Consider the following 72,089-nt stretch of genomic DNA (forward strand, 5'->3'; position numbering starts at 1 on the left):
TATAGCATGCATTTGGTGATCCATTTCATCTAGCATTTACTTTGAAACTTCCACTGTGATCAGTGGGATCGGACCAATTTAGTGCCTTAAATGAACTCATCCCTTTGCTTCTATAATGAGATACCATATTCTACCAAATGAAGATATTTTATACATCTCATGGGTTCTCATCCACATATTACTTGAAGAATATATTCACTCACTTGGTCTACCCTCCCTATCTAGCCATCAATTTTCGGATGATAAGAAATACTAAGGTCCATAGAGGTACCCACATCTTTGAAGAAAGTATTCCAAAAGCGAGATGTGAATTTAGCATCTTGATCACTGACTATCCGTCTAGGAAATCCATGGAGTTTGAATATTTCCTTCAAAAATACTTTAGCAACATCAAGTTTAGTGTAGGTCTTTTTCACGGGAATTAGATGAGTGAATTTCATGAAGCGATCTACGATTACCAAGATAGAACCATATCCTGCACTAACCAAAGGTAATGCAATGATGAAATCTATGCTTATGTACTCCCATTTCATTTGTTATGAGATGTTCAGAGGATGTGACTTTCATGTGTAACAAAGTAAAAAGGGACTCAAGTCAATTTGGGCCCAGGATGAAGGGAATGTGAAAGGGGCCAAGGGCTAGAACTAGGGTTGGGCATGCCCATGGACATTAATAAATGTAGTGTGAAAGGATGGCCTAGTATATAAGTGAATACGGGCCAATGTTAAGGGAACCTTTTGATAATCATCATAATACAAGTCAATTACTCTCTATTCTCTATAAACTTAGGTTAATCATCCTAATCTAAGATAATCCAAGTCTAATTAGGCTAATCTAGATGCTCTTTTCTTTGATTGGTATTAGAGCTTAGTCTTTGATCCACTTTCATCTTGGTTTCAAGAAAATTTGAGAAATTTTTTGATTTCTTGATTTTCTTGATCAAGAAGAGGGACATGGTGACCTTGATTGAGTGAATTTGATCTTATTGATTCATTTTTCCTAATTTTTGAGGCTATGTGTTGGTTGAGGACCAAATTTTAAGGGAGCCACTCCTAATTTCAAATCATAGGACCAAAATTGGGAAAAAAATCTGCTAATCTTAATTAGTGCTAATCCAAAAACGTTTTTCCCCGTTCTCTTCTTCCTTGCTTGATTTCTCAGAGCCATGGTGAGATTTTCATGAGATTAGATCTTTCAAAAATTTGGGGATGTGATTAGGCAAATTATGAGCATCAATTTAGTGCTTCATGGGCTGATTTTTGTGGACCATAGCGTCATGAGGAGCCAACAGGCTGCACAATTTCTGTAGGGTTTTGGAGAGCTATAGGGCGTGATTAATGCTTGTCATTGCCTCTAATCAAGGGCTAGCAAGTTGCTAAGTATTCTTAGCAAGATTATGGCTTAGCAATGGAGGGGATTAAGCTCGATTTTGGCCGTGAGGCTGCCAGCAAATCTGCATGCATTTTTCTCTTGGTGAGTGGAGCTTAGCCATCAATTATCAAGTGCTAATAATGCTTGACAATGGTCATCAAAGATGTGAGCAACAATCTTCCCAATTTTGTCCATTGAAATGCTTCAATAGCTTGATTCTATTGATACTAGGGTTTCACGAAGGGCAACAATCTTCCCAATTCTATTGATACTAGGGTTTCATGAAGGGCAAGAATCTTCCCAATTTTTTCCATTGAAATGCTTCAAGTAGCTTGATTCTATTGATACTAGGGTTTCATGAAGGAGATTAAGTTCTTGGTTATTTGCTCTATTGCTTGATGGATTCTCACAATGGTTTGCATCATAATGAAGTGATTTTGCAAGAATAAGGGTTCTCTTGGTTGCTATGCTTCAAGATTTGGGGATTTCATAACAATAACCCTAATTTCTTACAATCGATCAATTCCTCAATACTATTCATTTGTGTTGGGAGTTATCTTATGCTCAATGAAGACCATATGCAATATTATGCTTTCAATTGAAGAATTAGGAGAATCCTAAGCAACATTTAGGGGATTTGGTTCCATTTTCAGCATTGCTTGGTAATTGAGAATTTCCATGGCTCAATCTATGGCATTGAGATCCTTTCATGCATTGTCACATGCCATTGGAAAGTTGTAGATGCCATTCATAGTAGCCATTTTCATGCTATGTGTTAAGGAAACCCTACCCTAACGTGTCGTGGGAATTTGCCTATCCGTCGATCTCGAGCATGGCTCAAGAGCTCCACCGTAGCCGCACCGTAGCCGCTCGTCACCGCCATCCTCCTGCACTTCTTGTCACACACCGAGGCAGTTGCTCTAATCCTATGGGGGTGATGCAAGCTCTCTCACGAAGACCATATGGGATCTCCGCGGAGGAGGATCGTGTTGGTTAGACTAATCACTCAAGAAAGAGAGAGAGAGTGGAAGCAAGAGGGAACAAGTGATTAGCACTAATCACTCCCAAATCCTAACCGTAAGCACACCACACATGGTAGATTAGAGTTGCGAGAGAGAGAGAGAGAGAGAGAGAGAGAGAGAGAGAGAGAGAGAGAGAGAGAGAGAGAACACTCCACTTCTATTGCACAAATGGGAGAATCAGTTACAAACAAGAGAAATTAGCTTTTTTTATAGTTCCAAGCCTTTTCCCACTAGGTCGTCTGGAGTAAGTGACCCGGGGTGCCTAAAACATAGTTACGAGGCTTTTCTCTATGGTTTAGCCAACTAACCAAGGTCCTGTTTTCTATCCTTGGAAGCTCAATACTTGGGAGTATCTTTAGGTAATTTTCCTCATCAAATGATGGGATTTACAATATATAGTGTCGGTACCCATTATATAAGTGTGTAGACATAGTTGTCGTACGAATGTGTTAACCAAGATGTGGTTAACATACTCCCCTTCCTAAAGTCGATTGCGTTCTCGTGATCAGTGAAGGTTGTTGAGGCACCTGGAGAAGTGTTGCACTTGATTGGTTGTCCTATGTCTTCGAAAATGAGAGGGGGTGGGGGAGTTAGTAAGATGGAAAGAAGTTAGTTGAGTACTGGCGCTTAAGTATCCAGCTAGTCTGGGTGCTTATGAGTTTTCTTTTTGTATGTGCCCATTAGTACTCTTTATTTTTTTTTTGTTGGTGTTTTTCTTTTTTGTCGCCTTTGCGGGGCAGGACATCCTCATTAGAGGAGTCAGAGTACTTGAATGAGTAGACTAGCACAGATTACTTGATGACTAGTATCCTGGTGGTAGGTGGTATGATGAAAGAGGAGTTAGTAAAACAATGTGTTAGTAAGCAAGTGGCAAGAGGGGAATTCCGGAGGGACAAGGAGGAAACACGCATAGAGACTGATTGCACTCCGAGATGTATGTCAATGGCGATGTACATGAGGGACAAGGAGACAACATGCATGGAGACTACTTGCGCTCCGAGATGTTGCATGTCGATGGTGATGTACATGAAGCTCTAGCATCTTTGTCAAGACATCGTGATTGGTATCGTGGCTCGTGTGGTTGTTAAATTATCGAATTGCGGTGTTCTCTCTTTTTCTTTTTATGCTTTGTCTTCTTCGGTCAGGGTAGCTCATTGAACTGGGATCCTGTGTGGATAGGAGTGGTAGTTGATGTGGCGAGGATCCATAGATGTGGAGCCGAAGAAGAAGTTAAGGGTAAGATTGATTAGATATGAAGCATAATTATTTGGGTGAAGCAGTTTTGTGTGGTGTGTGCACATAGGATAGAGCCCAATGAGATTTGTAGGCGTTGTGCATTGGTAAGGGCAAAAGGTGCCCACGGTCCTAATCACCTAGAGACTCTCTGTTTTTTTTTTTGATATGTGATTATTGGTCAGCACCCCTAAAGAGGGTTTTGTACTAAGTGGCCCATGTGGTGAGTGTTGTGAGCTTAGCTTTGAGTTTATCTTTGAGTGGTTGGATAAACTCATACATGTGTAGCACTGCCCCTTTGTTTGGTGATGAAGTCAAGGGGCGAGGTGGAGCTTCGTGAAGGAGGCTCTGTTGAGGAAAAGGGGTGGGCGAATTGAGCTTTTGATGCCCAGGGGTTGGGTGTGGGCAAGTCCAGAGGATTTGAGGAGGGGACTTGCTCACTCGTTGGTCGTCAAACCATCATTGTTGATTGGATAGGTACTAGCATGGTGGGTATGGTTTGGGAAAATTGTTGAGGGGTATGCCTTGGGAGACAAATGATGGAATTGCCATCATGGAAGCCTTGGGCTTCTAAGAGACATTTGAGCACCCAATGCTGCTGAGTGATGAAGGTCCGTGGTTGTCAAGGCTTTCGGCTTTTTTGTTGATGAGGCTATGATGTGGTTGTCGATGCCTAGGAGAGTCTTTTGATTGTGGCTTTGGGAGCCATAGGAGTGTGTTGTCTTCATTGAAGCCTTGAGCTTTGAGCATAGTGGTAGGCACCCCAACGTTGTTGGCTTCGCTGTGATTGGGGTTGCCTAACTGGTGGCCATGGAGCCTATTTTCACGGCTTCGTGGGGAGTTGTTGTGGGGAATGAGCACATTCGACATGCTTGGGTAGCCAAATATGGAGAGTGTTGCCTTTAAAGTAGCCTTGTGCTCGTAACAGGCGGTCAGGGAAAGCCAACGTTGAAGCTTGGGCTTAGGACTGGTTTTTGTTGACTTAGTTGGCTTTTTGCACTTGGGGTTTAGAGATGGTCATTTGGGCGGATCCATAGTTCTGTGTATCCATCATAGAATTTGTGAGCAGTTAGAAGATTCTTGGGAACCTACCATTGATTGTCATGATAAAGGTACGTGTTCGGGGTGCTTGTTGTGTGGGTGGTCGAGGATGTAGAGTTTAGGGGGATTGTCAACAATGAAGGCTGATTATCCTTGTTGGAGGGTGTCGACAATGCCCGATTAACCGGCTTTCTTATTGTGGTATGGGGTGTGGGAACAGGGGAGACTATCGATGATGTGGATGGGGCATGAGGGGGAAGGGTAGTCGGGGGTGAGGGGTTGTGTATAATTTCCTCTTGGGGACACAAGAGGACTGTGGACTTTTGGCCATTGATTTCCATGGTGGCCATTTTTTCGCGCCAATTGATTTGGCAGTGAGAGTGGCATCACTGCACTTTTTTCCAATGATAATATGACCTTGGAGTGCCCCTGCATCAATGACATGAAATCTGCACTCCAACTGGTTATTTCCAATAGAAATTTTAGGAATGAATGTAAGTGTCTTCTTTTGTTAGTGTGGGTTTTCCAAGTGTTTTCCACGCCTCCAGGAATATGAGATTGTTGTGGACCATAGGATAGATGTGGGCTTGCCACCTTTGTAGACCATTCGGGGTCGGGAGTCCAATCCATATTCTTGGTGAGTTGACTTTTGGTGGTAGTTTAAGGGTAGTGGAAGACTTACCAGTTATTGTGGAGGTGTGAGAATACCCTTTGTGGAAGCAGTTGGTGGTGGCAGAGGATGAGATTCGAGGCACTCCTTGTCCCCCAGAGGATCATTGTTACCTTGCCCTGGGGAAGCTTGAGGGTAGTTGTGTTGTTAGTTGGGTTGATTGTACTTGTAGGCGTTTTGGACCCAGTTTCCACTGAGGATGACTGCTTCTTTTATCTCACCTGTGGGAACCACATAGAACTTACAAGCCAATGGGTTAGATACATTATGTATAGTTTGTGTGAAGAACCCAAGGCTTTGTAATCGTTGTCCACCCGACAATGGAACTTTGGCATGGGTAGTTTTAAGAGATGTTTTACCCAGAGAGACCCATGTTTCCCATGGCAAAGATTGTGGCTAGCTGTGGGAGACAACAATGCACACTTTCATTGCATGTTTTTGCCAAAGGGGAAATCTATCCACACCCTAAGGATGGTTGTTTTAGGTTGCGGAGCTACTCTTACACTCAAGGTGTTAAGCGAGGCAATGGCTTTGTAGGGTTCATAAATGGTCTGGCCATTGGGGAGCATGAATTGTGTGCCGAGTTTGCGATGGGGGATGGTATCAATTGTAGTAAGAAGTTTCAGCCAGTCATGGTCAGCTTTGTCACTATTGATAGAAGCAACCATGCATGGCAACCTCGTGTCATCAAGGGCATGATGACAAGCATCACAAAAAAAGAGCTCGTTGCTCCTACACAGAGTCTTTAGAAAAGGGAGCTTTGGCCATGGGATGTGAGTGTTGGGTATATAAATTGACCTTAAGCATTTGAGACCCTTTGCAGAGAAAGACATGATGCATGTCCCAGTCGTGGATCAGTCAAGTATGTCTCATGAAGGTTCAACCCAAGATGGCATCATAGGTGGCTATACGAAAGTCCATGACCACAAATGTGAGGTGGAATGTCATGTCATAGACTTTTACCTTGAGGTCATGCACTATGCCCAAGGGTTTTGCAGATTTCTCGTCCATAAGCTTGATCACCAATGTGGTGGGATCAAGGCGTGGTTGGCCCCAATTTTCCCAGCATGTTTGTGTGAGGATTCTTATGCCACCACCTCCATCTAGGATTCCTTTGACTACATGTACATTATAGGAAACAGGTAAGGCTGCATTTGTGTCATCACCCTAAAAGTATTATCCTAGCACATTTATGCGAATTGTTGGTGCGCCTTTGGGTTCTAGGTTGTGGTGATGGAGTAAGTTTGGATGATGGGGCTCAGATTCATCCGAGGAATCTGAGGGAGATTCCTCCTCCTTCATAGAAGCCTGTAGTTTGCGTTTCATCCAATCTCGAAGGTCATTCCATAAATTTGGACTACCTTTTAATAAGGTTCCAATGGGCATTTAGATTTGGGAGGAAAGGAACGTAGAGAGTCTTGCCATGTCGCGTTGATGAGTAGGAGCTTTTGGAGGGGTAGGGCTTTAATCATAGGGTGGACCAGCAACAATAGTATATAGAAGTTCAATTTGGTCCTTATTGGATAGGTGTGGAGGTTAAGAGTTGGTTGTCATAGGAGGATAAAATACCTTAGCAAATTTGGTGTGCGGACCTTGTGAGTCATTGTTCGACTCTATGTCACTATTCGCATGCATCGAGTTGTTCCATGTGAACGTGGGATTTGGGCTTGGCCATTTGTGGAACAGGCAGTGGAGGATGAGGAGATGCATGAGGGGGAAAATCGTCATTTGTTAACATCATGTTGGAGAATGGATCTTCCTCGGCCTGGAGCGGTTGTGCGGGGGCTCCTACCTTACCTGGTTGTGGAAGTTTAAGTTTAATGGGGGACAACACACACTCATGCATTGGGTCAAAGTTTACAAAAATGAGTGGTGGTTCAAGTTGAGCCTGGTGTATTGCTCTACCAATGCTTGGGCCTCTTGAAGATGTTGCTTCTCAAGGATGGCATTGGGATATGTGGCTAATCGTTTTTCTCATTTGGTGAGTTTTTGTTGGGCTACATGGGGGAGTGACAGTTCGTCACAATTATTGCTCTCGGAGGAGGATGATGTGGTCTTTGTTGAGCCAGTGCGGATGCTAACCAGATCTTCTCCGTGACCAACATGCTTACCGTACGCTTACAAGCATACGCCCATGGATTAAGGATGAAATGGCCGTGGCAAATGTGGAATGGCCGTGGCAAGTTGGAATTGGAATTTGAAATTTGGAATTTGAATTTGAATTTCAAATTGGAGGGAAGTGAGTGAAAGACAACTAAGACCCCCTCATCAATGCTAGGTAGATGGGAAAGGGCTAGCGTTAGAGGCTATCTCTAAATTAGTGGATTTTTACTAATTTAGAGGCACTCTAACTTAACTTGATTAATCTTCTTAATCCCACTATTAATCACTCTTTAACTCTCTTCTTTGCCCTCTAATTACTTCTAATTGGTGAGGAGTTTAAGCATGCAGATTTGATAATAGGTGGATTAGCAATGTTTAGGCTAATCCAATGATATGATTATCTCAAATTAATCCCCCTAATTAGGTCTCTAATTAACCAACTCAAAACATGAAAAATTAAACAAAAGAGACCAAATTAGTGCTAATTCTTACTAATTAAGGCCTAATTGGAGTGGACTAAGCATAGATTTGGGTCAAGGCAAGTGTTTAGAACACTAATGCCACTCCAATTAGTCTAATTACAAGCAATTAAGCTCATTTTTTGGGTTTTTCACTCTCTTTAAGTCCACTAATCACACTAACCAGTAGATCAATGATAATTAGTAAAAATTAAGATATAGTTTATGGTATTTAAAGCTTTTTAATGGATTAGTGTTCTCTAATAATGCTTACCTACCTATGCAAAGGAATTAAGCAAAAGAAACTTTGGGGGTGCATCAAAGGCATGGCTTCGGGTCTCCACCCCCACTTGGATTTGATGTTTGAGGATGTGTTTGTAGAGACCTAGGGAAGACATTTCTTTTTTCTTGGAACCCAAATGTAGGGGTTTCCTTTGTAAAATTTATTGAGGTTTTTGGGACCCAAACCAAAGGGCTTTTCTTGTAGAAGCCTCAAGCTTCTAGTAGTTTGCCAACACGGCTTAGGGTGAGAGTATAACACCTTTACTTAAGGGTCTCACTTGGTAGATTTATGCTCATATATAGGCCTTGAGCTAGCATAAATTTTGTCTTGTCTAGCTAGGGTTGTCTAGCTAGGGTACACTTGGGTACTTGCTTTGTCTAAAGAGAGGACAGTTTCATGTCCTTTTCATGAAATTAATGGTGCTATTTATTGAGCCTATTAGCAAATTTGGGGCCTAGAGGACCGTGACACCCCCCATTTCCAGGGGTTCCCAGGATTCCTCCACCCATGCCTATTTTTATTTGGCTCATTTCTTCCCTAAGATCCTCACTTGTTGAGGTAGACTACCTTCTTAATAGGGAAGTACTTTGTTAAGTTTGATGGGACCAAAGGCTATATGAGTTTGAGGAAGAATGGTTTCGATTAGATTATTATTCCTTCTTAGTGACCTCCCCAAGTGTTCATTGGGGTTGATTTTTTGGGGGAGCCTTTCATCTCTATCCACCATGAGGTTTCAGATCTCGACTATGGTTGGAGGGGGTTATCTCGATGCATCAAGTCGAGAGGAGTTTTGTGTGTTAGGGGTTACGTAAAAGGATGGTATGTAATTGGATGATGAGGCTTAGCATGTTAAAGGGTTTGGGATATCCTCATTCTTGGTGGAGTCACTCAAGAATACATGATTATGTCACATGAGTGCATAAAAGGGTATAGTTTATTTACTTTTTTTACAAAAAGAAGGGGTCTATAAAAAAATACAAAAGAATTTACAGATTGTATAGAAAAAGGGTTAATTTTAATTGATACAAATTCACAAATACGGGATATTAAAAAAAGGTCTTCAATGCACATGATATATATAGGGTTTACATATAGTGAACCCCCCCCACCCGAGTCCTCGTTTACCAAGGGTATGGTTACAATTCCATGGTGGGGGAGCTCGAGTGTTGCAGTTCTTCTTCGTCACATAAACTAATTACACAGTTCGCAGCGGCCGTGATCCATCCCCTTCTAGGGATAATGCATTCTTCCATTGTACTTGTGGGGTCATATAAAACTTGCATGATGCATTTCACATCTGATGAAAAACTTAAAAAATTGGCAGTAGATCTTGTATCAAGATCTTGTGTGGCTTTTGCCTCAGCCCACTTCATGAAGTAATTAATGGTGGTGACTATTTTGAGGCTCACATGGGTTCCCCCCTAGGTGGCAAGGGGATCTCAAGATGGCTGCACTCGATAATGCCTTCTTTAGGTTTTGTATCCTATTGGGATTTATCTATTCATTCAAAGGCAACCAACAGCTTATATATGATGGCCTTGGTCAACCTTATTGACCAAGGTCTAACAATAGAGGAATCCGTAGTAAGCACATGCGATTACTACTTCTCCATTTTTTGTAGCCACATTATTGTTTATGTTAGCCTCTTTAAAATCCTTCACTTGAGTTTACCATCTACTCATCTCATAACCAAGAACATCCTTGCTCACTCACATCTCACAAGTACTAAGGTTATAACATCTATAACCTTTCTGCTCATAAAGAAGAACATCCCTGCTCACTCACATATCTCACACGTACTAGGGTTATAGCATCTATAACATTTCTTCTCAAGGAGTTATCTAATAAGATATATTTTTCTTTTGTGGGATTTTCTTCTCACCTCATATGGCACACGTACATAGGTAATGCAACCAAACACTTTCAAGTGTGCCAAAACTAGTTTTTTGCCAGTAAACTTCTATTCATGCATCATTCTAGTAAACTAATGTTCAGGCATCATGCCATGAATTGTTGTGGTGGGGATTTTATTCATAATATAAACTATAGTTGCTATTTCTTCAACCCAAAAATAATGAGGCATCCCTTCCTCATTCATCAATGCAACTTTTGCAATACACATGTTCTTCCTTTTTGCAAACCCATTTTGTTGCAAGGTGTTTATATATGTGCTTTGCCTCTTTATCCCATGCTCTCTTAGATAGTCACTGAATTCATTGGAGAAATATTATCCCCCACCATTTGATCTTAGGCATTGCATGTACATGCCTTTATCTTTCTCATCTTTCTTGATTGCAACAATGTGTGCACGTTAGCTTATAGTCTAATTTACTCTCTTATTCCAATAGATTATCTATTATTCGAGTATATCCTTTTACGGCTCTTCCTCATAGTCTTATTATGCTATGAAAGCTTACCTTGAGTTCTCAAGCGTATTATCTCAAATTAGGTCCTCGCAAAGAAAATAAGCTCCACCCTAACCATAGAAAGCTTGAATGCAGTTGAATGAGCACATAAAATTGTCATTTTTAATTAAGCTAGATTATCACGTGGATGCAAAAGGAAATGACCAATACACATTGGACTCCTCTCTTTATTTGCATTATCTTGTGGTGGTAGGAACACATTTTCATATCAATGCTCCCCAAGGTTCTAATGTTACAGGTCCTTCATGTATTGACTTTGATTCCTCTTCAGATGATGATAGAAATCCCTCCTCAATGGATGAGGTAGTGGAAAGTCCATCTTTAAGGAACAAAGATGGTGTAGCTTTCATGAAGGCTGTGCAAGGGGAGTGTCAGGGGAGTGTCTTATTAGTCCTAATATTTTAGTCAACCATTATCTTGAAGCTTTAAATGTGCGTAAACACTTCACTTTCCTTAACCATTGTCTTTTTCAACCATTGCCTTGAAGCTCTAAAAGTGTGCAAACACTTTTAGAGCTTCAAGGCATTGTCTAAAGTGTATAAACACATTTAGAGCTTTCCATGTTGTCTTTTTTAACAATTGCCATGAAGCTCTAAAAGTGTGTACACTTTTCTCTTTCATGCAGTAAACCCATATCTTCCTATTGTGGTCTCAATAAACAATACATAATAGTGGAATCCTTTGATTGATGCCATTTGTCGGTCCCCAAACATTAGAATGTACCACATATCCAATGGTCTTTACTCACATTCCTATCATGTGGAAATGTATGCTTAGATTATTTTCCTAATTGGGATGCTTCATATACTTTGTGCATTCCATCTACTTTGACCAAATGTCAATGTCTACAATCACACGTGTACCATGTGCAAACATTGTAGCCTTCACTTCAGGCATATTTACATCTAAACATTCTACCAATTCTATTGCCCTTTACAAACATGTAGCATTGGTTATTGAAATCTTCTACATAACAACCATGAGGGTTAAACCTCACTTACATACCTTGCTCAACCATTTGTCCAATAGACACCAAGTTCTTTGTAATGTTTGGAAAACATGAAGTACATCAACAAGGTACTTCACTTTTTCATCCTGTATAAATAATGGAACCTTACCAACATGTACAAGCGCAGTATCGTCACTTGTTTCGACATACCCTGGTTTTTCTATTTTCTACATATATCTAAACCACTCTCCATGATTGGTCATGTGGTTATAAGCACCCGAATCATGTGGTCATGTGGTTATAAGCACCCGCATCAACATACTTTACATCTCCAGGATTCCTTGCTCACCTGCACAGTCATGAAACTAATCAGCAAAGCTTAAGATAATCTCTTAAACACTATTTTACCAAAAAAAAATTAAAACTATTGTAATCTTTTTTGTTTCTAGCTACTCTTGAAATATGCATGTTATTGGTGGACGTAAAAATGTTTGCAAAGAAGATAATTTATTCATAAGTATTTTTTTTATTTTCTCGACTCAATTATGTGTATAATACATGAAAACTAATAATAAGAGAAAATATTTGGCTTAGTATCATTTTATGTCAAAATAAGTAATTTCTCAAAGGAAATAATTTTGATTGTTTTAAATTCAAAACAAAATCTTATAGAAAAATTAATAAATAATATGAATAAAATGTTATTTATAAAATAAGTTAAAAATTATCATAATTACATAAATAATATAATAATATCTTAAAGAAATACATAATTGTTAATAAGTGAAAATAATATTATATACATAAACATATAGGAGAATTAATATAAACTAAAGGAAAGATAAAATATATTGATATAGATAATAGAATAAAATCTAAGGCATTAAATATGTGTATATGCATGTGTGCATGTGTGCATTAAATTACAAAACTATGAAACTTTATTTTTATTTACTAATTTTCTTAATCCTTACTAGTGTGGTAATATTCTAACAAGATCATAATACATATTAGGTAGCTAAGTAGTGTAAAAATGGTTTTAAAAAGCTATAATATTTTCAAATTCCTTTTGATAGTGTGCCAAGTTTCACTAAGCCGTAATGCCTCGTCCTACATATGTCAAACCATAAAGACCTATAAATTATCATATGAACACTTGTAAGAAACTTCTTTAATAGTTTAAACTCTTGCATAATAGTTAATAAGTAGCTAAGGAAATCGAAAGATATTTCATTGATAGTGTAGTATTAAATGCACATCTCCTTATGAAGAGTTATGCATGCCTAAGCGAGGAGTTGTGGATTCCTAAGCATGTACATGTCGTGCACGCGGTAGTACTTCTCACAATTTGATTTGTAATTTTAGTGCTTCTAAGGCTCTTTTAGATTATTTTATTTGTAGTAATAAGTATTATGGGAAACCTAAATAAAGACCCCTATAATGAACAAAGAAAGGAAATAGTATTCAAACTCTAGAATATGTGCAAAAAGTGAGCAAAAAGGCACCAACATGTGATACTCAAATTTTTCTTAATTATTCTTTATTCAAGAATGGGTTTAAAAGATCAAGTAAATGTTATGTTCATTGAAAGCACTCTAATAACATCACCTACTTGAGATATCTAGGAAGAGGTTTCTTACATTAAAAAGATAAAATCAAGGTAGTCGATGTGTTGTACTATATAGCACCTCTTATCCCATGTGTTGTACTATATAGCACCTCTTATCCCATAAGCATTTGGTGTGCAAAAAAATCCATAATTAGATCATGATGATACCACTAAATCATCCAAATCATTGCTCTTTGTTCTGATTCAAGAACAACTTGACTAGGAAATGTAAAGTTGAGTAGTTGAGTAGGAAATGCAAAGGTTGAAAAAGACAAGTGGTTTCCCTTCTATCAAAAAGTAAAGATATATGTTGCTAGTTAAAGCTTGGATATAGTACAAACTGATAAGAGCTTGATTAATCATGTGGCCTTGATTTCACAATGGCTTCTTCTATAGCTAGGTTTAATAAGCTGATGAGTCCAACATTCTCTTTGTAATTATAGGTAGTAATGGATAATCTTTTACAATAAGAGCACTCTCCATGTTTTGACCTCAAAAAGATGGCTAGTAACTTTGTGCATTAGCAGGTTTTATTTGTAGTGAAAGCCAATTATTAAGGAATCAAATGTCAATGTTGAGGTTCATGTGGTGATACATAAAAAATTTGCAACAACTCTCTCAGCATATGCACATATGGAAGGATTATCCAACATTCATGTTCTTGACTACTACTTCCAGTTGCTTGCATTAGGGGAAAAAATTTGCAACAACTCTCTCAGCATATGCACATATGGAAGGATTATCCAACATTCATGTTCTTGACTACTACTTCCAGTTGCTTGCATTAGGGGAAAAATTGCTAGGAGAGTGCATCAATTTCGAATTGTAGAAAAGTACCTAGTGTGGGAAGAGAGAAATAAACAAAGATATATTAATGTAGAAAAGTATTGAGTGTGGGAAAGAGAGAAAGAAAAATGTTAGGAGAGTGCATCAATTTCCAATTGTAGAAAAGTATCATGTGTGTGTGTGTGTGTGTGTGTGTGTGTGTGTGAGAGAGAGAGAGAGAGAGAGAGAGAGAGAGAGAGAGAGAGAGAGATTAATGTCATCAAAAGATTCTAGGGTCTATGAGACCAAAAAAGGTAGTACAATGTATCCATAAAGAATATAACCTTGGTAAAGGAAAAAAAAAGTACGAAACTTACATAAGCTTCTTTAGAAGTGATCACACATGCTCACCAGTGACACCCCGTGTGCATAGGGCCAAAGGATTCATGCTCACCAGTGACACCCCGTGTGCATAGGGCCAAAGGATTATGTGTCTATGTAGTCCATTATAGACCTAGCTAGTCTTACTACTGCTCTTATAGTTAGAGGTAGTTGTGGCTCAAAGAAATCTAAGGCTTTCATTGGCTCTCTATTTTGGAGTGTTGCCTTAGCATGCCTAAACATCTCTAGTCTTCGTTTTGCATGACCCATGAGAGGGGAGCAAGAAAGAGACAATGAAATCTTAAAGTTGGTATAAGTCCTATTCGTGTTTGGCTAGGAATGCACGCTTCTTCCTATAGATCAGAGAAGATGGTATAAGGGAAGCTAGCATGAGCATAGTCATGGATGATGGATGAGAGTTGTGAGATATGTGTTGATGTGGGCAATGTAAGATCAAGTCATGGATGATGGACAAGAGTTGTGCGATATGTGTTGATATGGGCAATGTAAGATTAAGTGTTGAATGATGATAATAGTATTAATGTCCATAGAGGCCAAATATAACCTATGGGACCAATATAAGCAAATATAACCATTACAAGCCCAAAACATCAAATACAACCATTCAAGCCCAAAACCTATTAGACTTTCAATTAAATATTGAAAATCTTATATGTTGATAGATAATATAAAAAGAAAAGGAGAACTTACTAATCAACTAGTGTGGCCTTTGTGCTCAAAGGATACATTGGGTGAAGGTAGAGAACCCAAACAATTGGTGCAATATTCTTGAGCTCTTTCTTCGCAAAGGATGGCCCACTTGCCTGCTTTGCATTCCAACTCGCCTTTTTCAATTCTTCTCCACTCACCTTTTTTTATAGTTCTCCCTTTTTCTTGAGTTGCATTAATGTGAGAAAAGTGCCTTTTAGGATGTGGATTGCTTAAGGATTGTTGATATCTTGCTTTGAGTTTGGGGGTCACAATGGCATGACCCTAGGTTCTCACTTGAATGGTAGAAGTCATGTTTACATCTGAGGTGATATGTGTGGTGTGGCTTGGGTTATTGTTGGGAAAGACGCAACACGTGCACCATCCATTTGGTTGCCCCCCTTCTTTGTGTTTTTACTCTTTAAATTAGGCGACAACCTGCCCTTCCACTTTAGGTGAGATATCCTCCTTGATTCCACACTTGACTTAATGCCTAGAGGGCTTCCATTGTTTTATTGATGTTGACATTGCCTTACGTCATGAGGGTTTCCATGATCGTTTTCATTGATCCCTTGACTCCTTGATTTGAGACATAACTTATGTGTTGAGGGTTTCCATGATCGTTTCATTGATGCTGTCGTTGGCCAAGAGTGGATAAAATGGCCACAAAGGATAACCTTGGTGGTCAGTTCTTATATAAACCATTGCATAAAAACCCCCTCTTACGGAGATATCTAGAGGAGGGTAGGGTTTAAGGTCAATCGGTTGAGCTAGAGATGCAAGGTGGAGTCTAGAGACAGCTGGACTTATTGGGCTATGTGGAGCCGTGGCGAGTTGAACGCTAGTGCTAGGAGAGGTGGAGACGAGGTCACTTTTTGTTTCTAAAAAATAGAGCTCTCCCAATTTAAGAGGAGAAATTCAGCAAAATAAGCATGTACACGATGCTAAAATTCCATTAAAAATGCCTATGCAAGCTTGGCTAAAGTACATATTCAGGCTGCGTAAGCATTAATTAGAGCTCGATTAATTAATTAATGTTTTAAGATTTACAATCATAGTTTTCATTTTTTATTTTTAAAAAAAAGACCTAGTCGAAATAGCGCCTTCTCTCTCTCTCAGGGTTGTTTGCGTAGCTTCGAATTTTTTATTTTGGCGGGGCTTTGCCTCAGCTTGAATACCAGGCGCACCTCCCTTTTATAGCCTTCAAAGTCGATGCTCCGAACGCTCTAGAGATACTCCATTCATATAAAAATAATAATAATAACCCTTAAGTATAATATCTAAGGTTCCCTCTTTCATTTCTATCTAAGGTTTCATTACTACAACTAATTAATTAATGTGCAAACAAAATTTTGGCCCCATATTAGGACAAAAGAGAGAAGGATGAAGGACCCACTTCTAGCATGTAAAGATGGTGGAAACTTGCATAGATGGCACCCATGTCAGTGGAGGAAGGAGAGTCCTAGGGGGCACAAAAGAAGGTGCAAACATGGAGATGAGTAAAAGGTGGTTTTACTAGACTAGTGGAGGAGCACAATAGGTGGTTGTGTGAGACCACGTTGGTGACTCTTCATGTGAAAGTAACAATGGTATTTTTACAATAATAGATGTGGTATTTTTTGAAGCAACCATGCATCTTATTCGGATATGTTTTTTCTAAAACCAAGCGTGTCAAAATGTGTCGAGAATACTCCATCCTTAATAACGGATTAGACAAGTAAATTCATCATACCACCCATAAATTTATGACTCCTTTTGCTTTTAAAAAGAATCATAACTCTAGAAACATTAGGGACATCTAATCATTTTGACTAATCAAATCATTCTTCTTGGAGCTCCAAGCTTCTATGGCTATGGTGGTACTCCCAGGGGCTTGGGTTTGAACATAAGGGGAGCCCATGGGCATGGATATGGCCAGGCAAGTATGGGGGCCTAACATTAATAAGTGTGAAAAGGTGGGCAAGTATATAAGTGAACAAATTATAATTAGGGACATCTAATCATTTGACTAATCAAATCATACTTCTTGGAGCTCCAAACTTCTATGGCTATGGTGGTACTCCCTTGAGTGCATGTGGTACTCCATCATGAGTGCATGTGGTGCTCCATTATGAATGCATTCTCTTTCTTATCTCCCCATCATTACAGTGGTATCAGAGCCTTGTCTTTGATCCAATTTTATGAATTTTTTTAAAAATTTTGCATTTTCTTAATTTTCTTTATCTTCCTTGAGTTTCTTGGAAATTTTCTTAATTTTTTTTTGATTAAATGGGGCATGGGACTGTGGGATGCTAGAAATTCCCTTGATTTTTGAATTGATCTAAGTTTTGGAGGGCTATGGGTCACTATGGAACAAAATTTGGGGCAACCACTCTAAAATTTGAAGGGCTATGGGTCACTATGGAACAAAATTTGGGGTAACCACTCTAAAATTTGAAGAGCATGACCAAAATTGGGAGAAATTTACTGCTAATCATGATTAGTTACCTTAATCAAAATGTTTATGCTTTTCTCTCTCTTCTCTCCTCATGTAGGTCCTCTGAGAAATAGGGTTTCTTCCATCTAAATCTGAGCCATTGCCTAGGGTTTCACTCATTTTCGTCTTAATCAAGACTAAGAAAAAAAAATCAATGTTAATTAATGGCCTGTTAATTAATGGCCGGATTTGAGCGATGCCGGGGGGGTCGTTGAATCACACGGTGTTTTGGAAAGCTCGGGGTGGTGTTTCGCTTCAAAAGGAGTCGTAGAAGCAAGCATAGGCTTGCTTAATCTTAGCCTAAGCTAGGGCAAGCTTAAGCTAGGGGATTAAAGCTTTGAATGCTGTAAATTTCAGTGCCCGTGACGTCTTCCCATCCACGGATTTCTGCTGTGCACAACGATGCCCTTAAATTGTGTTATGGTAGTAGTGATCATCATTTTCAAATTTGAATAATCAATTCTATTGTATGCCTTATGATAAAGTCCTTTACTTGGTGAATTGAAAGGGTGAATTGAAAAGGTTTATAATTAAGGCTACATTTTGGAATTAACAACGGAAGGATTAACCAATGCATCCTAGCTTCTTGAATGCCATCACTTTACCATCTTGAATGCCACATACAATGATGCTATGCATTATCTTGCGTTGGAGGCTTTTGCATGGTTAATTTGTCCACCATTGAAGTGATTTGGGGATGCATGTACATGGTACAGCTGAGGCTACAATTTCTTGGCCCTCTCATGAGCGTTTGCTCTTAGCATTAAGCATGCATCACACCTTATGTGGTCATTGAGCCATTAAAGCTTCTAATTGCCATTGGGATGATAGTTCTGCTCATTAATGATGATGGCTATGAAGTAAAGGCAAAAGGCTGAAGTGATATACATGAAAACAGTGAGTTGTGGCTTCATATTATTGCTAAATCTTAGCCTAAAGCAAGCACATGCATGAGCCTACATGAGCCAATGATTGCATTGATCTTGGGAGTCCTTACCTAAAGCTAATCCTTTGCAAGTCATATGCCCTGTGATTCACATGGTGTTGGATGCTATATTTGGATGTTGTTTTGTTGTGATTTGGTGTATCAGAGCTACTTTGGATGATTGAGGGAAAGCATGAGTACAATGGTGGCTCAACAATTTTTGGAGCATGTTTTTAGGTTGCATGGAATGCCTAAGCAAGTGGTGAGTGATAGGGATGTCAAGTTCATGAGCCATTTTTGGAAGAGTGTCTTTGATTCCATGGGGACCACACTCACTCCAAGTACAGCCTATCATCCCTACAAACAGATGGCCAAACCGAGAGGGTGAACAAGTGGCTCGAATTCTATTCAAGACACTATTGTTATGACACCCAAGCTTCATGGGATAAATGGCTACACTTAGCTGAATTTTGCCATAACAACACCTATCACATGAGTATTGGTATGTCTCCATTTGAAGCCATGTATGGTTATAAGGTGCACATATCTTCCATTGCATTCAATGAGGAAAAGGTGAATCCTCAAGCCAAAGAGGAGATTGAGAAGATGTGTGCAATATTGCAAAGGTGCAAGGATAACATGGCTAATGCATAAAACCAAATGAAGCAATATGCCGATGAATCAAGGAAGCATGTGGAGTTCAAGGAAGGGGATTATGTATTCCTAAGAATCCCTTAGTCAAGTATGCTTCTTTGAAGGGAGACACCAATACAAAGCTTGCTTGTCGCTTTTATGGACCATAAAAGGTGTTGAGAAGAATTAGTGAGGTTGCATATCAATTGTTGTTACCTTCTACCACAAGGATCCACAATGTGTTTCATGTGTCACATTTAAAGAAGTATGTGGGACCTCAATTGGAAGTGATTGATGAATTTCCTCCTATGGATGAAGAGGGAATGATTTAATATGTGGTGGAGAAGGTGATTGGAGTAAGGGAAAGACACCTTCGTAATAGGTCTATTGTTGAGTACCTTGTGAAGTGGAGAGGCTTGCCTAATGAAGAAGCTTCTTGGCAGTCTGAAGGCTTCATGAAAGACCATCCGGAGCTTCTACAAGAAATGAATCATAGTGGATAAAGTGGTACACCTGTATGGTGTCTTTGGTCAACTATTTGCATGGATTGGGATGATGATATGAAGGGTGCCATTGCTGTAAATTTATTGTATGGATAGCCATGGCCATTGATGTACTTCACCCCTCATCGATCAAAGTTCAACAGGACTTCGCAAGCTTATGGAAATCATAGAGAGCAGTCCATATGTACATCAAATAATTAGACAGCTCTATGTGGAGTTCTCTTGTGTGAGACACTTTTGGAATTACAAAAAATGTACTTCCCGATTCATGAGGGAAGTCAAGAAGATTCTCAATAGCCCATACATTACTCCATACATGGTTTTGAGGTGGGGATGGTTTGTAATGAAAGGGGCTTGGGTTTGAACATAAGGGGAGCCCATGGGCATGGATATGGCTGGGCAAGTATGGGGGCCCAACATTAATAAGTGTGAAAGTATAAAAGTGAACAAATTGTAATTAGGGACATCTAATCATTTTGACTAATCAAATCATACTTCTTGGAGCTCCAAGCTTCTATGGTTATGGTGGTACTCCCTTGAGTGCATGTGGTACTCCATCTCATGAGTGCATGTGGTACTCCATTATGAGTGCATTCTCTTTCTTCTCTCCCCATCATTACACAAATATTCAATCTATTGCACTTGGCACACTTCGGATAAGTAAAACTAACATAAAACTTTAGACTTTATGGTAAAACCCGAGAGATCTTGAGAACTCACTTCACAAAAAAAAAAGTTTGATACAAATTTAAGTCAATATTTTAGGAAAAGGATAAGAAGGCTTGCCCACGTGTAGAGTTCAAGATTCCACAACACATGGCCTTCCTATTGTGGCAAAAGTGACACTCTTGGCAAAATACTTTGTTAAGTATGCCAAACATGACTTGAAAGTGTAGTAGCTTTGGCCTAATTTACTTCTTTGTAGGATATGTGGCATACTTAAGTAGGTTGTGGGAACTGTAGACAATAGGTAAATGGACATGCATTTGTCAATGAGCTAGTATATAATTAGACTTTATGTATACTTTAAGTATATAAAACCAAATAAACATACATTTAAAAAGTCAACAAGATTCACATACAATCACTAATTTTTATGATGTCACTAATAAACCTTGGACAATAGGTAAATGGAAATTCATTAGGCTTTAAGTATATAAAGCCTTGACAATAGGTAAATGGAAATGCATTAGGCTTTAAGTATACTTTAAGTATATAAAGCCTAATAAACATACATTTAAAAAGTCAACATGATTCACATGCAATCACTAATTTTTATGGATGTCACTAATAAACCTTAGATAATAGGTAAATGGACATGCATTTTAAAAGTCAACAAGATTCACATGTAATCACTAATTTTTATGGATGTCAATTATGCATTAGAAAGAAAACCCCCCTTAATCTCTATTAATAATGAATGTCCATAGTTCCACATAGTTAATTGAAACATGGAGCACTTGGCTAAATGAGATGAGCTTGATGCTCGCTAGGCTATTTCCAATTTTAGAATGGACCATTCACATGCAAGCCCTCACCCATTTGGGATTTTAATAAGGAATATCCTTTGTGCCTTGATGAGAATGTCCGCAATACAACCATCGAGAGCAAAGAAAGGAACCAACTATCAATACAATGAACTTCTAGGAGGTTGTTAGTTTTTCAAGAGGGCACTAACATGCACCTACTAACTTATGACTATGGATAATGATGTTTTGGCTTCTTCTTCAAGTCTCTTTCTTAGGTGTACATTTATTATTCTCACATTATATCTAACAATATTGTACATCATAAATAGAGTGCTCATGACTATTATAGACAAATTGGATATTATTATAGAGTTAAAACCATAGTCCAATCTCGTGCATTTATTTTTTTATAAGACTAGATGCTATTATTGTACATGGTCTTCATAAATATATAAAGTTTTTTTCTCCTCCTTCTCTTGTTTGTAGTGCACCGTAAGATGTAGTCCTTTGTGAACTTCGATGTGTAGAGTAGTAGTTTCTTTGTTCTTTTCCAACATAAACTACATTGTTTTTCTTAGAAGTGGAGCACCACAATGTTACATTGTTATTTACCATTGAGCACCACAATGGGGCACCACTTTTTTAAATAACCATAATACACCAAGAAGCTTTCAAAAATAATCTCATAAAGTGAAGGGATTTAGTTTATAAGCATGCTATTTTTATATAAAAGCACAATCGATTGAGGCATGTAAAGCTGAGTCAATGTGCTATCAAGAGTACTCGCAATGTTATCACAACCTTGAGAGTTAGTGGAGCCAAATTGGAGTGGAAACTTATGTTAAACTCATACAATTTTTGTACACAACATGACACCATAAGTGAGGCATACAATTGAATAGAGGGTTTCTACACACACAAGAGAAGGCATACATCTACACCATAAGCATGCCATGCATGTTTCCCACCCATCAATCATTGACATGGCCCATTCTACATGGTAAAGACCCTAAAAAGTGTAAAAAACACTAGAAACTAAGTCAAGGTGAGGTGGTGCAATGAACCATGAAATTCAAGATTAACTCACTTGAGAAATTTGATAATAGTGTTATTTATATAAATATGCTTAAACCTTGCAAGATTAACTCACTTGCTTAGCCTTTTTGTGAGAGAGAGGCTATTTCCTCTCTGCAAGATAGAGAAAGGGGGAGAGATTCGTGGTGGTATTGTTAAAATGATCTCCATATGTCAAGTTTCCAAAATGAGGAGATTAGATTTTATGCTCTAAACATTTTTTTATATCAGATGTAAGGAAAACCATAGTATGAGACATAATATTCTATCTTAAATAATAGGGTCCCAAGAAAAAAATCAGATGGGGATCCTATTGTGGCAAAAGTCACAATCTTGGCAAAAAACTTTGTTAATTATGCTAAACATGACTTGAAAGTATTGTAGCTTTGCCTTAATTGATTTCTTTGTTGGATATTTGGCATTCTTATCACAATATATAAATGGATGGGGTAGCTTTTTATTAAGCTTTAAGTATATAAAATCTAAAAAACATACATTTTAAAAGTCAACAAGATTCACATCTAATCACTTATAAAACCAAATAAACATACATTTTAAAAGTCAACAAGATTCACATGAATATCACTTATTTTTATGGATTTGTCGGTCAATTATGCATTAGAAAGGTCCCCTTAATCTATATCAATAATAATTGTCCACATCAAGAGATGAGGGATTTTCCTTGTTCAAAGCCCCATCCATTTCATGGTTAAGGGCTTGCAAGTGAATGATCATCTATTCTAAAATTGGAAATAGCCTAGTGAGCCCATCTCAATTAACCAAGTGCTCCGTGTTTCAATCAACTATGTGGAACTAGAATGTCCTGCAATATAACCATCCTCATCAAGAGCAAACTTTTTGCAAAGAAGGAACCCATTATGAATATAGTGAAATTCTACGAGGCTACTAGTTTTTCAAGAGGGCACTAACGAGTACTAACTAGGTTTTCAGGAGGGCACTAGAGAAGCACTAACTACTACTACCTTAGGACATGATGTTTCAATTACTTTTTACTATTCTCACATTATCTAACGATATTTATACAGTATAAAGAGACCTTTTTGTGGTAGTTATGCATGACTACTATTAGACTACATTGTTTGAATACCACAATGGGGTGCCGTTCACCCAAATAACCATAATACACCAAGGAGCTAATCTTATAAAGTGAAGGGATACACATTTGCAAGAGAACAAGAGAAGGCATACATCTAGATTCTACACCATAAGGACCACATGCATGCTGCCCACCCATCAATCATTGCCATGGCCCATTCAACATAGTAAAGGGCCTAAAAAGGTAAGTCAAGTGTGTAAAGACCCTAGAATCTAGTATGAAAACTTGGGAAACAAATAGGTGAGAAGGAAACCCTAAAATTAGTTTCCAGATTTGCACGGGCTCTCCGTCTCACAGTAGCTGGGGGGTCATCAGACTGCTCTACAGATCCCAAGCATTTCAAATAGGCTGCACTAGAATCAAGAAAAATCCATCTCCTCGATTTGCCAGTCAGTGTCATCATTAAGATTTTGCAAGCTGACGTGCAACGTACTGTAGTCATCAGTTGTGTCGAATCAAGCCTAGAATACGGTTCGGCCAAAGTTGATGTGCAACGTACTGAAGCGTGTAGCTATCACAATCATCTTCAAATATTGACATGCACACTTTTGAAGCAATAGCCATCACCCAAGAAATTGTGTATATATGCCTCCATTGAGCTGACAGCCGAGAAAGGACTTTGAAGTCCTTTGTCAAAAGGACTTTGAAGTCCTTTGTCAAAAGGAAAGGGGCTCCCAACTCGAGAGGATCTTCCCTTAGGTGTGTGAAAGTGTGAACTCCTTAGAAAGAGTCATTATATTCTCAACCGAGTTGTTCTGGCGAAACGTCCCCTTGCCTTCCAAGCTACGCTCGTCATCACCACCACCACCATCATAACAGTAAAGGGTTGGCCAAAATGGGCTTTTGGGTGAAGCAAAGGACCCACGGTCTGCAGGCCCTGAAGAGGTGGTGGAGTAGTAGAAGGAGAAGACGATGACGAAGAAGAAGAAGTAGAAGTAGAAGCAGAAAAAATCTTTGCCATTTCACCCCAAGTTCAATTTTAATCCGGCTGTTGGGATTAAATCCAGCAAACCAAAGTGGTCGACTAAGTCAGAGCCTTAGAAAAAATCAACTCTTTCAACTAATCTGGGCACTTTTTAATTAATGCTCTTCGTCATCGCTGCGATCTCGCCCAAATCGCCGAACCCAGCATCTGCACAGTCTGCCCGTCCTTTGGGCGCCCACCTTTCATCAAGTTTAGCAGCGTTTGTGTGCTGAATTTCGCAGCTTTTGGGCACCCACATGGGACACATTCTCGCTTGCATATGTGGTTTTCACCCAACCAGAGCTTTGATTCAGAGGAGAAGAATGATTTAGGCCATGCCTGAAATTTGCTCAACAATCTCGCCTGCAGTTTTCTACTCACCAGCTTTGAAGCTGTATCATATATTGGGTATCAGCGAACAGGTCTCTCTCTCTCTCTCTCTCTCTCTCTCTCTCCCCCGTTCTCTCTCATTTTGTTTTTGGTTTGTGTCTTCACAAGCTATTTTAATTTTTGCAAATTATTATCATGAATTATTTTCATACCATCTGTACTGTCCTCTCTGTGTATGTGAAGTTGGAATTCATAATGATACACCTAAACAATCTCCAAACTCATTAAAGAGTTTCATTGAATACTGGCTTCACAGTAGTTCTAACTTCGTGCTTCACTGGTTCTTCGACCTTATGCTACTGGAGGAATGCCAGAAATCTGTTAAGTTTCTCTCTTTCCTGGGTAACTTGGGTCCCTTGACTAAGAGCAGAATTGGGTATTGCAATACAGAAACTGATTGGGATCGAGTTGAGCCTCCATGCTCTGAAATGGTATGAATGCTGCTTGCACATAGGGGTGAGGGTTGCAACATCCTCAGGGTTGTTGCAGCACATGTTCAGAGTTCAAGCGGGCAGTCTATTTCAAGTGTTTGCGCCTTACCACAGCCTTTTTGTATCAAGTATTTAAATATGACGCTATCTGAGTTGGGAGTGTCATTTGATGCCTAGACATGTATTCCCCCCCTCGATTTGAGCAGAGGGTTTGCACTTTGCAACCTGTCTGATTTTCAGCTCTTGTGCTGAAAACATATAAACGCATCAGACTTGGCCTTGAGTGGATACACCCAAGCAAATATGGAATAATCATCAATGAAGGTTACAAAATATAGATGTTGCCCAAGAGATGGTGTGCTCATAGGACGACACACATCATTGTTTATGAGCTGTAATTTTCTGATAGCCATTACAGATCCATCTTTCGGGAAGGCATTTCTGTGTATCTTGTCCAAAACACACCTTCACATACACATCTTGGTGGCAACTCCACATGAGGTAGGTGCTGTATCATTTGATGCCTTTGTAATAACATCAAAGTGTCATAATTGACATGCCCAAACCTTGCATGCCATAACTCCGCCTTGTGTATGGCACGAGTATGAGATGTAACCAAACAAGCATCTTGTGCCTTCGAATTTCCAAAGGATGAACCTCCCCCAGAAATCAGTTCCTAAAAGTCAAGAAAGTTTTCTCGAACTCCAACGGAGGTTTGAAATTGGTTGTATTCTTTGCCAAGACCATTCAAGATCATTGACACCATATCATCATCATCTATTGGTGATCTAATATAAGCAAGGGTATCTGTAAGCCCTTTAACCTTCATGGAGTAATTATTTCTACTCAACTTTCTTCTGGTGCAGCCCTTACTTTACACACTAGCCCCAAATTTGTGGACACCTCATAATGCCACTACAGATGTGTCTTCACTTGCTCAAACCACTAATAGTGTGAATCCTATTCACGAGGTGCCTAACTTATAAAATGTCCACCATATTAAAATGAACACAAGCCTTTAAAATCGGGGTGCTCATTTAGTAACTTGTCCACACATCAATAAGTGAGTGTGGACAGCCTGTTTTTGTGCTAAATCCTCACCCAAATTCTCGAGTAGCGCTTGCTCGGCGTGCTTTCCATGCGACACTTGGGCTCAAGTGACTATCTCTGCATCCAAGGAAGTGTCTCGGGTGTCAAGACCAAGCTCTGGTACCTAGCTCTTTGTACTGGATAATCTCCCATTCCCAAAGCGTGTACTTTCCAAATATTTGGACATCCTTGAGTCCACCAAATCCCTTACACTTTGGAAAATGTTTGGACTGGTGACAATAACTGAGAATGCCGAGGTTGCTGGACGGCTTGTAGGTACTAGTTGAGGCTAGCTACACAGAAGCTAGGGTTCTAGATGGAACTAACACTAGACACCGTTCTGTTTCATCCTTGATTTGCACGGATTAGGCTAACTGTCATGTGCACATTGTGTATCTACCGTGTGCTACACGCACGCAAGACTAGCTTCGAGGTTTGGGGAAGCTTGGAGCTAGGCAGGCTGATTGGCGAGTTGAGTTAGGGATAGACTAACGGGCGGGCACCCAAGTATGGACGGACGGGCGCCCAAGTGTGGACGCTCGATGACCAGCCAAGAACCTATAAAAGGGTGGCCAAGGTTAGTCATTATTGATATAGAGTCTTGCATGTTTTGTGAGAGCTCTATGGTCTGGAGCCTGGATCTAGTGCAGACGTGCACCTGCTTTATGCAGTCGAGGCTGGCAGCAGTCTCGAGGCCCATGAGGGTAGCTTCGTGGCGGTATGGGACGTCACGAGGTAGAGATTGGTCGGTACGTCCATCTAGTTAGCTTAGCTCGTGGCTCGGTGGGGACAGCCAAGTCTTGTGGGCTTGCCCACGGCTGTCATGGTTGGGAGGTGAGTTAGGCTTGCACCCCCTTCTTGTTTGTTTGTTTGTTTGTAAGTTTCGAGTCTCGTACCAGGAGCGTTCTACGAGGAGATCCTATGGGGATTTGACAGTGGTATCAGAGTGTGCCTCGTGAACGAGCAAGTTGGTAGGTAGAGAAGATGAGGTCGAAGAAAGGTATGTGTTCAAGAAGCTTGCTGTTTTGTTTATGCATGCTGCTGTTTTTTCAGATAGTATGTTGCTTTTTCATCAAAGAAACCCGTGATGAGGGTGTAGGTGGTTAGCAGGGTTGTTTGCTTTGCAAGAAGAAGGCTGAAGGTGTTTGTGCAGTCGCATGAACAGTTTTGAGAGAGAGAGAAAAAAAAAGCATGTTTGCTTTTGTTTGAACGAGAGAGAGAGCGAAAGAAGCGATCGCCGGCTGTTTGTGGGTGCTGGTTGAGTACGGCTGGCCGGGTACAAGCGTCGCTACCAGAAGTTTAGGCACAGGCATGTAGGCAGCCAGGCCTACGCAGGCGGCCAGGCTGGCAACCGGCCAGGCCTACGTAGGCAGGCGGCCAGGCTGGCAGGCGCCCAGGCCTATGCAGGCAGGCGGCCAAGCCAGGCGCAGGCAGCCACGATCACCTGAGCGAAGACGGCGCCGGCAGCACGGTCGGCGACAGCAGCTGTGAAGGTGACGGCACCGAGTCAGGCGACGGCAGCATACAGGTGGTGGCGCTAATTCCAGGAGGGAAAAAAAAACAGTAAAAGCATTCACGCCAACTTCAGTTTGCTTTTGTTTTTTTAAAGATTAAACTAAAAAAAAAAAGAGAGTTTAAAGACCCCCTAAGGTTTAAAAGTGTTTTTTTTAAAGAAAACAGAATATATATATAAAATTATATATATATATATATATATTAAAAAAAACACAAAAGCAAAAGCTCAAGTTGCTTTTGGGGAAGCTTATATAAACCCCTTAAGTGGGCTTCTTGCCACACATCTCTCAAGTTTTCAAGCTCTCAAGTTCTCTTGCACTTTTCTTGTGCAAGATTGAATTTTCTCTCCACTTGCCCTCTTCACGATGTCAACCCAAGAATCCGAGTTGGAGCCCCTTGTCGAACGCAAAGGCTTGCAGGCTACGGAAGATACCGATGCCAATCTTTTTGACGATTATGTGTCCAAATCTGATTCCAAGAGTTCAAAGTAGCTCTCGAAGCTTCTTCTTCGAAACGTCAGGCACAAATCGCCGCCCAGATGCAAGCTTTGCAAAACTCCATCTCTCTCTTGACCACTACCCTACCTACTCTTTCGGGTATGGATACCTTGGCCTCTGCTTTAGGCCCCAACATTACTCCGGAACAGTTCGGGGGCAAGCAAAAGCAGCGTACCAAGGAGATAGTGGACACTTGGCTACATAAGTGGCAAGTCCATTTTCAGTTTCATCCATATGATGATGGAAAAAAGATCCAGTTAGTAGCAGGTTTCCTCTCAGGCAAAGCTTTGCTTTGGTGGAAGGAACTTAACCTTAAGCCAACGACTTGGGCACAATTCGAAGACGTCTTCAAGAAGGAATTCCTCAAGAAAGAGGATGATTATGATGTTGTTGCCCGGTTTACAGCTTTGACCATGACCTCGCAGCACCTCACTTATGAGGTCTACCTCCAGAAGTTTAGGGACTTGGAGATGAAAGCTACAGAGATGGATCCCACTACTCTTTTGGGGTTCTTCGTAGCCGGTTTACCAGACTCATACCGTTTACAGGTTAAAAATAACAAATGCAAAACTTTGGACGAAGCCATTCATTCAGCTCGTATCTACGATGATACAATGGTCTCTTCCAAGTCTAAACCCGCGTTACCAAGTAGGGAAAGAAGTACAAAAGAAAGTTCTCTGCACCAATGGCTAACACGACTGAAGGAAAGTCTTTGGACCAATCTTCAAAGAATTCAAGTTCGACACCAGCGAATAAGAAACGACTTCTTAAGGCTTTGAAGCTCAAGAAGGAGGGACGTTGTTTCATTTGTGAAGAAAAAGGACACATGCGTAACGAGTGCCCGAAGCAAAAGGGTGTAAAGACCAACGCAGGACCCAAGCCAAAGGCAGCTAACCAGTTGTCTTTGACCAGTACGTCAGTTACTGTACTTTCTCGCCCTAGTACATGTTCTGATTGTCTGTTCAACTCTAAAGTTTTTGGCTTGCATGATCTTCTCCGAGCTTATGGAGAAGTGAATAGCCACAGAATTCACATTCTTCTAGACCCTGGCAGCTCACACAACTTTGTTAACTACAAACTTGTGCAGAAACTGGGTCTTGATACGACACTCAGCGATCATACCTACGAGGTACGCCTACCTGTGGGAAGGCAAGTATTGGATCGAAAGGTGGAGATGCTACCAATCCGGATTCAGGATTGCAAAGATACTCTGGAATGCTATGTTATGCACCTAGAACATGTATACTTGTTATTAGGGATTGAGTGGTTTAAGACTCTTCAAGTCGAGATAGATTGGTCTAGTCATATTTTTTCTTTTCAGCATAGGAACACCCAGTATAGTATTTTAGGTGATTGTATTAATCCCTTTCAGGGACCTCTTGTAAATACAGTTGATTTTGGAAATATAATGGATTCTTCTTTGTATACCGCTTTCCATTGTGTATTGATTCCACTTTCTTCATTTCTCATACCTTCTATGGATGTCAATGAATTAAGTGTATTGAAAGCAAAGAATTAGAGAAGATACTTGATTCGTTTCAAGATGTATTTTCTAAGGAACTGCCATCGGGCTTACCACCTGAAAGGGTAGTAGATCATCGTATTGACTTGATCCCTGGTGCTCATCCTGTCAGTATTCCACCTTATAGAATGAGCCAAGTTGAGGAAGATGAGTTGGCTAAACAACTTGAAGATTATTTGAGGATGGGCTAGATCCGTCCAAGTAAATCACCTTGGGGTGCACTTGTGTTGCTTAGGAGAAAGAAGGACAACACCTGGAGAATGTGTATAGATTACAAGAGATTGAACAAGCTGACAATTAAAAACCGTTATTCTCTCCCTAGATCAGATGACCTAATTGATCGGTTAGCAGGAGCGAAATATTTCACGAAGATAGATTTACGTACTGGCTATCACTAGATACGTATTCATGAAAGGCATGTCGAAAGAACCGCCTTTCGGACTAGGTATGGCCATTATGAGTTTCTCGTATTACCTTTTGGGTTAACCAATGCTCCAGCCACTTCCCAGCAAATGATGAACGATCTTTTTCATGAACATTTGGAAAAATTTGTGGTGGTGTTCCTAGATGATATTTTGATATATAGTCGTACTCTTGAGGATCATGTTAGACACCTCATGATTGTCTTATCTATTTTAAGATAGAATCGACTATATGCTAAATTAAGTAAATGTGAGTTTTTTATGACAGACATCATTTACTTGGGACACAAGATCACTAGAGATGGATTGAGCATTGTCTATGATCGAGTTCAGAAGGTTCTGGACTGGCCTACACCAAGAACAGTGAAACAACTTCGTTCTTTTCTCGGTTTTGTTGTTTTTCTTCGGAAATCTGTGCGGGAGTACTCTCAGCTCACACTACCGATGACCGACTTGTTGAAAGGTCGTGGACGTAAGTCAAATTAGCCTATCACTTGGAATAACGATCTGGATATGGCTTCAGACTTTTGAAAGATAAAGTCAAGGAAGCACCTATCTTAGCATTACCCAATCCTAGTCGGTCTTATGTTCTTGAAACTGATGCCAGTGACTATGCCATCGGGGCTGCTTTATTTCAAGATGGTAGACCTGTTGCTTTTGAAAGTAAAAAGCTAGACGACACTCAATCTCGTTGGCCAACCCTTGAGAAGGAGCTTTATGCTGTGATTCATGCTCTCAAGGTTTGGAGACATTATTTATATGGCTCCAAGTTTGTGGTATTGATGACTGATCATCAGTCAATCAAGTATGTCTGTGATGCGAATGATTTGAGAGGAAGGAAAGCTTGTTGGGCTGAGTTAATGCAAGATTTTGATTTTGAGATTCGTTATCGGAAAGGGTCCATGAATAGTGTTGCAGATGCGCTTAGTCGAATTAGAGAGGTGAATACTTTGTCGTTCATTGAGATTTCTATTGACTTATTTCAGACATTGAGAGGGCTTTGCAGGACTGATAGTTATTTTGGTCCATTTTGGCAGAAGATCCAAGACGGGAGCTCATTGATTGACCAAGACTCAATAACTGAGCAGTCTACCATTCAGGGGCTGCAGGAGGCCAGTGAATGATTCGGAATGGTTTACTATTCCGTAATGACAAAATTTGTGTACCATAGATCCCGGATATTAGGTCCAAGATTCTTAAGGAGTGTCGCAACGCCCCTTTTGCTGGACTTCTTGGGGTACACAGGACGCTATCATTAGTGAAACACACTTTTTATTGGCCAAAGATGAAAGGGTATGTAGAAGATTATGTTCTCAAGTGTCAAGTTTGTCAAGCAAATAAAGCTGAACGCTTTAGACAGGCTGGGTTGTTGCATCCTTTGCAAATCCCGGGTAATAAATGGGAAAGTATTTCCATGGATTTTATTATTGGACTGCCAAGAATACATCAAGGCCACGATTCTATTTGGGTTGTGGTAGATCGCTTGACAAAAATGGCTAGATTTTTACCGAACCGGAAGACTATTACAGCTACGCAATTAGCACGACAGTTTATCGAGCAGTTGTTTAGACTGTACGGGTTACCGCAGGACATAGTCAGTGATAGGGACTCTAAGTTTACGAGTGATTTTTGAAAACTTGTTTTTGAGAAGTTGAAAACAACTTTGAATTTGAGTTCCTTAGATTATCCTCATTCTGATGGCCAGACAGAAAGAGTGAATCAAATTTTGGAGGATATGCTTCGACCATATGTATCCAAAAGACAGAGTTCATGGGAGGATTATCTTCCTATGTTAGAATTTGCATATAACAATACTAAGCATACGAGTACAGGTTTTAGTCCTTTCATGCTTATGTATGGTTTTCAACCTAGATCACCTGTCACAGTAGGATTCTCAGGACTTCAGTACGATGTAGCACGTAATTTTTTGCAAGATATGCAAGAAATGTTACAAGTTGCGAAGGAATCTATTAGAAGTGCTCAAGACTGAGACAGATTTTATTCTAATAGACATCGTTCACCCAGAGAGTTCTCTGAAGGAACAATGGTGTATTTGCGAGTTGCGAAAGATTCTGAGATTTTACGGACAGGTCGATCTCTGAAATTATCCCCTAGATACCCTGGACCATTTCGTATTACACGACGGATTGGTTCAGTTACATATGAATTGGATTTGCCTTCTCATGTTAAAGTTCATCATGTATTTCATGTCAGTAGACTTAAGGAAGTACTGGGTGGAACAGACCAGTTAGTTACTCCTCAAGAAATCATAGATGTCGAGGACATGACATTTGTTCCATACGAACCTGAAAAGATTCTTGGATTTCGTGAAAGGAGATTGCGTAATACGCTTATCACGGAATACAAGATCAAGTGGAAGGATCGTGTTGAGGAGGACGTTACATGGGAGACATTGACTACTCTTTAGAGAGATTACCCTGGCTTTTTAGTGAGCTTAGGAGTGAGCTCTTAGAGGAAGGGGAGTATGTCATGTGCACAGTGTGTATCTACCGTGTGCTACACGCACGCAAGACTAGCTTCGAGGTTTGGGGAAGCTTGGAGCTAGGCAGGCTGATTGGCGAGTTGAGTTAGGGATAGACTAACGAGCGGGCACCCAAGTATGGACGGGCGGGCAGCAAGGTTCTGATATATTTGGCAAAGTTCTGACAAAAGACATCGTGGAGTCAGCAATACAGCATCCTAAGTTTGCAAGACTTCGATCAGACAAGTGTGGACGCCCGATGACCGGCCAAGAACCTATAAAAGGGTGGCCAAGGTTAGTCACGCATGTTTTGTGAGAGACCTATGGTTTGGAGCTTGGATCTAGTGCATACGTGCACCTGCTTTATGCAGTTGAGGCCGGCAGCAGTCTCGAGGCCCACGAGGGTAGCTTCGTGGCAGTATGGGACGGCACAAGGTAGAGATTAGTCGGTACGTCCATCTAGTTAGCTCAGCTCGTGGCTCGGTGGGGACAGCCAAGTCTTGTGGGCTTGCCCACGGCTGTCATGGTTAGGAGGTGAGTTAGGCTTGCACCCCCTACTAGGCTGTATCAACCCCTTATTCAAAAGCTCCTGCACCTGACTCATAATCTCTTCCTGTTGGGCTGCACTAACACGGTACGGCGGTCTATTCGATGGAGTACTACTAGGAATTAGATCAATGGCATGATCTTCTGGCCTCTCAGGAGGAAGTTCTCCTGGCAATGACTTGGAAAAACAGTCTTGAAACCCACATAAGAAATCAGTCTTGTCCTTATCTAACATAGACAAATTAGACTTAGACTCATCATCTTGTGCATCCTTTACATAAATCAAGTATGCAGAAAGATGCTTTTTCATTACTGATGAAATTGCCGAAGCGGATACAATAGGAACAGATTCCCCTTTGAGTTTTACATCCAATACATGTTCTTTCCCTGTATGAATCAGAGTGATTTTCCTATTGTAAGTATCCACCACCGCATGTACTCTGTGGCACCATGGCATCCCCAACAAAACATCACAGCCATCAAGTGGCATGATAAAGAACTCTTCGCTGTCCACATAACCCTGCAAATGAAGCCGAAGCTTCCCAATGATAGGAGTAACGGATTCTGCATACCCTGGACAAGCCATATTAGCCTCATGTAACGGCCCCATCTCCTCTGCGCGAATCCCCAATCGGCCAGCCAAATCTGGTGAAATGAAGTTGGCTCTAGCACCTGTGTCAAAGAATATCAAGGCATTCTGATCTCTCACTTTGCCCCATGCCCTGCACAACTCTGTCTCTTCACCACCTGGCTGTTCCCCCACAAGATCAGGAACTAACCTTGCAGAAGGTTTTGGTTTCTTTGACTTGGGCTCTCCTTTATTGTCAGAGTCCTTTTGGGACTTTCTCTTGGGACAATTGAATGACATATGCCCCTCTTCAGTACAGTAAAAACATTTCCGAGCATCTCTCAAAGCCTGTCTTTCCTCAGAAGTCCTCTTGGGCATTGGCAACTTCTTATACTTCGTCTCTGAAGACCCTTTAGCATCACGTGAAGCATGCCCAGATTTTTCAGCTTTCTTGCTCAAGTTCTTACTGCCTTTAAACCCAGATGATCCTCCAGTGAGTAACGCATTAGCTGTCATAGCATTTTCAATCATCTGTGACATGTTCGTTACTCTTGTCTTGATACAATAATCTCGCACCTCTTTGGGCAGCCCACAACAATATTTCTCTACCTGCTCAGACAAAGGCACTGCACGGTAAGAAGTCACTGGGAGTAAAGCTTCCCAAAACTTCTTGTTATAATCCTCCAAATTCTCACACTTTGAAGCATCCAACTTGTGCCATGGAGTCATAACATCCACCTCAAATGTAGATGTGAGCCATACGGAAGAGAAAACCTGTTTAAATTGTACCCAAGTAGTGGGTGCTATGTCCTGCAAAAGAAGAGTAGACCACCACTGCAAAGCATTCCCCTTGAGAAAAGTGGCAGCTTTCCTCACCTTAGAGGACTTTGTATAATTCCCACCAGAAAAAGCAGCATCAAACTGCTGTAAAAAGGTAAGTGCTTTAAGTTTATCTTTTGCCCCACTGAATGTATCAAACTTCACTGCAGCTCCCCCTTCCTTGTAATCCTTAGCCTTTCCCATAGGCGTTAGATTATCATATGGAAGTGGTTTCGCAAGATTGCTGCCCCCAACATTCATGCCCATCATTGGGTCAACATTTCCCATTCCCACACCTGGCATACCATACATTCCAGCCATGTTTCCAAACATTCCTTTATGCATACCTGGCTGCATGCCACCATACATATTGCCTTGCATTCCAGGTTGCATGCCTCCAAACATATTTCCTTGCATACCGGACTGCATACCACCATACATATTCCCCTGCATACCAGGCTGAAAATTAGCTCCAAAAGGCCCGTGCATACCCATGCCTCCCTGAGGATAACCCCCAGTCATAGATTGGAACACCGAGCCACCACCAAAATAACCTGGATGCATATTCTGCTGAGGAATTGATGGCTGTCCAAAGAAGAAACTCTGTGAGTTTGCTCCATAAGCATGCTGCATGTTCGGAAACTGGCCAAGAGATGGTTCCTGTGGGATGGCACCACTACGACCCTGTGGAAGATTCTTAGAACGAACCTTCTTCTTCTTTTTCTCGGGCTCTGTGCGGGATCTCATAAATTCAGCAAATCTCTCACTCTGAGTGAGCTGCATAAATACATCCATAACACTAGCCAAACGATCTTTGAACCGAGCATCATCATCCTCTTTACCAAGTACATCTTCTGGCTGTGTTACATCCTCATAAGGTTTAGCATCCGCAGCCTGTTCTCCTGCATGAATATCCTCAGATACATCTCTCTCAGGAGAAGTCTCTTGCTCTTCCTCTTCATGATAGAAGTACTCATCCTCTGTATCAGACATGTTTGCTGAATTTTTCAGTGATGGCTTTCTTCGAGGCAACCACGAGCTCACCCCCTTCAGAAAGTTGATGATTGGTCCCGGCAATGGAACCTTGAAACCGGCCTCTGATAGAAACCAGAGTGCGGTAGACTAGCAGTCACCCGTCCACTTGTAGTCTAGATGTGAAAACAAAACAGATTGGAGCTGGAGTGCCCAAAACTGAAAACAAAGCGACACCTGTTGGCCCCAAAGCTTGGCGCCCCTTGCGGTATTTCTTTATTCAATTTCAAAAGTATGAAAGGCTGAGTACAACAAAATCAGCCAAGAGATTACACCTGTATGTCCAATCTGACAGCCCACAATACCTCTTAGCACAAAGGATTCACGCACACAGATCTGTGTCTCAAAGCAACACACTGTGCCTCCCTCTGATCAGCCAAGACCACTAAGCAGGGCAGCCATGAGCATACATCTGGCATATCTCAAGCACATGATTCAACATCTCAGCTCATACATACATTCACTGTTCAACCTCAGTCTCCACCCTTTTCAATCTGCCATACCTCTCCTCTCACAAGGGGCCAGATAACTCAAATCTGCAACAGACATAAGGGAATAGAAAGAGAGATAGATGAACAGATGCGGAGCTTACCAAAGTCAGCTCGTGGATCTGCACACCTGAGGAAGTAGTTGTACCAGTCTGTACTTGCACACTTGTTTCAACAGCTTTGCATCACACGTGTGGGAATTCCTGTCTGAATCTTCCTCTCAGCTTTCACTTCAGTGTAATACCCAACTGTGCAGACCTGAAAATCTGTACTGCATCAATTCGTACAGCCTCTGCACACGTGTCAGAATCTGTCTGTACAGAACTGTACGGCCAGTTCTGCTGTCGCCTGAATGAACTGATGCGCCTGCTCCCAGCTGTACCCGACTGTACCTGCTGTACAGCTCTGTACCTGCAGTACAGCCACTAGACAGCAGTCGTACGGCTGTACCTGCTGTACGGCTTCTGTCAGAACCTGCAGCTCCTGTGCCTGCTCAGCAACTCAGCGCCGCCTGCACCAACAGAGAAATCTGCAGCAAAGTACAGCAGCCGTACTGTACTTGCAGTCGTACAGTGCTGTACGGACTGCACACGTGGACTGTACGACGGGATTTGCAGAGGAAAACAGCAGCAGCACAGAATTCAGCAGTCGACTTCTTCTCCTTTCTCTTCCACGCTTGAGAATACACGCTTGTCTCCCAAAAAGCAAGAGAGAGAGAGAAGAGAGAGAGGCATGCACTCCAAAAGTGGAGTTCCCCCCTCTCCATAATAATCCTAGGGCCCCAACTTTAATTGTTATTAAAGTTCCCTAGGGGCCACTAAGGCCTAGGGGCAACTTTCAATAAAACATTAAAATTCTAATGTTCTAGTTCCCCCCTTCACACCTAGGGATGTCCACACATCATTAACTCTGTCCGGGCACCCCCCATGTGAATCATTCAATATTTTGACTCAGCAACCACCATGCCCACACATGTGCTGTTCCATTTTCACAGGGCCATGACACACGCTCCCAAAGAGCCTTGTCTGCCCTCTGTAAAGCCTCCTTATAACAAGAGGGCTCCCCACAGTCAGTGAGCATCAAGTAGTCAACCCCTGGAACAAACCTGTCAGGGGTCTGGAGGGTCTTGTGGACCTCCGTACCCAATGACCATCATTTGCAGGTTGCTGTCCAGCCTGCATATCACCTATTGGTGGCTCCTGTTCCATGCCAGAAGGTTGAAAGATCATGCCCGGTATCTCCTCTAACTGTGGGATGTCCATAGGGATATCTTCTGCCATCTCTGGCTGTCCATTTGGACCATTTTCAGCACCATTTAACGGCTGGTTTTGTTGCTGTAATGGCTGATTTACAGCCCTTGGTTGTTGTCCATGATGTCCATCATCATTAAAGATGACTCTGCCAGGCTCCTGTTGCCTTGCAGGTTCCTTATACATGCATGTTTCATAAAAAATGACATCATTGCTGCGTATAATCTTTCTATTCACTGGATCCCAAAGTCTACACCCCATTTCACCTCTGTCACCATATCCTAGGAATATGCATTTGTGAGACTTAGGATCAAGTTTGGTGCATATTTCCTTGCATTGCGTATGTGCACGTACGCAATGCAACCAAACACTCTCAAGTGCTTGTAGGACGGAGGCTTTCCTGTCCATACTTCCTCTGGCACTTCCCCACCAAGCCTCGTGTTAGGTGACCTGTTTATAAGATGAACGGCTGTCATAACAGCTTCAGCCCAAAAACCATGAGGTAACGTAGCATGTGACAACATAGAACGGACCTTCTCCTGAATGGTCCTGTTCATCCTCTCTGCTGTCCCGTTTTGTGGAGGATCATAAGGAGCAGAGAGCTCGCTCTTGATGCCTTTAGCATCACAAAAGTCCTGAAACTGTTTGGACATATACTCTCCACCATTGTCGGAATGCAAAGCCTTCAGTGTTTTGCCAGTTTGATTCTCAACATGAGCAACAAACTTCTCAAACACTGAGAATGTATCACTCTTCAAACGAAGAGGATAAACCCACACCTTGCGTGTGGCATCATCAATAAAAGACAAAATATTTTGCCCCTCCCAAAGAAAGCTGAGGCTCCTTCATTGCCAGCAGTATACCTGACAAACAAGTCTCTACAACCTGTGACATGAAAGGAGGCACCTGAATCAATGATCCATGAGTGCATACCATGACCATCTCCTGCATGGAGTGAATGGGCATCAAGTGAAGACATGAATAGGACTTCATCCTCACTGTCACCTGCATGTGACACATTGACTTCTTCAATCTTGACTCCACTTTTGCCCTTTGGCTTTGCATCTTTGGCTTCATCTTCATCTTTGTCTTTTCCTTTGCCCTTTTCCTTTTGATCATTCTTCCATTTGTAGCATTGCTTTTTGAAATGTCCCTTCTTGCCACAATAATGGCATTCCAAATCCTTTTTGGAGCGGGACTTGCTCCTTCCCCATTCTTGGCTTTTACCCCTTTGCTGGGATCTCCCACGTGCATTCATTGCATTGGACTTTCCAACAGAGTTGTTCTTCCTGTTCATCTTCTCTTGAAGGAGAGCACCCTCCACATCTGCATATGACAGCATAGCATTTGAATTGCTAGTGGCTGTCCTGAATGTGTCCCAACTCTTTGGCAAAGTGCATAAGAGAAAGGTGGCTTTGAACTCATCGTCCATTGCCAACTTTTGATTGATGATCTGGTTGACAACACCATTAAACTCATTTAGATGGGCTGTCATAGACGCCCCTTCCTTCATTTGAAGACCTATGAGTTTCTTCAACCAATACACTTTGCTTGAGGCACTTTGCTGGGCATACAAGTCCTGCAATCTTTGCCACATTCCCCAAGCTGTCTTCTCTTCACGTATGCTGAAAAGTAAAGAGTCTGACACAGACAACATGATGGTGGATCTTGCCAGCTCATCCATATCTTCCCATTCTTCAGCAGTAAGAGAAGCGGGCATTACACCCCTTTCTTTGATGGGCTTGTGCTGCTTCTTCTGGAGCAACACATTATAGCACTGGGTTTGCCAAATGTCATAATTATGTGAGCCTTCAAGCTTTTTGATGTGAAGCAATGAAGAGCTCTCACCTGTGGTTGCCATAGCAATATGCAACCTTTGACACAGTCAATGCCTGACTCCCTACAAGATGTGCAAACAGTGCACCAAAAGCACACAAAGTGCTCACAGTTGTTCTCCCAAAGTTTATCTCCCACTGCGGAAGCACGAATGCAACTCTCCTCCCACTGAATGTGATAAAATCACCAAAATCTGGTTGCTGCAGATTTATGACAGCACCTTAGATGTGCTCTGTTCCCTTTCCAAAATACTGTACAACAGTACTAAGTGCTCACCAATGATGTACCAAATCTGTACCGGCAAGTACAGCAGCTGAAAATGAGCCTTTTTCTCACTCAAATCAATGTACAACCATGCCAAAACTTGTACAAAGTTGTACCAAATCTGTACCAGCAAGTACAGTAGCAATAAATGCTCTCCTGGCTGTCCAAATGAGTGAAAATCAGACCTTGACAGTCCTCACTACTGCATACAACAGTCCCGGACAGAAATTGGGCAAAAGCCCCTTGACTGCAAGTGGATTTCTGAGGGTTCAAGGCATAAAAGGCTTCCCTGCTGCTTTGCCAAGCTCAACAAGCACAAAATCTTGAAAAGCCCCTTGATTCAAGATCAATTTCTGATCATGAATGGTACATTAATGCACATGAAGGCATCCAGAGTCTTCACAATGCTTCCCCTGGCCACATATACATCCAATACATAAAAGCCCCTTGATTTACTGGCACATTGAGTGCTTGACAGGCATCAACACATTGCCCAAAGCATCAAATGCCAGTGCCTACATGCAAAACAACCCAATTGGCACAAAAGCCCTTTGATTTGCACTCCAATTTCCTGCAATTTAGTCCCGAATGTGAGATTGCTCACATCATACAACATGTATGAATGCCCAATGGCACAATTACATCAAAAGCCCCAAACGTTAACACCCAATTTCTTGCCAATTGATCCGGAATGTGACCAATGTCACCCAATGTTGCCAATTGTGCTCAAATCTGAGCCATTAGGACCTGTACCTGCTCAATTGATGATAATGGACATGCAAATCCCAAAATTGAAGCAAATACCTCTGAAAATTTTTGATTTCTGTTGCAGAAAGGGGGCCGACTTTGACTGTCCTTCATGCATACCTGCGGGCGCAGCACTTGTGTTCACGCGCACACCTTGTGCCACCTCAGCTCGAGCAGCCGAATGTTAGCACTCAGGTGTCGTAGTGTTGGAAATAACGACAGCTTTGGAGGAGTGACACGTACGGAGAGGACCTAGAGACGGTCTTCGGCGTGGGTCTCGATGACGACGTCCGAGGTCACGTAGGCTACGCAGGTGAGCACAAAGCCGGCCTCCTGCTGGTCATCGTCCAAGAAGGACTGCCCGTCCTGGTCCACAGAGCCCGCAATGACCTTGCCCGTGCACGACGAGCAGGCGCCCGCCCGACAAGAGTAGGGCAAATCCAGCCCCGCCTCCTCAGCCGCATCCAATTAGTACGTGTCTCCCGGCACGTCCACCATCGACTTGCCGCTTGGGGTCTTGAATGTCACCTTGAACGCCTGCACCCTTGAGATAAAAACCCTAAAAAGAAATGTAACCCTAAAACTAGAGCTCTGATACCAGTTGAAGGGAGCTAAGGAAGCTCAGCTGAAACAGTTAGGGTTTCATGTGGGAGACACACACAGAGAAGAAGGGAGAGAGAGAGAGAGACATGTGGGGATAAGTCAACTCACAAAGTATGAGTGTGTGACTCCCCTATCACACATGTATATTTGCTCTAGTACACATAGTGCACTTAGTACATTAAAAGTACTAAGTGTACTATGTACTATAAAACTTATGGACTTGTACACACTATAAGGGTCGGCATAATGCCTTTACCCCAACACTTACTGGTGCATGGGGACTGTGATTCCAAGCATTAGTCATCTAGCAGGACATGGTTATCTTTTGTGTAGCAGAGATTATGAACTAGATTTGTTCCGAGTTCATTGTTCGAGGCTTTTGGGACGTGATGTGTTTTCCATCCACTTTTGGAGATTATGGGCATGGTGTGTCCAATAGCTCATCATCTATTCTTGGAGTTCACTGCACACTTGTGTAGGAATTCGTGGCCAAGCAAAGTTCCTTGCTGTTTGTGGTGGCATTTTTCGAGGGAACAGGTTGGTGGATGCTCTCTCCGAGGTGATTCCAGTATTCGCGGTGCTGGAGGGTCCATGGTTGCATCTTCATCGACTTATCTTCTTCCGACTCTTGCACACTATGAGCTGTAGAGGGGTGTTAGAATTTATACATCTCAGTGTTTTTGGGATTGTAACTATTATTGGGTATTTTATATATTTTTCTTTCATTTATGTGGTCATGGAGCAGTCAGCCACTCTAGGAGCAGTCGACTATTCCCAATGCACTATATAAGGAGTCCCCCCATTATTCACTTTCTTATCCTATTCCCTTGTAGAAGTTCAACATTCTCTTGGTGGCCAATTGCCATTGTAAAGCTTCAAGCTAATATAAAAGGTGATCTTGTCTACAAGCTCTCTCTACTCTCTCTCGTCCTATTTATGCTTTTGCGTGTGCATTCTCCAACAGACTCCTTTGGCACGAAGATAAGCTTTAGCAGCTTCAACTCCTTCCTCTTTGATGGCTCGGTCCTTGATGAAATCTTCAAACATCCAAGCCCTTCTATGGCCTTGTTCCTTTTGAGAAATAGATCGACGGCCTTGGTTCCCATCTAAAAGTTCACTATCGGCGTCATAGTTGTTCCCTTCATAAGGCCCTTGGTCTCCCTCTGGCCTGGCCTCTGCTCTTGACATGGCTTTGTCACCCCAAGAAAGTTTCTTCAAGAGAAATCTTGCTTTGATACCACTGTAAGCCCAGCAGGGCGTGCAGTGAGACAGACTCAACCATGTGTCCAAGAGATAAAAGATATTGAGAGAGAGAGAAGGGAATAGGGATCTTGCACAATACACCACACTAAGCGGGGAACAGGCCCCGCTCCCTTTCAGGAATTTATTCAGGAACAATCCACGGGCACGCTGGCCAGGATCAATGTAATCAATGAATACAAAACAAATAGATATGCCGATGTAGGATATCCAAGTTGATGTCAATGTCTAGGCTTAAGATCTCTGATGTCGAGCACACCATGGCGTTGACCCACAAGTATCTCTCACCGGGCTAGTACCAGATCCAATATCCAAATCCAATGAATCCAAGTCCAATGAATCCAAGTCTAATGAATCCAAGTCCAATGAATCCAAATCCAAGTTTATATCCAAGTTCAAGTTCATGTCCAAATCCATGTTCATGTCCAAGTTCTAGTTCCAATCCAAGTCCAAGTTCAAGTTCCAATCCAAGTTCTAAGTCCAAGTTCCAAGTTCGAGTTCGTGTACAAGGTACATAGGCAACATGCGCTGATGTGACAGAGGCTTTTGTTTTTGACAGCAGAGCTTGTTGCCCAAATCAAAGGAGGAGGCAAACCTCAAGAAGTCCACAGGGAAAGATGTCGATGTCTCTGTGTAGAAGATGGCGGCTGGAGGAGGTACTAGTGCTGGCAGGTGTCGGAAGCAACATTGGCGCACAGGGGCGGTGGCGGCCGGGCTGAGCGGCGGCGGTGGCTCTGAAGCAGCGGTGCCGGTGGACGTACGAGATAACCTTTATGATGCCTTTTGTGGAGAACCAGAAGAGATAGAGAATAAAATAAATTTTCTCTTTATATAGTCTTAAGCTTTCAAGCCTATCTCTGAGAGAACCCCATGATGATTATGGAGAAGTTGAGGTTGGTAAAGAAGTATTTCATATACATGGAGATGAACCCCTACCCTTGGTTTAAAGGCTAAATTCTTGAGCTTATACTTCCCACATCTTAAGTTTATATAAAAAGACCATGGAAGTGAGATTACATTATTTGTTGGAAGTCATGCTATAGAGACTAACAAGATTTAAAAGTGTTTTGGATATGATAAGCTGACGGCTCTGAGGTGGCAGCGGCTTTGAAGCGGCGGCTGAAAGTGGAGGAGCAAGTTGTGATATATCTTCTGAAGAGGGTGCAAGCTTCTTTTATACTTGAAGGGGGGGGGGGGGGAGTCCTTGTTTTTTGCCATGCTTTGCTTTTTCTTTGCCTTTTTCTTTGCTTTTTTCTTTTCCCTTTTTAATATTTTAATAATAGTCAAATATAGCCAAAGTTCTTGATTTATGCTTTTGTAGCTTTAGGGCCTTGCTTTTGGCCTTGGAGTTGCTTTTGGAAAAGCGGCTTTTAGCTTTTTGATCCAGCTCAATGTCCTCTTTCCAATGGTGCCCTTAGCTTGCGGTCAACACAGTTTGACTTTTTGCTTTTTCCTGCTTTTTCATGAAGATTGGTGCTTTTTTCTGCTTTTTCACGAAGATTGGTGCTTTTTCTAGTGCTAGAACCCTGTTCCCATGTGTCCGAGCATGGGTTTCATCATGTGAAATAGAGCTAGGAGGGCCAAATAGTTACACCAACATTGTAGCCAATGGAATTAAGAAGTGACCGGAAGGTCGGCCAATCCACGACTTGTTCCAAAATGACCAACCGACCATATCATCCGACTAGGACCATATTAGATTACGACAATATGTCGTAGGGACTTTGCACAGCTCCCATGGCCATTTGAGACCGTTTGGACCCTCAAACAGGGCCCACAACTTGAGAACGGTGTGTCCTCAGTTTGCTGTCCACCCAACACTCACTAATGTGGTCACATAGCCTGCACAAGCATGCATCCCACTTGCTAGAGTGCCAAGTCTACATAAGCCATCTCCTAACCATCTGGCCACTCTTGTCCACCCTCTAGTGTCTAAACTGGGAACTACTTAGTGTCCAGGTGCTCACCACCAAGCGATGACTCCTCATAAAGGGGGCCTTACATAATATAACACATCCGTCACCCGTAGAAACAACACGAGGGTGGAGCATTGAGCAAATGCTTTTCCAACAAACCATTCACCCTCACATATGTTAATCCATTTGGGGAGGGGTTCAAGGTTGGTGACCACCCTTTCATGTTCACACTCCCATTGAATTGGTCTTGGCCATTTTATTGAATTGGTCCTGTGTACTTATAAAGTGTAAACATAAATAACTTTTTATAATAAATCAAGGCTTGGATTCACACTTACCACCTCCAAAACTCATATAAAAAACTAAACCATAATTGTCAGCAGATCATGCCCATCTTGGGTATTCTGAAGTGACTTCCTCATTTTCAGGTGTGAACAAATATGCCTTCCTCATTCCAAGGGGGGGTCAGATCATTACTGAAGAATCGGAGATTATCGCAGGATGTCAACTCATCAGATTTTTCAAGTAAATCAATTGCAGAGAGTTCGGCCAGTTGGCCACCTCCAAAGTTGAAGGAACGTTCTCGTGTGTCTGGGCTAGTCAATGCCCTGGGAGGTTGCTTTGTGCCATCAAAAACGAAAGAAGACCCGGCATTACCTTTCCAAGATGTTTCAGGTCAGTCATAAGATTTCAATTTTTTACTTTACCAAAGATATATATATATTTTCAAATCTGAATCAATGGTGGCATCAATCTGCAGTAAACCCATCCAGCGACAGATCGTTGCAGTCGGTAGGAAGCTTTTCGCCATACACTACTCAGGAAAAGATCTCCGGAGTCATTATTTTCACAATGGCTGAACTGATCAAAGCCACTAGTAACTTCTCCCCTTCACTTAAAATTGGGCAAGGAGGGTTCGGTACTGTATACAAAGGGAAGCTGAAGGACAAAAGATTTGTCGCCATCAAAAGAGCCAAGAAGGTAGTACTGAGAGGTTGGTGAAGGTTTATGACATATAGCACTGAAAGTGCGAAAGAAGTTAATTAACCCTACTTACTCACTAATTAACCTGTGTAATCTGATGTGGGAAGTTGGAATTGGAAAAATTGGCAGCATCCTCAATGCCATGGAATCCCGGTCTTCAAGAAAATTTAGTGATCACAGTTCTTCAGGGCTAATTGTTGTTGAGTGATGGGAAGCTCTTATTAGTTGCTCCTTTTCTTGTATGGTGGTGCAGAACCTAAATGATATGCAGCTCTCAGCTGAATTTCGCAACGAATTGTCCACTTTATCAAACATTGAGCATTTGAATCTTGTGAAGTTCATTGGCTACGCTGAAGAGGGGCCCGAACGCATCCTGGTGGTAGAGTATGTTGCAAATGGCAATCTACGTGAGCATCTTGATGGTAAGTCAAGTTCTCCAGACTTGTTCTGCATGACATGCATGCATGAGCATTTTAGCATCTGCTGCTTTCCAAGCGTATCACCTTGGATGCCTTTGACCTTATGCATGGACTTCCTCTTTCTTTCAAAGAGTTTGTGTCACTTATGTGAGAAACATAGGGATTTTCTTTGATAATTCTTAAATCTGTTGCTTTCTGGGCCAAACAATACATCAACCAGTAGTTGAAATGACAAAAAAATCATTTCCCATGAGCATCGTCAAGGTTAGACCAATATATTGTGTAATCCTTGTTTTTATGATTCCTGTGCAATCCTTGTTTTTACGACCTCATATAAGCTGCAATCAACCGGCATCAAGAGCACCAAGCTTACACACACATACATGAAGAAAACATGATGGACTCACTAACCCAACCACAGGCTCGACAGCCCTGGACCACCCCAGAGCATGGGAAAGATAGATTGGGTGAAACACTTCAGTGTAAGGCCTCTAGACGATAGACCACCTTGCCAACGGATGACATACCACACACAGCATCCGCCAGGGAGTTCGGCAGTTCACCATCTGCCTCTAGGGCTAGACTAGATCCAGACCCAGCTGAGTACTCAGTTATGTGCACACCCATTCACTTATATATATATTCCATGAAATAGATCCTTCTATCAGTTAAAAGAAAAACCAGCCAACTGGCTGAAATACATGCTCAGAACTTCCAAAGGAGGAAAAGGCATTGGTGAGGGTAGTCCCCTCCTTGGCTGGCGGCTCTTAGAGGGAACTACCTCATATAGGGGGGGGGGGGGGGGGGGGGGGGGGGGGGGGAGCCAAACCGGTGGCCTGTAGTGCCAAGTGGGGTCACCGGCACTATCCGAGAGAGGGAAGGGGCCCTGCTGCCAGATGCGAAGGAAGGTCTCTTGATGTGTCCACGTGGTCTGAATCTGCTTGAAGCTTCTCCCACTGACTGCGGAGGGTATGAATGATTCTGTCCATATGGTACGGATGGACTCCGCTAGGGGGTGGGGGGGAGAAGGAGCCCTCAATGGCCTATGTATGAATGATATCTGTCTAACCAAGATCTTCTAAACATAGTCCACCACAAGATTAGAGAAAACCAAATAAAAGGGCTGGAGGCAAGCTCACCACCCAACCATAGGATCAGAGCCATGGGCTAAGGTTCCACTCCTCAAAAACATGCCAGTCAGCATTGGCGTCCCATACCACCGGTGCCTGCCCATAGGGGCCCTCAACAAGACTTTCTGCAATTTGCTATGTCCACGGCAGGAGCAGAAACTCTGGTCTAGGCACAAACCCATCAGAACCGCACAACCGACTACTAAATAATAACCCAAGGCATCACTTATATAGTGATAACTGCCACAAGAAATAGCTAACCTGCTATAGATCTGGTTTATAAATTTTGAACCTTAGCCCTCGGTATTTGCTTGCTACCTCCTAAACCTAGGGTCCCCTAACCCTACTGGATTAGGCCTCCTAGTTCGAGGATTAGCTCCAGGTACATAACATGCTTTCCCTCATATGTTTCTACTCTTGGAAACAAACTCTGTCTAAGAAAGAAAACCAAGGAACGTATGTTGTATACTAGCAACTGTCTCCCAAGTCTAGTCCTCCTTTGCCCAATCTTTTGTTGGAGAGATGCTCCAGAAGCCAAGCACAGAAATCCACACACACACACACACACACAAAGAAGTACAGTTGTGAGAGTACAAGGAGAGGCACACAAAGCAATGTTTTAGATTACGTGATAAGTGCCAAAAGTACAATATAAGATGAACCCTATAATGAAATAAGGGTGGGTTCACACCTAGAGTGCACGGGGAAAAAAACCTCTCTTATGGAGGGTAAAAAGTTCCCTGGTTGGTCTGGCTGGAGTTCACCCATCACTGCCATGATGTCTACAAACCCCCCTAGAGTGATGGTGTGAACATGTACATGGAGATGGCGGATCAATCCCCAAAAGGCAGTAATCCCAAAGCTTTGGGGAAAGCTTCGAACTTTTCACTAGGAAGTGTCTTCGTGAACAATTTTGCTAGATTATGATGCATAGGCACATATACCAAGATGATCTCCTGAGCATAGAGTCTTTCCTTGACATAATGATAGTGCACCTCAATGTGTTTAGTGCTAGCATGAAACACTGGGTTCCTCACAATTGCCAATGTACTCTGACTGTCAGTAAAAATGGTAGTGGAGGATGGCTGTCCAATACCCAAATCAGCCGTAAGGCGTCTGAGCCAAACACACTCAACTTTAGCTGTAAAAGCTGCATTGTACTCAGCTTCAAAGCTTGAAGTGGCTGTTGTTGGTTGCTTCTTGTTGAGCCATGATATACATGAATCACCAAGACGGAAGCAAAAGCTACTAGTGGATACCCTGGTGTCGTAGCATCTAGCCCAATTTGAATATGTAAAGGCATGCAGCTGTGAATCACCCACCGTGGGATAGAAAAATCTGATGTGCTGAGTGCTCTGCAAGTAGCGGAAAACTTGCTTGACACCCTGGCAATGCTTGGAGCCTGGGCTATGCATAAACCTGCTGAACCGAGAGACCCCAAATTGAATGTCTAGCCTCGTGTTGCATAAATAAATCAAGCAACCAACAACCTGTTGATATAATGTCTGATCAAAAGGCTCTCAGAATCCTGAATGCTAAGCCGGCACGTGTCTCAATTGGTGTAGACACATGCTTACAATTTTCAAGATCAAACCTTTTAAGCAATCTCTGTATGTACTTTGATTGCATCATGACTATGCCATCATCACGTTGTAAAAACTGAATGCCCAAGTAAAAAAGCAACTGACCTAGATCTTACATGATGAATGTAAGATCTTACACGATGAATGTAAAAATGCAACTGACCCAGATCTTACATGATGAATGTAATTCAGCTTTGAAAGCTGAAATCTGTTCCTCATCAGGGCCTGCGAGCAACATGTCATCAACGTACAAGACAATGACCAAGAAACTATCCTGAGTCTTCTTGACTAGAGGGTACTTTTAGTAGGACTGTTGCAGAAACCATGTGCAACCAAGTATGCATGAATCTTTTCATACCAAGCCCTAGGGCCGAGGCTTTTGTTGATGCTAGAGGCTTATGCTTGAGAAACCCCCAAACTCTTGGGACTGCACGTGCTTTAGATCGATGATTTTGTCCATTTTGTGGAAAAATCCCAAGTATGCAGGCTGTAGATACACTTGATCTGATGTAGTTAACAGATCTAGCAGAATATCTCAAATTTGATGAGCATTGAAGTGATCAAGCAGACAAAAAGATTACCATATGTGTGAAAAACTGTGAAAAAACTCCTTGCTTGATGTGGACTTGTTGGTATGCAGCTGTTGGACTGGGGAGGCTCAGTTGCAGGTGGAGGAGCTCTTGGAGAACGCTGAGTAGAAGAGCCTAGGTGGCTTCCATGGAGAGGCAGGTGGAGATAGAGGAACTGTTGGAGGCAGCGGCCAGTCGGGCAGCGGAGGAGGCAAAATGGCCCGGCGTTGGCAGTTCTCTCGGCAGTTGCACCGCCCATAACAGCCGGCAAAGATGGTAGCTCTGCTGGGGGGCTAGGATGAGGTGGTGAGCCTTTTGGGCGGCGGCAGCAGCACTTTCTGTGGATGGACAGCTAGCTTTGGTACAAATGTTGGACTCAGGGTTAGCAGACCAGCAGCTATGGAGGTTCAAACTGGTACATGGTGTTGTGTGTAGTGATGAGAGAAGGGTAGAGAGATAAGAGAACAAAGCTCAAGAGACTGTATTTGCACGTGCAATGTAATGCTTGTATTGATTGATTTGAAGTTTACAAGGTCCAATGCTTTTATAGGCAAAATGCCATATTTTTCTCAACACTCTACTCACTTGGGAAGTGACACTTGGCTATATTGGTCACATCACTGCTTACACACAAAAAATCTTAAAGACTGTCATGGGGAAGCCGGATACATCTGCCAGGGGGTTGGATGCAGGGTCGAAACCATGGTGCCATCTGGCGAAGAATGCCTGAGTGCTGTGAATCGTGACGGGGCCTTGTGGCATCACATGATGAGCTGTTGCGGGTGAATCAAACTCCACATGAGAGTAGCCAAGCTCAAGAAAATGGAGATTGGTGATTTTGCTGAGCTTGCCAATGAGTATTGCCTAGAGCAAATCACAGATTTGTCTGCATGCAGAGTGGCTCCGTACGATCGTGTAGACCACCGAAAGGCCGCGAGGGAAGATATTGTCAAAGCTAAGAGCCGGAGGTCTGCCTCTGAAAATAGGCAAGGGATGGCGGCCTCGGCCAGGGATGATGGACTGACTGCCATGAAGTCCTCCTAGAAGGGGAAGACCAGCAGAAGCGCCTACTCTTGTTGATGAAGAACTGTTGGAAGCAAAGCCTTATCTCCATGGTTGTTATGGTCGGTGTGTACTTGCTCTAAGTGTGTATGTGAATGGCTGCTGTTGTGTGTGTACTAGGTGAACATAGCAAGGTTGCATAAGTATGACGTACCTTATTACAAGGTACGTTTTATTGTACAGTACGGTACTCTACCATACTATATGGATCTATATGTGGCAAGTTCTCTCTCTCTCTCTCTCTCTCTCTCTCTCTCTCTCTCTCTCTCTCCCGCCTCCCCGCCTGCGGGGCCCGACTGACCTTTGGCCCAAGATCCTCCTGTAGTTATCGATTTTTCACCGCTCACAGGTGCCTGCCTATAGCTGCTTATTTATCCACCTATAGGCGATGCCGTCGAGGAAGCACCAAGGGGGGTTTTGAACCCAAGACCTCTTGGTCCTAGGCAAACACCTTCACCACTTGAGGTATCACCTCATTGGCAAGTACGTGGCAGATTTTAAAAACATTTTGGGCCCAAAAAAACCCTAGGCCGGCCGCCGTCGCGAATTTGAGCCGACTTATGCAAAGTGTGAACATAGCCATTCCTCTCATTGATACAGACATTGTAGTGAGAGATGATGATGATGTGGTGCTAGCCGCTGCGGTCACCGGCATTGTAGAGCCAGAGCTAAGAGTATGATAGCGAAGGAAACATGATGACAGATGGAGCTCTCATTTTGGTAATTGTGTTGTTGAATGTTCAGAAATGAATTGTTTTTTCATTCATTTTTCTGTATATATATGTACAATATATAATATATGTTTTATGTTTTTATGGACCTTATGTATTTAACGTACCTCAAAATCTCAACCCGTACCTGAATGTGCACCGCACCGTACCGTATCTTACCGTACTTTTCAACCTTGGAACGTAGTGTGTAAATTTGTTTTGTGTGTGAACCACCTCTTAGAGGGGCATCAAATAATATCTAGATATTTGTCTGATGTGACATAAGCAGTGATATCAGGAAGAGAACCTTTGTACTTATAAAAGGTACATGTACTACATTGAAAATAAATCAAGCAACTATAACATCATTCTTGAGTCGTGTACTTCTCTCTCTCTCTGGCTCTCTCAATCATTGTCGGCTCCAGCACCATAGCCATGGCTGTCATCTATGAGCCTCCATAGCTAGGTGCTCTTCTGTTATTTTAACATGGTATCAGAGCCAACTCTCCCATCATTAGCACCTTTATGCTTAGCTGTGCATAGCTAGCCACAGCCAAGCTGCCATTACCCCCGCTATCATCAATGCTCAGGGCATACGCATCCTTTCCTTGCTGGCCGCCATTGCTGCAACAGCAGCTGCCTATGTTTGCTGGCTGGCCGCCATCAACTCCCTCTACAGTGCGGCCGCTACTCCCGCCTGTAGCTGCCTCATAGCACGTTATCAATGGCTGCTTCACCTTATGTTGTGCATAGCTGGCCACAGCACAGCTGCCTAGCCGTGTCCTTGCTACCCCACACTGCAGCTACCATAGACTCTAACACCATCACAACAGAGACCATAGTCACAACGCAACGGGAACAGGAATAGGAATGGCCCATGTTGTCCGAAACGGGAACATCATTTAGGGATTAGGGAACAGGAACGGGAATGTCACATCAACACACACACACACACACACGCACACACACACACACACACACACACACTTATATACCAAGTGTCACGAGACCGGCGGAAACGGTTCCGTGACGCCTTTGCCACACGCGGCCTTCCACAATCCATGCTTCATGAAACGGCTCCATCGGCCCGCCGAGCGAGTCTCGCGCGTTTTCCTTGCGGGTCTCACCGATCACTTGCGTTCGTGCCCGGCTCGGCTCCCTTGGCCTCGTCTCGGGTCTTGCCTTCCATCCATGATCCGCCGGCCCGGCCGCGTCTCGGCCCGTCGGCACGGCACGGCACGGCTCGTTGGTCCACCGTTCGGCCGTTTTTCCACCGTTTTTGGTCCCGACTCCACATTCGGCCCAATCACCGTCAAGGCGGGGAGGGCAACCCTATATATATATATATATATATATATATATATATATATATATATATATAGTCATTTTTCAAATGAAATATCAATAGCTATTGATATTTCATTTGAAAAATGACTATATATATATATAAAAGTATATAAAGCTATTGATATTTCATTTGAAAAATGACTATATATATCAATAGTTTAATATCAATAGTTTAATATACTTATATATATATATATATATATATATATATATATATATATATATATATATATATATATATAAGTATATTAAACTATTGATATTTCATTTGAAACATGACAAACACGATACATTATACATAGCCATTGTGATTTGACTCTTGAGTACTCAAGAAAAATAGAAATAGATCCAGAATCCAGATTTTATAATCAACTTGTGAAACTTCAAACAATAAAAGAGAGGCAATGCGCAGGAGCTACAAAGATGGATAAAATGCGCATGAGCAAATCCCTAATGTCCAATGACAAAAACTAAAAGATGGAGCACAACATATCAAATGTCAAGATCAGCAACTAAATCATCATCAATTGTTCTGGAAGAGCTCCCAATCTCATCATCATGGTCCATGTCCATCTGCACTGCATCATCATCTGAATCTGAAGAAGGGTAGGCATCAACGAAATCCTCTGTCTCCGTACTGTATAGCTGACTAAGTAGTCGCAGATTTGCAAAGAAACAACAAATCATTGGTTCTTTGTGTAGCAAGTCGGTTTCGCTTCTTTGAGGCAATGTGGCTAAATACACTCCACAATTGCTCAATAGGAGAGGAACTAGCTCCTTGGCTCAAAGTACGAATGGCAAGACGTTGAAGTTCAAGAGTCCCTGCTCCATAATCCTCCCACCATAAGGCAGCACCCACATTGCATCTGTCTCTCTGTGCATCTGCTGAACCAAATCTTCCTTGCTTGCTTCTATAAATTGATAATTAATCTTTGATAGACCTCCTTTGGAAAGGATGTGGCACTTATTTTCCCAATACTTTCTCCCAGCCATCTACGACCTCCTCATTTGTCTCTTGGCCGCACCCCTGGAACTCTGAATCTAGCACAAAACCAGCTGCATGTAAGGGTGAATGATAGTTATCCTGTTGAGTTTGGGAAAGTGCTCTCAACTTCTCTTGCCTTCTCTCATTAGGGTACACCTCTCTAATGTGCTCTATCATCTTGTCAATGCAAGGTTGCTTGCTGTCCACAATCCTTAACATGTGAATGATGGGCTTCACAAAAACATTAAGATGGTCCACATCAGCCCAAAATGCATCATGAATCACATTACTGTGGCATGCTCTGCCTGTTACTGAGAGGTGGGCCAATTAATCAATTGATCACTCACCACAAGCTGTTTCAAAACATTTTCCACCGTTTGAAGCCTCTCCAACATAATAAAATTGTAGGCAAAGCGGGTTTCAGAGTATTTTAAGATATCCTCTTGACCTCTTTTTGAACTTTGAGAGAATATAGTGGTGACGAGTGATAAAATTGACAATCTCTCTCCCTTTTTCAAGGATAGGTGCCACCCATGGCAAATCCCCAATGTCCTTCAACAAATTATTCAGCCCATGTGCGGTACAAGGGGTGAATGTGATATGGGGATACCTCAACTCCAACTTTGCCCCTGCCGCTCTATTTGATGCTTCTCCATCTCCTATGACCTGAATCACATCTTCTGGACCAATGGTGTCAACAACATTTTCTTACTCCTCCACAAGCACATCGGTGCTCTTCCTTGTTTCAAATGCATCATGTGAGGATAAGAAATGCACACCACCTTGTGAATAAGCCACAATACCATGGCTGCTGCGAGAGCGAGAGTCACTCTAGCCATTAGTGATAAGAGACACCCCATTCCTCTTCCACCCAACATGAATATTCTTTGATGCTGCATCAATGGCCTCTTTCTCCTTTTTCAACAAAGTGGTCCTCAAAGTCTCTGATGATGGAGGAGTATATGTGGGTCCAAATCCAGCAATTGCACGGACCATCTCTTGGAAATCTGGTGATCTTGCCACATGAATGCAATGCGATCATGAAAGAAAAACTTGGCCATTGCAGCATCCACAACTTCTCGCTTCCGGGGATCCCATGAACTAGGAATAGTTCTTTGGCCACCTCGTGATGGTGGTGCCGTGGGAACAACAAAAGGCCCAAGAGGATTACCCGGAGTAGAGCCAGTACTCCTAGCTTGTGTTGCATAAGTACCACTAGATGCACAAGAAGCAAAAGAGAGGGATTTACAGCCATAGACCTTTCAGGTGGAGCTCGAAACACTTGTGCATTGAGCCTTTCCTTCTACTACTACTCTGTCGGAACTGATTGGCAAAAAGTCGCATCATGGCCAGGTTCAAGTGATCTTCTAAGGGTGATACTTCAGCCAAGGGTGAAGCTTCTAAGAAACAGAAGGGTAAATGCCACTTATGCCACAAGCCTGGACGCTATATCAATGAGTGTCGTAAAAGGATAGCTCGAAGAAAGGACAAGAAGAAGGATACTAGCAAGGAATCTGGTAATGTGGCTGATGCATCCGAGGGTAAGCAAGAAAATTCAGCCAACCTTGTGGATGATGATTGGGTATTTTTGACCATGGAAGAGGTCAATAGTGATGCTTCTGTATCCAATGATCTATCTCTCAGTGCTTTTGAGAAGAATTCTCCGATTTGGTACATAGACAGTGGTGCTACACGTCACATAACATCTAGGAGTGATGTTTTCACCTCTATGCAATCTGTTTGAGGTTATCGGAGCGTCTCTTGTGGAGATCACTCAACAAACCTTGTTAAAGGTATAGGCAAGGTGCTTTTGGTATTGGCCAATGGGAAGTAGAGTTGCATGAATAATGTGTTGTATGTGCCAGGCATAAAGAAGAACTTAGTGCCAGTGTCTTCTATTGCCGAGGGTGAGTTTGTGGGTGAGAAGTGTCTCATCAAGGACCCTAAGGAAGAGTTCCAAATTGTATCCACAAGTTCATTTTGCAATGGTTTGTATAGGTTGGATACCTATCACAAACAAACACATCACGTATGTTCAGTTGTATCACATGCAAATGTAATGAAGGCAGCTGAATTATGGCATGCCAGGTTTGGGCATGTAATATGGTGGAATGCATGCCTCGTAAAGAGAGGCCCACATGATCATGTTAGTGAAGGTTGCATTCTTGGCAAAATGCAAATCCAGGTATTGCAAGCAAGCAAAGACAAGAGGTGCCAATCGTGGGCGAGCTATTTGAGTCAGCCCAGCCTGACGCTGCTTGCTTTGTAGCGCTTGCTGCCACTTGTTAGCACTGATTGGAACTAGCCTTATTAGCCACCCGACAAAGCATTGTCGTGTGCAGGGTCGAATGTGTGTTGCCTATTGTATAAGTAGCACCGCGTGCAACTTCTTATGCAGCCCCGACGCAGTGCTGACTCACCGCCTGAGTTGTGAGCTTTTGTGTCGCCTCAACAGCACCGTCAAGTGCTCGTTAGCCACGTGCTTCACTTGGTCAAGATAGGCAGCAGCAACAGCACAGTCCTAAGGTTAACCTGGCTTTGATACCACATGTTGGTGTAGGGCAAGGAGACTAGAGCAATGAAAAGCTTGTACACAGAGAAAGAACACAACAGTCGACTGCTTACACACAGAAGTTGGTGATGGAAGAAGACTTTGATACCACATGTTGGTGTAGCCATCAAACCCAAACCCAGCTACTAGATTGGAGAGCCATACCTATCTCGGGGGTGGCAGACTTGTTCAAAGCTCTGGAAACCTTGCCAAACCAAGAACCAGGTCCATCTTCCCAAAGGCCTGAGACATCATACCAAAGATAGAGCAATGAAAAGCTTGAACACAGAGAAAGAACACAACAGTTGACTGCTTACACAGAGAGGTTGGCAATGGAAGAAGACTCACACGTGAGTGTGTGAGGGAATCCCTTTGCAACTAATGTCAAAAGTGCCCCCTACATCTAAGGACCAAGGTGTCCAAGTACAAAGTGCCATGTGCCACCATAAAGCATGTAAGTGACACTAAGGTATAAAAACTCAAAATAAACTAGCCTAATAAACTCCCTACTCCGACATGTCCACTACAAAATGTGTAAATCTTCTATGGGGTTGAAGGAGCAGGAGGCAGGTGTGCAATGGAGGGGAGCTCCAGCTCGCGTTTTCATCCCATTCACTTAAATTCACCATGATGCCCTTAATAATGTTGCTTTTATGGGAACATAGCGAACGGCTAACCCATGCCATGACCCGTAGGGTAAAGAGTATACCCCATAGCTAACCTCATGCCAAGGATTTACTGTTAAGTAGTGTCTCTCTTTGTAGAAGGGTCATTTTATTTCTAAGTTGGCATGGATGTGTTGCATGGGATGTCATGGCATGCTATATCTGGCATCGCATGCTGCAACCCCGTGTTTTTTCACACATGTATCATCAGATTCACCAATAATCAGTATCAAGTACATTAATTTTAAATTGCAGGTCAATATGGGACAGTGCTTAACCTGGCTACGAGGTTGGATATCGCCATAGATGTCGCACATGCTATAACATATCTTCATCTTTATGCTGGTGAGAGCAGTGATTTCGAATGTGTTTAACCTTTTACTACATCACAGATCACAGATCACATTCACATTTAACTCCAAAGAGATTGTTTGTTTGCAGATCGATCCATCATCCATCGTGACATAAAGTCCTCGAATATACTCTTGACTGAAAACTTTCGAGCCAAAGTGGCAGACTTTGGATTCTCACGTCTTGGTCCTACAGATTTTGAAGCCACTCATGTGTCCACACAAGTAAAAGGGACAGCAGGATACTTGGATCCTGAGTATTTGAAGACTTATCAACTCACACAAAAGAGTGATGTGTACTCTTTCGGGGTGCTCCTTGTGGAGTTGTTTACAGGAAGACGCCCCATTGAGCAGAAAAGAGAGGCAAAGGAGAGGATAACAACAAGATGGGTTTGTATGCAATCCTTGGCTTTTCCAGTGAGAAACATGTCGTGTACTTTCGTCATCTTGCTTGCTTGAATGTCACACATGCATCATTCAATGATAAGGCATGGATCCAAATTTTGAACACTCAATTAGTCCATATCTTTTTATTAGATGTAGCAGTGCATGCCAAAGCTGAACTTTCCCACAACTCAAAACAGTGTGTTACTATTCTCAAAGATATTTAAGTGAGCCAGCATGTGCACATGGATGAATGCGTGCATGTGAGTGTGTACGCTCAGTGTGCACTCGTGTGTGTATGTGCCTTTTGTGCCTGTGGATGGAGTGGGAATGAATGTGTGGAGCTATGTGGGAATATGGGGGCATGCTTGTGTGCACGTGTGTGGCTGGGCGTCCGCACATGTCAACATACACACTGCATCTATAGCGTAAGGCATCTGTAGGTGGGGTTTGGAATGGAGTGGAACTATGTGGGAGTATGGGAAATGCATGAGAGAGAGAGAGAGAGAGAGAGAGAGAGAGAGAGAGAGAGAGTCTGATTGAATATTTGATACAGGCATTTCAGATGTTTCTCGATGGAAAAGCTGAAGAGATACTAGACCCAAAGCTTGAGAGAAGCTCATCAGCATACTTGATGGTTGAGAAGCTGCTAGAACTAGCATTCCAGTGTGCAGCTCCAACCAAACAACAGAGACCTAGTATGAAAAAAACTGCTGAAGTACTGTGGAATATTAGAAAGGATTATCAGAGCTTTTGGCAAGATCGCCCGGGGCTCATGCTCTCAAACTCAGACTCACAAAGACAGTAGTCAAGTACATTTTGAGGATTAAGAATTGGTATTTACTTATTATTGAGCCAAAGAAAGTTTGCACACCAGGGAATGATTACTAGTTTTTAGACCTGTATTATTATTTTTTGGTTGGCTTGCTTACTGATGTTTTCAATACTCATACAGGGTTTGTAGTTTTGATGGAGGAAATGAATGTAAACTGTATTTTTATTTGGTGAGCTACGGAGAATATGTGCAAAGAGATACATGAAGTTGATCATTGTAAGGCGTGAATGTCTATTTTTGATCTATACAAGCTATATAAGAAATGTTACTCCAATGTGGTCAACACTAGCACCACCCAATACATTATATTATAGCCCTGTCAATGAATTATATTAACTTGTTAATGAAATGATTTGTTGTTCTACAATTGGACAAAGTGCAAAATTAGTAGATGGCATAACTCATAAACAAAAACTAATCTCACACTCGGATTTTGATAGAAGTCCAAAGGTGCATTTGATTTTATTAGATGGTTACTTGTGATGTTATGTAGGTTTCTTTCTGGAGTGGTCTGTGTTGAAAACTACTAGCCATTGGCCTTAGGAGGGTTGAGGGGCCAATATTGTGGATAACTCTATTTCTGCAAACGGTTGAACCTCTGCCTAGAAGCGATGTCGAGTGTGGCTGTGCAAGACTGCAGAAAAAGTCCAGTTGTGAGGCGGATGCTGATTTTGTCATCCAATGGAATCATGTTAGTAAAGAAGGGCTTGGAGGCCTCTTGTGAGGCAGATGCTGATTTTCCATGCAATGGAATTATGTTACTGAAGAATGGCTTGGTGGGCTGGGCCTTTTGTGGGTGTTCAGTGGGTTGTCTCCATTACATTGAAGGGCCCTTGCTCCAGAATGACTCTGTTGCACAATTCTTTGTGAGGTGGTATGGATCTCCTCATCCAGAATTGAGCATATTTAGGCTCATGTGCTTCTTGTCTCTGTTGTGTAGTTGATTAGGCCTCTGTTATCTTTACCTGCACATATGATCTCCATTGCCATGTCACATGCTAGTTGTTTTCAATCTTGTTTTACCTATGGTTTTCTTCTTCATTGTTACATTTTGGTAACTTCCTGCTTATTTGGCCTGTCAGAGTTGTTTTTTGTTTCCTGTTAGTTGTTTTAAAACACTCTCCATATTGTTCTTGTCACCTTGTTGTCTTCAGAAGGACCCTAACTTTGATTGTCAATTGTTTATGGTTCACCTCCCTCGTCTAAAATGGAACCCTAATGCTTTATTGTTAATTGTTACCATAGCAGCTTGGTTTCAGCCATCTTACTTAAAAGTAACAACAGCTGCCTCCTCTAGGTTATTCGGGCTAGGAGTTGCCCCTTTCGTCACCCAATTTGCCTTCAGAACATGTGCATCTCCCACTTGCTGCTCAGTTAAATGGACATCTATGTAAACACACACAGTCAACACATGGAGCAGATACCAAATGCTCGTTAACTGCAATCTGGCTTTTATGTTGGGTCTCCATGCAAGCCAAGGACACCCATCACACCCACAGATTTTAGCTTGTGGGAAGTTTGAGCAGGTAGGGTCACATTGTCAAGTGGCTATTCCTGTTGTGTGACTTTCATGGCCATTAGCAATGGGCACATCGACGATTACTTGGAGGGAACCCACTGGGTACTACAAATATTGCCATGCTTCAAATAATTGCCCTTGTGCATGGGCATTACAACTCACTTCTCTCATTCAGCAGCTCTGCAAAGCTTCCTTTGGTAATATTCAGGTGATGCAGTGGTGACATTTGCATAACACAATATATTGTCAACCATTCTCTTGCAAGTTGATTAAAAGGGATCCAAAGATTAGGAGCATCAAGCGTTGCACAATAAGAAAGAAGAAACTACTAAGCAAAAGCACTGTCTGGTGGCATCCTTGGGCACAACCATAAGCTTAAAGAAAGGAGAGATCATCATTACCTCAGGGCCATTTGGAAAAAGGCATGAGTGGCTAGAAAAACACACTGAAGATCCATGCAGGGGATCAAGTTTGTAACATTTGTTGGCAACCTTGAGCCATCAATGTGGAGTTGCAGATTAGAGCGGAGAGATGGATCTTGATAGAAACAGTATTTCAGCTCTCTGTAGTAGCTCCACTTGCATTGACTGCCAGCACCAACAAGAGGCGTATGACTCAAAGTGTATTATAAAAGCAGATACATAGCTTTGTATGATAATGCTCCAAATCTTTTTTGAAGCAAATCTTTTTTTTTCGTGAAATGGTGTTTTATATTATATGTAAAAATGTACATCAGCCACATGGCTCACACAGAACCTATGGCCCAAAAACCCCCCCACAAAAGATCCTCTAAAGGATTATGACCATGCAAACCTGTACACTAATAAGAAAGCCTCCTAGCCAAATAAGCATCCCAGATAAAAGCATCAAAGATGAGCCAGCCGAGCCGCCGTAGACCATAACGAAATAACATCTGCATCCAGTAGCTGAGCTGAGAGAAGAGAAGAAAACTGCCAAAGCAGCAAACCGCGGATACGTAGAATGTGCCCATGTATTCCAGACAAGGAATCAAAGATGAACCCATTCCGTGTAGTCCAAATATGCCAAAGTCCTGTCCATCTAAGGAAATGGAATATCACAAGGTGACTGTCCGAAGTAATGACTTGAGGACAAATCCCAAATATCCACTGATGAGCTGAAACAGTAGACCTCTCTACTGCCTCCCAAACGCGAGAGACAAAAGACCAAATCTGACGGGCCACTGGACAACTCATGAACAGATGCATAACTGTTTCAGTGCATGTCGTGCAGAAGAAGCAAGAGGCCAATGTAATTTGACGACGGCTGAGCTGATCCCGTGTAGGTAACCCTCCCACCAACAGCCTCCAAATGAAAACCTTACCTTGGTAAGGGAGTTTAGACTGCCAACCACGCATAAGAGTTTTTTGCCACCATGATTTAGACTTGTGCAATCCCCACACCTTATTGGCCTTGGCTGAAACCCAATCTTTCTCTGATACGAGCTTATGATAGACCTGGTTAGCTGAAAGTGATATCAAGTCACCAGATTTACATAGTGCCCAATCAAGCCAAGGCTGATCTGCAGATGGCCGAGGCAATGGAGTAAAAGGCTCAACTGCATGCATGATGTCAACCCATAGTGGCTGAAATGTCCGAGGAACCCTAAAGTGCTGCCGAATACGACGAAACGAATATGGCCTGTCACGACCAGGTATCACAGCATCTCGGATTCTAACCAAGTCTAACCTGACCATGCGGTTGAGTCGTATGCGTGAAGCATCTTTGTCTGGCCAAACAATGACACGCGACTCCACAAATGTTTCGAACTGCAAAGAGTTCAAAAGTAGTCTTTCATGACCAGGATCCCACCGAGCCAATAGTAGAACATGTCAAGAAAGGAGAATATGCGATAAAATGTGAGATGAGCGAATACGGACAGGATGAGCTGCGTTCACAATGTCCCACCATGAAGCCTGCACACATGTTTGTCCATGTGACAATCCCTCCAACTCAATCAAGTCACGAGCCATGAATACCCAAGGCTGCTCCTGCAAACACATATCCTAAAAAAGCGCCCACCTACGTGCCACCATATGCAAGCGGACATCCAGTAAAGCAGCCCCACCCATTCTTTTGGGCATCGTAATGTGATTCCAAGCTATCCATGTTTGACCCATAATATTTCCTTGCCTCTTCCACAGCATAAACCGAATGGGAGCAACCAAACGGAGAAGAGATTTGTGCGTCCAAGGTAGCAAAGGCAAAAAATAGGAAATCATGCTAAGCATAATAACCTGAGCTACCTTAACCCTCACGTGCATAGGCCACCCTTGAGCTTTCCAATACATAAATTTATCCGAGATCCGAGCAGAAATCCAAGCAAGAAGCGCTCGGGGGTCCACATCCACACCCACCGGATACCCAAGATGACGAACAATGTCTCCTGTATGCACCACACGGCCTTGCCACCCTAATGCCTCAAGATCAAATTCCGTGCATACAATGAGGGCTGATTTTGTTGAATTTATTTTCAGCCCAGAAGCCAATGCAAAATTATTCCAAGCTTCCATTGCTCGATCTATATTGGCTTTTTCGGCCCTGAGAAACATAAAAGTGTCATCCGCAAGGGCTTGAGCAACCAATTGCTTGCCATGAGGGAGATGCAAACCAACCACTTCACCATGCGATGCCATAGCATCTAGGCGAGATAACATAGGATGAGTGGCAATGGCAAAGAAAAGAGGGCTAAGAGGACAGCCCTGCCGGAGAGAACGGGTGAGAGAAATACCATCCGAAAGTCCTCCATTGAGCATAATCCGCGTGATAGAGCCAGAGCCAAGTAAATGCACCAAATTAGCCATTTTGGGACCAAAGCCCATGGCTGTCATTAACTGAGAAAGGAAAGACCAGCTGACATGATCAAAAGCTTTTTCAAGATCCAATTGCACCATCACAATCTCTTGCTTCTTTGCCTTGGCATAATCCACTCCAATTTGAACATTAAGAATATTATGCAAAATATTCCTGCCATGCACAAATCCATATTGATATGGATGAATAAGAGTAGGAAGCACCTTCTGCAAGCGATTGGCAAAAATCTTTGTAAAGATTTTATACATGATACCCATAAGTGAGATTGGGCGCCATTGAGCCAAAGAAGTAGGCGAAGGGACTTTGGGCAACAAACGAAGTATGCCCAACTTCCAATCGGCAGGCATATATTCCTCATCCCAAACCCTTTGACAAATAAGTGTCAAAGGCTCTGCAAGCTGATCAGCATATTTTTGAAGCAAATCTCTCTCTCTCTCTCTCTCTCTCTCTCCCTTGAGAAAAGGCTAAATTTGAATACTATTGTGATGCCATTAATCCTGATTTTTGGTCATTCTACACACAAGGAGAGGACAACACTCAAGCATACATAAGCACACCAATGCCACCCCATGCACGCGGGAGTATAGCATGTCTTCGGACAAGATCACACAAGCTTGAGATTGAAAGAGGAGCATGGCAGAAGGTGCCAAGGCACGAAAGAATCTACAAATTTTGTGACATGAAGGCCACGGAGATAGAAGAATATATGGTCATGGTTTGTCCTCGATATACACATATTCGAAGTGGTTTCAGGAAACTCCTTGAAGGCCACACACAATTGCCACTAGTATTGCTTACAGCCACACCCACTATTTTGGGGGCATTCATCACTCGACTCTTCAAACATAGAGAGGAGCTTGAGTCACATTATGCCACACACTAGCTTGCTAGTTTTACCCTTCATAGTAACGGAAGGAGACTTTTTTTTTCCGTCGTGTACTAGTTTGTTGGTCCCATGGGTCATATTTGGCCCCCAGTGGATGATAATATAATCTTCTTCTTCTTCTTCTCTCTCTAAGTAGTAGTATGATTTGGCACTTTTTGGCCTGCCATGTAAAGGCCTTAATGTTCACTTGAGGTTTTTGGCCAAGGAAGTTTTCGAGGCACAATAAGTAGAAAAATTCATTAAATCGCGTAGCCATCTCTCTCTAGACTAGGCTGCTTCTCTCTCTCTCTCTCTCAATATAGGCAGACCTTCGTGAGCATCCATAGGATGTACTCCTTGTTATTATATATGCCATTTATAAAATATTGTCATTGCTCAAAGGTAAGCCAACACCATATTTTGAACAAGCAAGGGCAATGCTCTAAATAGATTTCAAAGCAAATTTCTCTCACATAAGTACACTGCCACATGCTGTTTCAATCTACTATCCTCCAATTTCAACACTCAAAGTGCTCTTCTAAATAGGGGAGGTTATAGTTTTAAGGAGAGACTTGTGTCACCTCTCGCCATACCTTGTGTATACTGCCACATGCTTTCTTCCCCTAAGCATGGACACATGCCCTTATAAGCGTAGTCATACTCAGAACGATTAATTTCAATAATGAGTGATGTTAATTACTATGTTCATGTGCAAGGAGTCCATGAGAGGAGATTTTTGTATTTAATTATTAGAACACCTACCGTGTTCTTAACAAATACACTTGGAATTTTGACCAACATAGAAACATAGGCATGTTTATCCGAGCAATCTAGTTTTTTTTAAATTTAATCAAAATTGGTCAATAGTCTAGGTTTTTCACCTTGCTTCTAAACCAATTGGTTTAGAAATGAGTATGCTAGTAAGTGTCAAGTCATAAATAGCAAGATTTTGGGTTGAAACTAATAATTTTGAGCCAAATTTTGAAAAGTAGTTTGTTGGAATAAAGCATCCTCCTTGCTTATTAGCCTTGTAGAGTATCTTCTTCTTCATGGTTTATGATTTCTCTAAACTCCATGTAGACACTTCAATACTATCACTCATGGAAACAACTTTATATTTTCCATGAAGCCCTTTGTAGCTATGTTTTCTTCCTTAACAGTTGATGTGTCTTTTACTCAAGTAAGTGATAGCCTAGTTTCCCCTACTTTTCCACCATTTGATGCCACTTCAAGTTAACAAGGGAGATGTCTCTTCCCAATTTTTAATGATTCTAATGTTGCAATTATCCCTTTGCTTTCTTCTGCTACTTGTACCATCAAATGCCTCTTGTGATGCCTTCACGTGTTAAAAGAAGTGCATAGCTTGAGTGTCTACACTACTAAAACAAGTGAGTGCCACTAATGCCTCGTATAAGTTTTCTATGAGCATTGCAAGTTGGGTGCCTACATTACTTCTATCATTGGGCAAAAGGATTCAAAGTTAAGTAAAAACTCCCCCTACATGTTCACCCCAATGGCTTAATATAGTGTAATTGGAAAAGAGAGCATGTTTTCAAAGTTATAGATTACAATGTCACACTCTACAAGGATGAGGGCATCAAGGTTAGAAGGTTCTCCCCCCAATTTTAATAGGGGTGATGCTCTAAGGCATATAAGTGCTAGGAGCATATAAAGAGAGGTCTTTTATGCAATTGAGCTAGGTAAGAGGGTGGTTTGTCCTTAACTTAAAAAACATGGTTTAGAACTAAAAGACCACTTCTCACCACCTTCATGAAAACCCTTGTGAATAGTAGGGTGAAAAGTTCTACAAAAAGAAGGATGACATGTTGCTACTAAACACAAACATTGAAAATAACTTAGCCAAAGCTCAAATTGAGTTTGCAAAATAGAGAGCTAAGGAATCAAGGGGCAAGGCATTCCACAAGAGGCCATTTAGGGAAGATGGAGACGAGCAAGCTAACTCAAATAAGGACAAGGCAAGAGAGACAAAGTAGGTGGCCCTTGAAAAATGTCAATTCAAGGAAGAAGGTGAGATTGAGCTTACTAGAGAAGAGGAGTAACAGAAAACAATGAAAGGCTTGTGTAAGGAAAAGGACATGTTGTAGAAATAAATGGGAAGCCTATAAAATAAGGTGTATCTCAAAGATTCAAGCCATGTTATGAATAGCATGATTAGACATGGGGGGCGCTTGAGGGACTCTAGACAAGGTTGATGGGCTAGCTTGAAGAGCCTCTAAGTGAGACGACTAGGTAGCATATTGGAAGCATTTGATATGATGGGATTCTCATACGATACACCTCAAACTTACAAAGATGCTCCAAAAAATGAAGAGAGAGGATATAGAGAAGTTGGAGAGAATTATCAAGGGATTGAGAAAAAAGGCTTCATCTCACAGTATCACATGTATTGAAATGGATCTAGACCAAAGATCAAGAAATCAACACATAAAGTCCAAATCTAGCATCCATTTGATGGGCATGAAACACATATGAGAAATCCATGCGATTATGAGATGAAAAGAGAAGAAATCCACATGCACATGTAGCAAAGGGAGGTATGTGCATAAGGCCTAAGTGATTTAACCTCTCACCATGAGGATGGCTATCAAGCTTACCATGAGCCCTAGACCATGGAAGGCCATTGCCATGAAAGGAGCCAAGAGTACATGTAAGTGTCAAAGATATGAATGACCAAAATATCCTTACAATGAATCCGAGGCCCTATTTATAATAGCCTTGTTCATGGCCCATTATTTACATGTTTTTAGACCTTAGCTTATGCTTCATTACAAACCATCCCTTCCCAAATATTTTGTCCGCAAAATTGAGATATCTACAATTAAACATAGCCTCAAATGAAATCAATGGGAAGTAGTGAAGGCCCCAAATATACTCTCCAAATGTAAAGAAATCCACAAGTCTTAATCTCCAATGCATATGTGTGGGACTGTTATGGCACCCTTGTTGTAGATGAAATCCTTTGGAATATTCTTCATAAAAACTCCATGGAATAGGCTGCAAATGATGCACACTTAACCAATCATGTCCCACATCATATTCTTCCATTGTGATGACCAATGAAGCTTGTTGGAGTTGAGCACTGACCCCAACAATGGACCTTACCAAAAATATCTAGAAATTATAACACGCATATAATCCCAAGTGTTACCCATTTTCTCCATACAAATCATTCCACTTGGTCAAGCAACATCTTCCTCAAGTAGGCCATGTTGCACATACTTCAAAGATTTCCAAGTATCCTCATCCATGGGAAATTGTTTCCACTTAACAAGGAATTCTTCAATGTTCCTATTCCTCAACTCCCTTATCCTCTTGTCCACAATTCTTTCCGGCTCATATATGATCTTCTCTTCTTTGTCCATGGGTGGTAGCTCTTCGATCTCTTGTGGAAGAGTGACCACAAACCTCTTAAGGTTGGACACATGAAATGCATCATGAATTCTTGTAGAAGAAGGCAAATCAAGCTTGTAAGCCAAGTCACCCACCTTCTTGACCATGTATGGACCATAATATCTATGAGCCAACTTTGGATTGGAATATCCTTTGAGGATGTTATGACAGCCCTTAGGAAGCTTTAATAACACATAGTTACCTTCTTCAGACTCCATATTACGCATATGCTCATCCACATTTGTCTTCATGACCTCTTGAGCCTTCTTCATGTTATCCTTGCAAAGTTGAAGAAGCTGTCTCATCCTTTTCAACTCTTTCTTGGCTAAAGGATTAACCATTTTGCCCTCTTGAAAAGAAATAGATGGAACATGCACTTGATACCCATAAAGAGCCTCGAAAGGTGACATCCTGATACTCAAGTGCTTGCTTGAATTGTGACAAAATTCAGCAAGATAAAGCCACTCATCCCAAGATGTTTGCATATTATGACAATAGTGTCTCAAATACACTTCAAGCCATTTGTTTATGCACTCCATTTGCCCATCCGTTTGAGGGTGATAGGCTATAGATGGAATGATTTGGGTTCCCATGTTCTCATATAATGTCCTCCAAAAAGTATCCATGAACTTGGTATCCCTATCACAAACTATATTAAGTGGGAAACCATGTATCTTGAATGCATGTTCCATGAATTGCTTGGAAATGTGAGAGGCCCCATAAGTGATCTTTGAAGAAATGAAATGGGCTGATTTATTGAGTCTATCCACCACCACCATAAATATTTGATCCCATCCATGCTTTGTCCTTGGTAGACCTGTAATGAAGTCCATAGAAATGTGAGTCCATTTCCCATCCGGAACAGGCAAAGGATGAAGCAATCCACTTGGAAGTTGATGGCTATCCTTATTCTTTTGGCAAGACACACATTCCAACACAAACTTCTTGACATCTCTCCACATGCCTTTCCAATAGAAGCTCTTAGTCACTTTGTTAAAAGTTTTAAGCACACCAAGATGGCCCGAAAGTGGCGAAGAATCATCTCTTAAATCACCTTGGGAATGTAAGATGAGGTAGGAACTAAGTACACCTTATCCTTGTGCCATATGAGACCGTTGTTTTGCAAAGCTTGTAATGAGGGAATTTCCCATCATCTCCTTGTTGTAATTTCTTATAGATATGGGCAACACCTTCATTAATGTGGAAGTGGTAGATGATGCATTCTCATGATGATTAGAGGGTTTTTACCTTTGCATTTGCACATATGATCCCAAGAATTGTGCAAAATCCTGTCCTCCCTCTTGATAAAGTTAGGCATTTCCATCCATATATCATGAGCTTCCTTTTGCCTTTTGGTGAATGACATATGCTTCCAATCATCCTCAACCACATCACCATCAACATAAAACTCTTCAAACATAGAAGATTGATTTTCCTTGGGATGTGAAGATACTCTTTTAGGTTCTCAAGGTTTGGTTCCAAATGTGTAGACCAAGATGTATGTTGCTTCGAGAGGAACCGGCTTGGAAAGGTGTAGGCTTCGTTTTCCTTATGAGAGTTCTTCTAGCCTCTGCCATGAATCCACTTGAGGCATTCTTTGTTGGATTCTCATGTGTAGCCCTTGTAAAAGCCTCATGCATAGGTTGCTTGCTCCCATACATACCACCAATTCCACCATCAATAGGATCTTCATGGTGTTGCTCCAATTGGTCTTCAATAGCCCCAATCTTGGTAGTCATGAATTCAAACCTTGTATTCAAGGTATGGTTGATGACATCCAACCTCTCCATGAGTGGCTTGAAATCGAGTCTATCTAGAAGTAATTGCAAGAGGGCATCGTTTGAAATGTCTTGTGCACCTTGAGATGTGTGCTTATGAATGCCTCCCATATTTGCCTCCTCTTCATTTTCCTTTGAAACTTGCCCCATTAATGGATAAGTGCTATTGTGAGTGCTTGTCACAATCAATGGCTCTTAGAACTCCTCCATTTCATCCATGTTGCCATGTTCCACTAACTCCTCCCCTTCCATGCCTTCCGTGACTAATAATAGCTTTTGGGGACGACCTTTTGGTTTGCCGGCCCATAATGGACTGTTTTGAGAAAATTACCAAAAAGTGGAGCTAGGGTTATCTGATTTGAAAAAACTAAGGCTCTATGTAAAGGTAATGGGATGAGGAATAAGCCTATGTGGTTAGTGTAAGTTCAATCCAGGCCCTAATACTCTTTGTTTTGGGTTTTTATGAAATAGGCTTTCACCAAAAATGGGCCATAACTCCCTACTCAAGAGTGACCTGATTTGGGCAATCTTTAGCTTGTTAGGATCCTTTTGAGGAGTACTACACACCCATCAAGTTCCGTTCATAAGATCACTTTTGGTATACAAACTGCCAAAATAGGGCTGTCCCAGGAAAACGAGTGTAACCACTCACCAATAGCTCCAAAATGATATGCCATTTAGCTTGTTTGGAAGGTGTTTGGATGGGGAATGAAGTGTAGGTGTCCAATTTGGGTCAGTCCAAAATCCCTCGGACTGATTGCACTTTTGTAAAATCTACAGATTATGTCCAAATGTCAACCACAAGCAGTACCTTTGCATACCCTTGCACAAGCGCATTCTGGCATACCCAAAGCATCATGTGGCATCCAATTAGCATGCTTTCAATGCATCTTGACTCACTTTTGAATTTTTTTTCGCCATAACTTTGATGCATTTGCAAGCAGATCTTAATCAATGCAAACCTAGACCAATGCAACCAAAGAGATCAACTATGCATTCTTGCATAACCACATTGTGAACCATTGATTGCTAAGTGTCCTTGAAACCATTGCCACTTGATTGAATTGAGGGAAGTCGGTGTAGAGCTTTTGCTTGCTGATCTCCCAGTCAAGCCTTCTCACCCTCTTACCAAAGTTTGAAATCCAATGGTAAGAGTTGAGGCCACGTCTTCACTCCATGTACCTAATCCTCCGATGTACCACTTTTCCAAGGCAATCATGGCACACTGGATTCAAGACATTCTCCCGTTGGCCTCTTCACCAATTGACAAGGTACCCTGTGAACATGCTAGATTCTAGTGCTTGTTTGGAATGAACTTATACAATTTGATTGAGAATCTAGTAATGCAAAGAGAGTAGAGGGTTTGAAGGCTTACAATTCAAAGCATGTACTCATGCTCATGTACATTACAACTTTAGCATGTAATCATGCTTGTATTATGCTCCTTGTACACTTTCATCAAAATCTTTTGCTTCAAGGCTTGCAATAGTCATCCAACCAAAGAGAAGCAAACAATGCCCTCACCAAGGCATAACAAATGCAACAATCATCAATGATTGCATACTCTTCCCTTATTTCAATCCAATTGTTGGCTTCTTTGCATGTATAGGGTAAAAGTTATTGGGAAAATATGTGGAAATGATAAAGAGCAAATAGAGGTTCAAAGCAATGCAAGCTATATGCAAGGGAGTGATGAGAATCCCATGATATGCAAGAATTTACCCTAAACCCTGTTTTCTCCCAAAACCCTAATGCCCTTGACCAATTTGATCAAGCAATGCATGATTATGTAGAGAAGATCAAGGGAAGAAGGATTGTAGATACAAAGAGAACCATCTTAAACTGTTGAAATCAAATCTTCTCGCACATCAATAATTCTTTAATAAGACTTAAGGATCTTAAGGATTACCTCTCTTTGAGAGATTATTTTCATGCTCCTCAAGGAATAGGTCTTCACTTGTTTAGATCCTATTTTTTAACAAAAAACTTTTATTGTATCCATTTTCTCTAGGAAATTTTCACTTGCTTTAGGGATACATCCTTTTTCCTTGAATTGAATGTTTCTAGGGAATGTCGAGAGTTTTTTTATCTCTAGAAATGTTCATTTTTCTTGAAAGAATCAGGATTGAGGCTTGCTCTTTATAATGTTAGAGATTAACCAAACTTCTTTGAGCTAATCCTTTTTCCTTGAATTGAATGTTTATGGGGAATGTCTAGAGTTTTTTTCATCTCTAGAAATCTTTGTTTTTCTTATTAAAAAAAAAGGCTTGAGGCTTTCTCTTAGATAATATTAGAAATCAACCAAACTTCTTTGAACTAATCCTTCATCTTAGTTTAACTTTAGACTTAATTCTAGTTGTTTAAGGGAGTCTTCTTTTTTTCTCTCCTAAGTCTTTCCTTCTCTCTCTATAATTCTACTTAAGGGATTTTCTTTTCTTTCTAAAATTCATTACTTTAAGTTTAATTAAGATTCCAAGAATCCTGTTAATCATTTTAAATTGATAGATAAGGCCTTCTTATCTGCCTAAAACCACTTTCTCTCTCTAAAAACTTAATTTTATCTTTCTCGCTCAAAGTCTAGGGTTAGCTCTTTTTCTAAAAGTTAGTTATTATTTAATGATTATAATTTTCTCACTAATTTAATAATCTTCTAACCCAATTTCCTTTACAAGGGATCCATTAGTACATATTTATGTGTAATATGTGCACATTTGTGTGCACCATATGCACATTTGATTGCAACTCTAAGGCATAATCATGAGCACTCTTGAGAAAATTCATATGCAAGTTGAATCCTTTTATTAGCTCCTTCACTAGCTTTACTTACAAAAATCAGCCCCACCATATCACCTTGTATGAAGCATACCAAAGAAAGGTAATCTATACTCCTTCTATAATGACACCTTCTACACATTTGGTTGCAACTCTAAAGGCATAACCATGAACGCTCTTGAGCCAATTCATATGTAGGTTGAATCCTTTTATTAGCTATTCCACTAGCTTTACTTACACAAATCAGCCCCACCATATCACCTTGTATGAAGCATACCAAAGCAAGGCGATCTATACTCCTTCTGTATATAATGACACCTTAGTCTAACTTAGAGTTAAATATCTGTAGCATATGAACTCAAACAAGGATGCCCAATAGCTCACTGCGAAGAGCTTAAAGAGTAATATGATTTTTATTTTTGAAGCATTCAAGCACTCCTTCATTTGCAAAATTTATAGCCAAAATAGTGAAGCTAAGTGCCCAAAAATAGCAATTTTGAGAAGCCCTTCCACATCAATTATGATTGCCCACTTGTCCTGCTAAATAAAGATTGAGCTTACCAACAAAATAAAGTGCTAAATAAAGAAATTCATTAGTATTTCCAATTGCATATACTATCATTTTGAAAATACCATCATGTGCTCAATTACATGGTCCAAAATACCTCCTTTAATGGTGCTCAATTACATGGTCCAAAAGTTACATTTTGAGACATCTTCAGTCGTCCCCCACACAATAATAGTCTGAACTCAGAGATCAATATATTCTCCATATAAAATAAAAAAGTGTCATACATAGGCTCATTGGAAAGATCTCAAAGAGTACTATAACATTTTTTTTAAACAACTTAAAATTACTCATAGTTTGAGAGATATAATAAAAACCGTGAAGCTAGGTACCCAAAAAAAAGTGAAATAGTGACTTTTTCCTTTCACAAGAAGAAGATTACTCATATCATAGTGCCTTTAATCACCCATACCAATTTATAAGAAGTTTTCTTCAATCAGTGGTGGTAAATAACTTGAAATCGATGACTTTTAGGTAAAGTTTGTCTCCTTCTTCCTTGAATTTGATGAGGTCCCAAAAATGGAACCAAAATGTGTACACTCTTGCCAATCTAAATTCTAGGAATCCTCCCTCGATCCTCCTTGGTTTGCTGAGTGCTTCTATTAGTTTAAAATCCAGTGACTGTGACTCGAGTGTCAATCTATTTGCTTAGTCCTTAAAGTCTAGTAATTGTGACTCCAATATCTACTGAGTGCTTCTATTTTCTTCGTCCTTAAAGTCCAATAACTATGACTCTAGTGTTAATAATCTATTTATTTTTAAAAATTTTAGTCTTGTTCTTTAATGTTCTTTGACTTCCTCCAATTTTTGTTATAGCTTTTGAACATTTTCAAATTCTCTTGGGGGCATGTTATGCTGCTTTCTCCCTGGTTTGGACTCCCTTCTTCTTGCTATTACTACATGTTTACACTCC

At 41.7% G+C, this 72,089-nt stretch overlaps 1 protein-coding gene across 1 annotated transcript; it reads left to right on the top strand.

The window, feature by feature from the left end:
• Nucleotides 1–24,118: 24,118 nt before the first annotated feature.
• Nucleotides 24,119–57,705, top strand: LOC147623945 (calmodulin-binding receptor-like cytoplasmic kinase 2). The gene is made up of 7 exons (XM_086820596.1): nucleotides 24,119–24,602; nucleotides 44,286–44,532; nucleotides 44,618–44,838; nucleotides 45,095–45,263; nucleotides 56,118–56,207; nucleotides 56,304–56,602; nucleotides 57,153–57,705. The coding sequence occupies exons 2-7, from the start codon at nucleotides 44,298–44,300 to the stop codon at nucleotides 57,402–57,404; spliced, it is 1,266 nt and encodes a 421-aa protein (XP_086676722.1). The 5' UTR covers nucleotides 24,119–24,602; nucleotides 44,286–44,297; the 3' UTR covers nucleotides 57,405–57,705.
• Nucleotides 57,706–72,089: the final 14,384 nt, after the last annotated feature.

Source organism: Cibotium barometz, chromosome 26 (genome assembly GCF_041138505.1).
Source record: "Cibotium barometz isolate CiBa-2024 chromosome 26, ASM4113850v1, whole genome shotgun sequence".
Lineage (NCBI taxonomy): Eukaryota > Viridiplantae > Streptophyta > Polypodiopsida > Cyatheales > Cibotiaceae > Cibotium > Cibotium barometz.

Coding starts and splice junctions, on each gene's coding strand:
- LOC147623945 (XM_086820596.1), top strand. CDS start 44,298: ATGCCTTCCTCATTCCAAGGGGGGGTCAGATCATTACTGAAGAATCGG. Junction 56,208..56,303: donor ATATCTTCATCTTTATGCTG/GTGAGAGCAGTG, acceptor GTTTGTTTGCAG/ATCGATCCATCATCCATCGT. Junction 56,603..57,152: donor AGAGGATAACAACAAGATGG/GTTTGTATGCAA, acceptor TATTTGATACAG/GCATTTCAGATGTTTCTCGA.